Below are 72,089 nucleotides of genomic sequence, written 5' to 3' on the forward strand. Positions count from 1 at the left end.
TCAGCCGGTTCCAGAGCAGCTCGCTGATTCGCTCAGAGCGATCACGTGATGTTCCATTTCCGCCGCCAGACTGATTCGCTCAGAGCGATCACGTGATGTTCCATCCCGTCACACGTCACACGTTTTTTCACCTTTTATGCGATCGTGTTTTGTATCGATTTTGTGCGATATGAATTAAATGTCTTTGAAACAGCTGTGAAACGTCTTTCCACAACCCTCCGTAACCGATTGGAGCAGTTTATTGCCGCACAAAACGAGATCCGCGCAGCGAGTTGGTCGAGTCGTGCTGACAAAGATGGCGACACTGCGGCTTCACTTTTCACGGAGTATGAGCGTTCTATATACTTTCAATTCAGTGCGCCCGTGATTTGTGGCATAGACATGACCATTGGGCCTCCACGGTGTAATTTGTGCGAGGCTTTTGTCCGAGTGAGCTTGAGTCGAGAGGGCGAATGTACGGGTTGGGAATGTACGGGTCTCCCTTCCCCCGCCCGGCAACGCCGGTACTGGAGGACGTCACAGGATCGGTGAGTCTCCAAAAGCCGCTTCGTGCTGTTGCGAATATGCAGGACTATGTCCGATTGTTGTGCTGCTCTCTGACCATGAGAACTGCAACGTCATTGTTGACTGGCCATCCCCTTCCCTCCCCCTTCCCCCTCCCCCCTCTGTCCCCCCTTCCCTTCCCCCTCCACCCTACCCCCTCCACCCTACCGCTCCCCTTCTCCCCTCCCCCTCCCCCTCCCCCTCCATTTCCCCCCTCCCCTCCCCCTTCGCCCTCCCTTTCCCCCTCCCCCCTCCCCCTCCCCTCCCCATTCCCCCTCCCCTCCCCTCCCCATTCCCCCTCCCCTCCCCCCTCCCCCCTCCCCTTCTCCCCTCCCCCTTCCCTCCCCCACCCTTCTCCCCTCCCCCCCTCTTCTCCCCCCCCGTTCCCCTCCCCTCCCCTCCCCTCCCCTCCCCTCCCCTCCCCCCTCCCCTCCCCTCCCCTCCCCCCTCCCACCCCCTCCCCCTCCCCCTCCCCCCTCCCATCCCTCACCCTCCCCCCTCTTCCCTCTCCCCTCCCCCTCCCCCTCCCCCCCTTCCCCCCTCTCCCCTCCCCCCTTCCCTCCCCCCCTTCCCCCCAAGCAAAGCTCGTATATATACTGTATATATTCATGGCGCCCTTTATACTAGCTTGGCTATACTAGCTTTATACTAGCTTTATACCATCTTTATACGAGCTTGGCTCGGCTCGCTGCGCTCGCCTCACCACACGTCGTTACAGAGGAACGGGCTTGTTTTAGCTGCGGGTAATGACTGTACCTGAGTTGCTGTGTTGTCATGATTTACACCAATCATAATACAAACAATTATTTTGCACAAATTTATTTGTAGTGTTTGTGATATTACATTTTTATAAGCAATTTAGGTTGAAGATTTAGGTTGAAAAAATATATAAAATTCAAGAAAGAACCCCTCAGCACACACATACGGGAGGGGTGGGTGCAGACTGGAAGGTTGGGATGATTACACCTCACCACCACGTAATTCAAAACACCTCACCACCACGTAATTCAAAACACCTCACCACCACATAATTCAAAACACCTCACCCTCATGTAATTTAAAACACCTCACCCCCATGTAATTTAGAATACCTCACCCCAACGTAATTTAAAACAACTCACCCCACCTAATTTAAAATACCTCACCACTTAGTAATTTAAAACACCTCACCCCACCTAATTTAAAACACCTCACCCCCACATAATTTAAAACACCTCACCCCCACCAAATTTAAAGCACCTCACCACCACATAATCCAAAACACCTCACCCCCATGTAATTCAAAACACCTTACCATGACGTAAATCAAAACACCTCACCACCAAGTAATTCAAAACACCTTACCACCATGTAATTCAAAACACCTCACCACCACGTAATTTAAAACACCTCACCACCAAGTAATTCAAACACCTTATCTCCACATAATTAAAAACACCTCACCACCAAGTAATTCAAAACACTTCACCATCACGTAATTCAAAACACCTCACTACCACTTGATTTAAAAACACATCACCACCACATAATTCAAAACCACCACCACGTTATTAAAAAACACTTCACAACCATGGAAACAAAAGTTTCAGGGAGTAGTTCAGTGAAAACAGATACTGCCCAGATATGTAGATATACAGTCACGTGAAAAAGTAAGTACACCCCATGTAAAGTTTTGACTTTTTCAACAAATTTCAACATACAGCTATTTGATCTTCATTTCAACAATATTGATAGATAAAGGTGATATAATATAACAAATATCATGAAACATTTACACTTTGTAGTCCATTGTATAATTTAAATAAACATAAATGCAAATTTTGCATGTGGAAAAAGTAAGTACACCCCTACATTAATCACTACTTCAAATACCGAAAATGAGAATCAGGTGCAACAGCTCAGGTGCAAATGATTAGAACATCGTTAGAGAGGATCTTGGAGGAACCTGTCTTATTTAAACCTCAGACATTTTGTTTGGTTTGCTCTTTGTTGTTGAAGTGTGTGGCGTCACCATGCCTAGATCAAAAGAGCTCTCTGAGGCCTTCAGAAAGAAGGTTATAGATGCCTATGAGTCTGGGAAGGGATTTTAAAAGATCTCCAAACAATTTGAAATCAATCATTCGACTGTCCGGAAGATAATCTACAAGTGGAGAAGATTCCAAACAACTGCCAACTTGTTCAGACCAGGCCGCCCCAGCAAGTTCAGCCCGAGAGCAGCCGCAAGATGCTGAAAGAAGTCTCTAAGAACCCCCAGAATGTCGTTACGGGACCTACAGGTAGCTCTTGCCACTGTTGATGTCAAAGTGCACGAGTCTACCATTAGAAAGAGGCTGCACAAATTTGATCTTCATGGGAGGTGTGCCAGGAGGAAACCTTTGCTGTCCAGAAAGAACATCAGGGCAAGACTAAAGTTTGCCAATGAACACCGAGGCAAAGACCAGCACTTCTGGAACAATGTGCTCTGGACAGATGAGTCAAAGGTAGAGCTATTTGGTCACAGTACCAGAAGACATGTTTGGCGAAAACCAAAGACAGCATTTGACCACCAGAAACTGATACCAACTGTAAAGCATGGTGGTGGAAATATTATGGTTTGGGGCAGCTTTGCTGCATCAGGGCCTGGGGAGCTCACCATCATGGAATCCACTATGACTTCTTCATTGTACCAGAGGGTGCTTGAGGATAATGTGAGGCCATCTGTCAGAGAGTTGAAGCTCAACTGAAGGTGGACCTTGCAACCTGACAATGACCCAAAACATACCAGTAAATCCACCAAGAAATGGCTGAAAAGAAAGAAATGGAGGGTTCTAGAATGGCCAATTCAAAGCCTGGATCTAAATCCCATCGAGATGCTGTGGGGGGGATTTGAAATGAGCTGTGCATGCAAGAAACTCCTCAAACATCGCACAGCTGAAAGAATTCTGCATGGAGGAGTGGGCAAAATTTTCTCCCAGTCGATGTCAGAGACTGGTAGACAGTTATAAGAAACGCCTACTTGAGGTTGTCTCTGCCAAAGGGGGCAATACCACCTATTAGAGCCAAGGGTGTACTTACTTTTTCCACATGCGAAATTTGCATTCATGTTTTTCTAAATTATACAATGGCCTACAAAATGTAAATGTTTCATGATATTTGTTATATTATATCACCTTTATCTATCAATATTGTTGAAATGAAGATCAAATAGCTGTATGTTGAAATATGTTGAAAAAGTCAAAACTTTACATGGGGTGTACTTACTTTTTCACGTGACTGTGTTGATAAATGACTGTACCTGAGTTGCTGTTTTGTCATGGTTTACACCAATCATAATTCAAACAATCCAATCGTAATGCACAAATGTATTTGCAATATACGTGATATCACATTTTATAGACAATTGAAGTTGAAAAAAAAAAAATTTCCCCCCCCCAAAAAAATAATAATATGGAAATTTTTGCAAAAAAAACCCCCTTAGGACATACCTACGGGAGAGATAGGTGAATACGAGAAGTTAGGTACGATTTCACAAAAGTTTGAGGGCGTAGTTCAGTGACAAGACAACACAACACAACACAGACACAGCACATATATACTGTATATGTATATATATATATATATATATATATAAGTTCAAAACACACCTGGTCACAAGTGTGCCGCACTGACCGGGTCCTCAGTCGAGGTCCTCAGCAGCATCCCGTTTCGGCCCTTCAACCTCAATACGGTCAGCTAAGGTGGGCCAGCAGGGGCACATACATATCCACATGCAGCAACTACACCTGGATGCATACATAACCCCACCCCCAGCCAGTGCGAATGCAGACTACAACAGCAACACGTCCACATCCAGAATCCACAGCACCAAACAAACATGGTGGAACACTCAAACACCCACCTTTATACCCTTCACCACTCACCAACAAAACACACCAGATCATTTATACACACATCCACACACAAACACACACAACACCAACCAACCACCTACCCTTACAACCTACACCACTCAACATACAAAAACACACAGACTCATGCAAAAATTCATTCATGCAAAAACACACACCCTCACCCACCCACTCACTCACATACACAAAATAAGAAATAATAATCCGTTCACAAAACGGATGTTTTGCTGAATAATAATAATAATCCGTTGATGCAAAACGGATGCTCCATGTATATATATATATATATATATACATATATATATATATATATATATATATATATATATATATATATATATATATATATGTATATATATATGTATATATATATATATATATATATATATATATATATATATATATATAGTATATATATATATATATATATATATATATATATATATATATATATATATATATATATATATATTGTTGCGGATATGAGGACTGTATTTTTTTTATTGTGTGTATTATTATTATTGTTATTCTGCGCCACCTGCCTCCGGAGCTGTGTAAAGGTCAAAGGGCGTCCCATAATTAGTCCATAAAGCATCCACACCACAGCTAATCATAGAATACCCCTGTTCAATAGTTATATCTTATTATGTGTTTTAGGGTAAGGCTGTGTCTCCCATTAATTGAAATACTCCATTGCACCAGTGAAAGAGATAGATTCCCTTCATTCCCATTCCCAAAACCTTCATTCCCCCTTTCGTCGATTGGAAACTACCTCCGCTCCAATTGCCGCCATTGACCACGAGGCAGGGTTGGGGAAGAAAGGCGGGTCCCCACCTCGTCATAGAGGGGAGGAGTGAGTCAGCCCCACTCAACCAACCACGAACAAGGGGTAGGACTTGGAGAGGGTGTGGAGAGAAACATCGAGGAGGTTCGCGAAGGTTGAGGGGCGGGGCCTATATAACCCGCAGCTAGGGCGTTTCCCAAAAGAGATGAGCTTTTACAGAGAGACGAGAGGGAGTCCAAGGAGTTGAGTCCGAGAGAAGTCCAGAGTTGAGCTGCAGATCGAGCCACCGAAACTGCACCTACTGCAGCTCGAGCCACCGCAACTGAATTTGCTGCAGCTGGAGCCACCGAAACTGCAGCCACAGCAGCATGAGGCCTGGACGGCAGTTTGGAGCAGGGCCGCGAAGGAGCGGCGGCTGCCCACGAGTCGATCGGCTGCAGGACCAGTCGGACCTCCCTATCCCGCCAGCCATCCATCTCCAGCCAAGTCCTATCATCATTCCCCGCGTGAGTCTGTCCTTGTTTGTTCTGTCCCTGGGTTAATTAAGACTGTAGGTAAGCTAGCGTTGCACTGTGTATCTAATATCTTCTGTAAATAAACGTGACTGCTTTCTTCCTACTTATATGTGTAAATAATAAATCCAATTACTCTTCTGTACGTCTTCTTCCTCTTTGTATTCGGTCGCTTTAGAGTTTTCCCGATTGAATAGCGGTGGCGCGATCCGGCCAAAGTTTGGGGCAAATCGGGTATTAGTCGGGGAATAACTGTTCGGTCGCGGTAATACCACCACTCGGTCAAAATAACATCTTTAACCGCGTCCGTAACAATTGGTGTCTGGGAGTGAGATACGGACCCGAAGCGCGCTTAACGCGCTCAAAATTACAAGCAGTTGGAAATTGTTGTGTTGTTTTACAAAAACCCGAATTTTGAAATCGCGCCATGGCTGGTCAAGGTGATCGGATGCCGGTGGGTGAGCTAGAGGAGGGGTTAGGAGTAACCCAGGATCAGAGGGACGAAGTAGAGGAGAACATTGGCAATGTGGTTGAGGGAGTATCAGACGCACAAAATGGCGCGCTCGTGCACGTGGTTGAAGGGTCCCAAAATAGCGGCGCCGCGGAGGGCGAGCCCGCGGTGGCGGCTGGGGATGCTGGGCAAACCGGGTTTGACCTCAGATTATTCTTGACCCAACTGATGGCAAAAATGGATGCTCAGGGTGAGCGATTGGAGGGCCAAATGGGGGTAATGGGGAACCGGATGGATGCTCAGGGTGAGCGATTGGAGGGCCAAATGGGGGTAATGGGGAACCGGATGGATGCTCAGGGTGAGCAATTGTGGGTAATGAGGGACGAAGCGAGGGGTACCGGTGAGGGATTAGAAAAAAAATTTGAGGGGTTAGACAATGTGATAAAAGAGGCGAAAAATGGGTTAATGGGGTTAGAAAATAGGATGGAAGACAAATTGCGGGAAATAGGGGAGCAATCCGCCCAGGAAATCGAACAGATGGGGAACCAAATAGAGGAGGTGAAAATCGGGTTAGAAAGTAAATTTGATGCTCAGAGGGATGAATTGGGACAGATGAGGGTAGCATCTACAAAAGAGAGGGAGGAGATGAAAGAGGAGATACGACGAGGTGTAAGTGAGGAGGTCTCGGGGGTACGCGAGGAGGTAAAGCGAGGCGAAAAGCGTATAGAGAAAGAGGTGAGAAATGGAACGGCTAGGTTACAAGGGGGAATAGAAGATCTGACGGAGGAGGTGGAACAGCTGACAGAGGGACAAACGGAGTTAGTGGAGCAGGTTGAAAGGAACACTGCAGTACTAGGAGGGTTAAAGGCGACACAAAAAGAAATTAAGAACGACTTAATAGCGACACAGAAGCAATGTCAGATGGTACGTGAGGGACTGACAATGAGGTTGGACGAGGTGACAGAGATAATGGAGACGAAGGACCGGCAGGTAAGGACGCACATAGAGACGGTCACGGTAGCCTTAGAGGACGAAATTGAGGAGACGCACCGGGAAATAAAAGAGGTGAAGCAAAAATTAAAGGAGGTGTTAGAGGGGGTGAGTGAAATTAAGAAGAGACGGACAGAAACTAAAAGAGAAATCCAAGAGGAGGTGATGGAATTGGTACAAAGTCGGTGCTCAACTCATAATGATGTGCTCACTGACCAAATAAAGAGGTTGCAGGTGGCAGAAGAGGTGCGACGAAGAGGTGCCAAGGTGAGTGGCGATATATTCGGAAATGTATATGATGTGAGGGGAGCTTCAGTCGGCTTGGGGGTTGATTTAGACCCGGGTGTTCGTGAGAGGCCGTTGGTGAAGTGTGCGACAGGTCTGGTGTGCGAAAAAAGAGGTGTGCGAGAATGTCCGACCATGGGGTGTGTGAGGAAAAAGTGCGTGCCGAGGAGTGAGTGTGCTGTCGAGAGTGAGTCGGTCGTAGCGCGTGTGCGAGGGAGCACATGGAAGCGCGTAGTGAGGAGTGTTACAAAGGATGTAACGGAGGCATGCACGCCTGTGGTGATTGTTACGGAGGAAGTAACGGGAGAGTGTGCGCAAGAGGATGCGCGAGAAAGGTGTGTAACGGACGGGTGCATGAGGAAAGAGTGCGCTGTCAAAAGTAAGGAAGAATGCACACCTGTGGTGAGTGTTACAGAGGGTGTAACGGGAGAGTGTGCGCAAGAGTGTGCGCGAGAAAGGTGTGTAACGGACAGGTGCATGAGGAAAGAGGCACTGTCGAGAGTAAGGGTGAGTGCGTTGTCAAGCGTGGTGGTGAAAGTAGTGAGAGTGACACGGAGCGTGAGTTGGTTGTGACAGGTGAGCGAGGATGTACACCTGGAATGGAAGGATGCACACCTGGAATGGTAGAGCGTGTGTGGGAATGCACACTTGAGTTGGTCGTGAGGCACGTGGTTGGGTGTGCGAGTGAGAGCACACCTGTGATTGTCACAGAGGAGGTGACCGAGGAGGGGGTGCGAAGAGGTGTGTTGGTGAGGTGTGCGAGCGACGAATGTGTGCCAAAGTGTTCGGTGGTCAGGTGTGCGACCAAGTCTGTGAGTGGAATGAGTGTACCTGGGTGTGTAAGAGAAGGTGCAATGACCAAGAGCAGGGAGACGGCTGGATGTATGAGCAAGAAAAGGGTAGCGTATGCGTGTAAGCATGCAGGTGAGGCATCGACGGTAACCGGGTTAGCGGTTAGAACGACATTTAGCCGAGTCGGGCCCTCGGTGCGCGTCGGGCAGCTTCGCGTGCCGCCAGGACCAGCGGGGATCCGAGCCACGGCGGGTTCGAAAGGACCGCCGTACGTGATCCACGCTGGGCCGCGTTTCGAACGGCCGCGTCCGTGCTCCGCGAGGCGGAACGGGCAGCCCGATAGGAAGGGTCGTCATGGCGACCCCTTTTTGTTAAGGCGTTCCGGCAGGTCGAGGTCGGGCAATTGGATGGCTCCACGCCGAGGTGGTGCGTGGGATCTCGGCCCGGGTAAGCGTCCTTCCCTGCACCGAATGTCGGACGCATCCAGCCGCCGGCACCAAACAACCCGCATGCATTGCGCGGCTTTACGAAGCCGGGCTTTGGACAGCAATTGGCGCACCGAGAGGCATTAGTGAGTAGACTGTGTGACGAGAATAGTGTTTTGGCCCCGAAATTAGAAAAAAGCAAAATTTGATGATTGGTAATGGTACAGTGATTGGCAGATGATTGGCAAAATTTTTGATTGGTTGAAATTGGGTGAGCAAAATTAGTAGTGGGAAATGCCCCATGTGATGGGATGGCCAATCCACCATCCCTCACAGAGGGGGGCAAAGGAGCACTAGATTATGGGGTGTATGGCAGTGAAAACTAGCCCGGGTGGGTTAGGATATCGTGTGTAGGGATCTAGCGAAGATGACATTAGGTAACGGTAAGATTAATTAGTGACAAGGATACCTGTAGTGGGGACGCAGGTAGATTAGTGTGGATGATAATGACGTGGTATGTGCTTAGTTTAAAGGGAAGACGGGGAGCACTAAGTTAGCAGGGCAACAGGTAGTTCAGATGATGCCGTGTGAGTGTTGGAGGTGTCATCGGAAGTGTATTGTGAAAGTGTATGGTGAACAGGTGTGATTGCACAGGTGTGCAACTGAACAGGTGTGTGGAGCAGTGTATGAGGGAGTGATAGTGATGTGTATGGTGCTGACCAAATGGTCCAGGAAGAGGAGGAGGGTGCAGGTGGCACCAGGTGTGAGTGCACAGGTGTGCACCAACAGGTGTATGGAATAACTGGTAGTGTGAAGTAAATGGAGTATTGGAATGGATGGTCGTGGAGTGAGTATGGTGGAAATTGTGGAGTGGAGTGGATGGTGTGAAGGTGTGAATGGGGGAAGAGTGGAACCCCATCACGAATACCCGGGGCGGGTAGTGTAAGTGTTAGGTAGAGGGTATAGGTAAATTGTGGTTGGATATTGGCATCTGTGGTGCGAGGTGAAAGAATGGTATTTGGATGGGTGCATTAGTGTTGTGGAAATGGCTGGGCGTGTAGCCTGTTATTGTGTGTAGTTTGTTTTGGGCACTCCACCACTGTGAGGATGTCAGCCAGGTGAGGCCACAGGTGGGCTCTGGGAGCCGGTAGTTGTGGATGGGGCCTCAGGATCCGGAGGACGGACCCGGGTAGCCCAGTGCCAGAGGGCACCAAGGGGTGACAGAGCCAGGAGGGGCCTTCCCCAATTAGATAGGTTAGGTAAGGAGCAGGTAAGCTCGGGTGGCAACTACAGTGGTGGAGGTGTGCAGGTGGGTAGACCTGCTGGGAGAGCTACACGTCACAGCCCAGAAATTGTGCAAGGGCACCGGGAGATGAATCGGGGGAGTGAGACCCCAAATTGAGAAGCACCACAGTTTGGTCAATGGGAATTGGTTTTTTAGAACCCATAGTGTAAGTTGGCCAATGGATTGGCAGGGAGAGACCCCGGGTAGTGTAACGTGTGTTAATGTCATTTAGAGAATAGTTAGGATGAAGAAGTCTCCTCGCACCATCTGCATCCACTCACCTGAGGTGACAGGTACTCCACACCATGCCATGTTTAATTATTTTTATGTGCAAATGTTTTGGATTGTGAGACGCATCATGACGTGGGTGTGACATTGTGCTTTGTGTTCCATCTCTTCCTCCTTATGAGGATTGATGATGAATTGGGTGATGGCAAATTTTGAAGTAGAGGGATTGTGGAGACGAATTTGGTATAAGGGAAATATGGGGAAGACGTGACAGTAGTGACGAATTTGTAAATGTGTAGATTTTTGTACATATGGGGTAAGGGCAAGGATAGTGTAGGTGACAGGGGGGTGACGTATGGTAGGGACGAGCTTTCTCACTTCGCCCTCCGTACGCATTTCACCTTGCATTGCCTTATTGATATGTACCCTTGTGACCTTACCCCTCGCTCATTTGTCTTCCCCCTTTTGTCTCCCACATGACCTGTGCACCATTGGGCGCTGAGGGGAGCGTGCGTGAGTCGGCCATTGTGCGCACGAAATTCCCAGAACCAGCTGTCTGCATTGATGCACCACATTATGGACCACATGTCGGTGGCCGAGCACCACTTATGGACCCCATGGGTTGGGGCATGGCCCCTCTGCTGGAACCAGCCATGAGTGCCCGAAATCTTGCTGGCGGACCTTGGCCACAGGGCACCGATGCCCCACAGGTTAACCACACGTAGTCGGCCCTGTGGGCCATAAATAAAATAAATAAAAAGGACACATTGGGTGCATTTTTCAGTCACATAGGCCGCCAGTAAGAAAATGAAAGAAAGACAACAACTGGAAGAGATAATAATAGCCAGCAGAGGGAGCCAAAGAGCAAGAGACCACCTACAGGGTTAGGGGTTGTTGAGTTTGTTTTCATGCATTGAACACTGATGAACTGTGGTGACTGCACCGATTGGTGCTTGAGGGTGTATTGGTGCGTTTTGGGTGCTTTCATGGTGCGTCGATGCAGAGCAGACTGTCTCCCCCCAGAAAGAACAATTATAGGTCCTGGGTTAGTTTTGTAAATAAAAGCAGAGTCATTGTAAATAATGCTCCCCACCGTCAGTGTGTAGTTTGAAGACCATTCCACAATTTGGTTAACTGTGGGCGTAAGTCTGTTAGGCAGGGTGCAATGGAGCAGCGGGACACATTTATTTATGTTTTAAAAACTGTCGCACTCAGGGTCAGGTTAAAAGTAGAGGGAACTACACCTACGTGTCACACTAAATAAAAGTTGTAGGCCCGGGCCGTGCCTAAGAGGAGGAGGGTGCAGTGTTGCGGATATGAGGACTGTATTTTTTTTATTGTGTGTATTATTATTATTGTTATTCTGCGCCTCCTGCCTCCGGAGCTGTGTAAAGGTCAAAGGGCGTCCCATAATTAGTCCATAAAGCATCCACACCACAGCTAATCATAGAATACCCCTGTTCAATAGTTATATCTTATTATGTGTTTTAGGGTAAGGCTGTGTCTCCCATTAATTGAAATACTCCATTGCACCAGTGAAAGAGATAGATTCCCTTCATTCCCATTCCCAAAACCTCCATTCCCCCTTTCGTCGATTGGAAACTACCCTCCGCTCCAATTGCCGCCATTGACCACGAGGCAGGGTTGGGGAAGAAAGGCGGGTCCCCACCTCGTCATAGAGGGGAGGAGTGAGTCAGCCCCACTCAACCAACCACGAACAAGGGGTTGGACTTGGAGAGGGTGTGGAGAGAAACATCGAGGAGGTTCGCGAAGGTTGAGGGGCGGGGCCTATATAACCCGCAGCTAGGGCGTTTGCCAAAAGAGATGAGCTTTTACAGAGAGACGAGAGGGAGTCCAAGGAGTTGAGTCCGAGAGAAGTCCAGAGTTGAGCTGCAGCTCGAGCCACCGCAACTGCATTTGCTGCAGCTGGAGCCACCGAAACTGCAGCCACAGCAGCATGAGGCCTGGACGGCAGTTTGGAGCAGGGCCGCGAAGGAGCGGCGGCTGCCCACGAGTCGATCGGCTGCAGGACCAGTCGGACCTCCCTATCCCGCCAGCCATCCATCTCCAGCCAAGTCCTATCATCATTCCCCGCGTGAGTCTGTCCTTGTTTGTTCTGTCCCTGGGTTAATTAAGACTGTAGGTAAGCTAGCGTTGCACTGTGTATCTAATATCTTCTGTAAATAAACGTGACTGCTTTCTTCCTGCTTATATGTGTAAATAATAAATCCAATTACTCTTCTGTACGTCTTCTTCCTCTTTGTATTCGGTCGCTTTAGAGTTTTCCCGATTGAATAGCGGTGGCGCGATCCGGCCAAAGTTTGGGGCAAATCGGGTATTAGTCGGGGAATAACTGTTCGGTCGCGGTAATACCACCGCTCGGTCAAAATAACGTCTTTAACCGCGTCCGTAACAATATATATATACATGGAGCTTTAAAAAAATGTTAACACTTCCATGGGACTATCGTTTTTAATGGAAAAGAACGGATAATACACTGTAACATGATTAGAAATGTCTGTTAATAGCTTCAAAAAGTCAAAGAGTCTCCACTTGTTTGCCATCATTCTTAACACATGCCTGGAATCTTCTCCAGGTGGTCTCCAGAGCCCAGAGGCACATTTATTGTGGTATTGTTGCAATCACATTTTCAATTTTCTGTCGAAGATTGTCAACATATTTTTTGAAGCATCCTGTATATATATATATGCCTGACTAAAGTTTAATCAACATGCACAAGGACATAAATTAATCGATCAATCATGTCATAGTTGCATTCATTGTGATTGGGTCCTGTGTATAAATCATTGTTTGTTTTTATACCAACGCTTTATCAACAGGTCATTTTTCCTTAATTGGGACTATAATTCTGAGCCCCACAGACAAACTCCAATTATTTCCTGTTTGGGAAGGCCTGGTTTGGGAAGCAAGTTCTTAGAAATGTTGATTTGTCAATTGAGAGGGCATCTGCCTTTTAAAGGGATTTCATTCCTTGCAAAAATGGTGTGCCGCATCAACAAAAAATTAAAAAACCACTCCCTGGGCCACTTTCCAGGAGCGAAAGTTAAAATTACTCCGCAAGATGGCACACAGAGGAGAATGATCCTTAAGCTTCTGTGCCAGTGCCATACTCATCAGGCTCCAAATGGCCAATAGGAAGCCATTATGGTCCATGCTGCCCCAAAGTGTCTCGGATAAATTCAGGCAGCCAAATGAAGCAAGAAGACAAAGAGCAAAAAAAATTAAAAAGCTGCTCGAGACTTTTCGACTGTGAATTGCAATCTCTGGGCAATGCTTCGTTTCACCCGTACACATGCTTATTCCACGAACATCAGGCTGGTTATTGCGTTGTGAAATAAAATGGCTTCGCAAATGAGATGAGCATAACGTATTGTCGTGCATGTAATAGATAATGTTCCCATTACCATTTGGTTGCAGCCATAGCAAGAACCGATTTCGTTTTGTTAAGACAGAATACCTGTCCTTTTAGAATCCATTCAATGCATGGATTATCCATGAGAGCTCTACACTTAAATATTCAAAAAACATTAATTTTATTATATATTTATATTCTATTATTATATTATTATTATTATATTATTATATATTATTATTGTAATATTTCTATTATTTTTTAAATATTTTTTTAATATTGAATTATTATTATTCAATTATTATATATATTGTTGCGGATATGGGATTTGCATCCATCCATATCCGCTTGTAAATATTCCCCTATTTCCTCAATACTTCCCAACTATCCCCAATCCCCCATTCCCTAGTCCCATTTTCTGTAAACAACACTCTGTAGACCCGACCTCCCCCTATTTCCCCCATTAAATGTCGTGCCCAGGTTCACCGCATCCCATGTAAGACAACTATAGGACATCTTGCTAGTTATTCTTAGTCTATGTCAGTTAAGGACTCGTTTCCATTAATTCTGACCCTTCGTTGCACCAGAATGTGATTGTATGGCACCGTTAGGAAGTTTAGGACCTCCCAATACCTCCCCGCAGCTCTTCCTCACAGTTCAACAACAACAACAACAACAACAACAACAACGAGCGCAGGAAGTGCGCGTCCTCACTCCGGCTTGGTGGTAGGGGGTGTTGGGAGGGCACCAGGCCTTCCCAACGAGCCGCCATCAAACATGTGCTCGACGGGGTTACCAAATAGGGGCTCCCTGTCAGCTCCTCGTCAAGGGCGGAGCCTGGTAACCCCCGCACCCAATGGAAGCGGCGGACCGGCCCCAGTGGGGCGGAACCAACCAGCCGAGGGCGTGTCACTCCCCGCTGAGCATGCGCAGTGAGGGGGAGGTGACGTCAGATGCGCGCTGAGCTTGAAGCAAGAAAGACGTCCCCTCCGAGCGCTGTGAGACCTCCCCGCATCTTCTGGACCGTGCTTTATCCTGTCCCCGAGCCAAGGTGCACCTTGTGCTATCGACCTACCTGTCCCTTCCTGCCATCAATCCCTGTGTAAGTCTGCCTTGTTCCGTTTGTCTGTGGTCTGTCTGGGCTAAGATAAGACGGTAATTAAGTGCCCATCTCTTCTGTGTCTTTACCTCACTGCCTTGTAATCTACCCCTTTTCTCCACCACTGTAATTATACCCTCCTCCGGAGGTCTTGAGAACTGTACCCCTTGCGTCGTTTCCTCTTTCCCAGTCGTCGTGTCCTTTCTATCATTGATTTGGCATAGCGCAATTTGGCCAACGTCTGGGTGAATCGGGTGAGTTGGGGAAGAATCGGGGGAACTGTTCGGTCGCAGTAATACCAACCGCTCGGTAAATAACATCTTTAACCACGTCCGCAACAATTGGTAGTCAGGAGTTGGGATTCGAACCTGGGACTAAATTTATTTAGCCCAAATTTTGGACACCAATTGTGTTATTACCGCAACAATTGGTGTCTGGGAGTGAGATACGGACCCGAAGCGCGCTTAACGCGCTCAAAATTACAAGTCACCGAAATTTGATTTTGTTTTACAAAAAAAACCCCGAATTTTGAAAGTCGCGCTATGGGAGATCAAGACGGCTGGGTTCCGGTAGAGGAGAGTGAGGCAGGGTCGATCCAGGACCAAATTGAGGGACATGAGGAGAGCGAAGCAGTGAGGGCGGCAGGTTCGCAAAATGGCGTCCTCGCGCACGAGGTTACGGGCGCGCAAAATGGCGCCTCGCAGATGGCTACGGCGACCGCGCCCGCGACCGTAGCAGCGCCGCTGGTGGATTTGAACCTTTTTGTTATACAAATGAAGGCCCTTATGGCCCAGAATAGCGAACGGTTAGAACAAAGGATGGGGTCCAATAGCGAGAAATTGAGGGAGGACATGGGGGCCAATAGCCAACGGTTAGAACAAAGGATGGGGTCCAATAGCGAGAAATTGAGGGAGGACATGGGGGCCCAGATCGGAGGGTTAGGGAGTAGAATAGAGGGATTAGGAAACAAATTTGAGGGACTAGACAACAAATTTGAGGGATTAGACAATAGATTAGGGGAAATACAGGAGGGGTTAACGGGGGTAGAAAACAGAATGGCCGCTCAAGAGAATCAAATGGAAGGGATGAAAAAGGGGTTAGAGGGGTTAGAAAACAGTATGGAAGGCAAATTGAGGGACATGAGGGACCAAGCGGAAAGGGAAGTTGGGTTGGGGGTCAGAATTGGAAGTTGGAAGTTGGAAGGGGGTCAGAATGGGGGTAGAAACTAAATTGGATGCTCACAGGGAGGAAATGGAGCAGATGAGGGTGGCATCTGGGCAGGAGATGCAAGTGATGGGAGAGGAGATCAGAAGAGGTGTGAGTGAGGAGGTCGGGGGAGTGCGCGAGGAGGTGAGGCACTGTAAGGAGCGCGTGGAGAAGGAGGTGAGAAAGGGGACTGTAAAATTGCAAGGTGGTATAGAGGAGTTGACGCTGGGAGTAGAACAGCTGACAGTGGGACAAAAGGAGTTGGGGGACCAGGTAAAGAAGAACACAGCGGTAATAGAGGGTTTAAAATCAACACAGAAGGAGATGAAAAAGGACGTAGGGGTAATTAAAAAAGAGTGTCAGACGGTACATGAGGACCTGACGAGGAAAATGAACAAGGTGGTAGAGGTGATGGAGGTTAAAGAGCGGGAGGTGCGGGAGCACATAGAAAAAAATAAGGTGGAGTTAGAGGAAGAACTTAAGGGGGTGCACAAGGAGATGAAGGAGGTGAAGCAGAAATTAGAAGAAGTGGAAGAAGGGGTGAGCGAAATTAAGAAGCGACGGAGAGAGGATAAGAAAGAGATAAAAGAGGAAGTAAAAGAATTGGTCCAAAGTCTGTGTTCGGATCGTGATGATGTGCTCATTAACCGGATGAGGGATTCGCAGGTGATGGAGGAGAAGCGAAGAGAAAGAGGACCCGGTGTAAGTGGTGACCAATATGATCGTGCGTATGATGCGCCAGGTGATTTAATAAGCTTGGGGGTCGAGATGGACCCAGATGTTCGTGAGAGGCCAAGAGTGAGGTGTATGGCTGGCCGGAGTGTATGGAACGAGGGTGCGAGCGAGAGGGTCCGGTGAAGGGAGAGGTGCGAGGTGTGAGTGAGCAAGGTTGTGATGGTATGGAATGGGTAGCGGGTTGCGGAAGCGTGACCCATGCATCGACACCAACAGGGGTAGTTTTTAGAGGGACAGCGGTTAGACCGGCGTTTAGCCGACGCGAGCTTCCGGTCCGTGCCGGGCTTTGTGTACTGCGGCAGCCGGTGGGGATCGGTGTTGCGTCGCTCCTGTTCGGAGCGTCGTGCACGATTCGGGCTGGGCCCCGCCCTGCACGGTCGCGTCCGCGCTTTGCTAGGCAAAGCCACCGGCCCGGTTCGATGGAAGGCAGGAGGGGTCGGAACGGCGCCCCCTTGTGGTTGCGGCGTTCCGGCCGGGCAAGATTGGGCCATCGGGCAGGAGACCGAAAGGCTCCGCGCCGAGGTGGACCTCAGAATCTCGGCGCGATGAAACCTCCTCCCCTGCATCGAGTGCCGGACAAACCCAACTGCAGTAGACGAACCACCCGCATTCATTGCTCGGCTTTGCGAAGCCGCGCTTTGATAATGTAATTTCACGCACCGAGGCTCAAGTTTAATGGACGATGGTAGGGATAGTGAATATGATTGGCAAATTGGATTGGTAAATATGATTGGCAGTAATGATTGGGAAAATTTGATGGGCAAAATTTGATGGGTATATGTGATAGTGGGAGATGCCCGATGTAGAGGGATGGTGAATCCACCATCCCTCACGTCCTACCGGGGCACATGAGCAGTAGTTTATGGGGTGGCTATGACAACCGAGCCAGGGAGGGCTTGGTTATATTGATAGGGACTAGAGGTGACTATAGGTGACAAGATTTAAGTAAGAGACTTGGTACCTGTAGTGGGGACGTAGTAGCTTAGTGTTTGATAATGACGTGGGAGCGCTGAGTGTAAGGGAAGACGGAGGAGCGTGAGTTTTAGAAGGGAGTAGACAGAGCAGCTGATGCAGTGTGAATGGAAGTGCTGGTGAGCAGCTTCAAATGAGGCATCGGTGAGGCAATGCTCCGAGGTGTGTGTGAGTGTACAAGTGATGAATGAGAGAGCATTGCGGATGAGTGTCATGGTGAGTAGTGAGTGTTGTGGATCAGCGCGAATGCGCTTGGGGGAGAGAAGGGTGCAGGCGGCACCAAGTATGAGAGCACAGGTGTGCAAGTACAGGTGTGTGGAATATATGGAGCAGAGAATGAGTGGTGTGGAGAGAGTTGGAGTAAGTGGTACAGAGTGGTGTGCGTGGTGCGAAGGTGTGGATGGGGGAAGAGTGGACCCCCATCACGGATACCCGGGGCGGGTAGTGTAAGTGTTAGGTAGGGGTATAGGTAAATTGTGGTTGGATATTGGCATCTGTGGTGCGGGTGGAAGAATGATGATTGGATGAGTGCATTAGTGTTGTGGAAATGGCTGGGCGTGTAGCCTGTTAGTGTGTGTAGTTGGTTTGGGCACTCCACCACTGTGAGGATGTCGGCCAGGTGAGGCCACAGGTGGGCTCTGGGAGCCGGTAGTAGTTGTTGTGGATGGGGCCCGAGGATCCGGAGGACGGACCCGGGTAGCCCAGTGCCAGAGGGCACCGAGGGGTGACAGAGCCAGGAGGGGCCTTCCCCAGTTAGTTAGGTTAGGGTGAGGAGCTAGGTAAGCTCGGGTGGCAACTGCAGTGGTGGAGATGTGCAGGTGGGTAGACCTGCTGGGAGAGCTACACGTCACAGCCCAGAAATTGTGCAAGGGCACCGGGAGATGAATCGGGGGAGTGAGACCCCAAATTGAGAAGCACCACAGTTTGGTCAATGGGAATTGGTTTTTAGAACCCATAGTGTAAGTTGGCCAATGGATTGGCAGGGAAAGACCCCGGGTAATGTAAAGTTGTTAAAGTAATTTAGGAAATAGTTAGGATTGATGAACCTGTCGCACCATACGCAGCCACTTACCTGAGGTGATGCTGATGACTCCACACCTGTGTTTTCTTTGTTTTGTGTTGCAGGAAAGGAGAATTGCTGTTTGGATTTGTGAGACGCATCACGACGTGGATGAGACATTGGGGTGATTCCATCTCTCCCTCCTTAGGAGGGACTGATGATGAATTGGTGATGGCAGATTTTGATGTTGAGTTGGAGATGGCAGATTTTGATGAGAGTTGGAAATGGCAAATTTGATTGGTTAGGAGGGAGAGAAGACGAATTTGGTTTATGGGAGGAACGGGGAAGACAGTAGGGACGTTGTTGATGTGTAAAGTAGATGTTTATGGGTAGTGTTGTGTTTTGTGGATACAGTAAGGGGTAAGGGAGGGACAATGTAGGTTACCTGGTGGGGGGGGGGGGGGGCGTACGGTAGGAACGTACCTGTCTCACCTGGTTCCCATGTGCCCCCAGTGTGCATTACCTTGTATTGCGTGCACTTTTGCGCCCTTACCTCCTTACTCACTTGTCTTCTTTTGTCTCCCACCTCCGAGGATCTGGCTTTGGGGCAGAGAGAGAGGAGAGAGAGGTGCTGGCTCCGCAGTTGTGGGCCTGTACTTCCGCTGCTTGCTGCCTGGATCGATACACCATATGGACCGCAATTTTTGTGGCCGCCCACAATGGACCGCAGTTATTTTGCGGTCAAGCACCACCCATGGATGGACCTCTGGGTCAACGTGGCACCTATGCCATACAGGTGAACCACTTTTAGTTGGCCCCCCTGACGGCCACAATTCAGAAATGGACGCGGTTGGCGCCTTTCTTTATTTCTAAAGAGGCCAGAAGGCCAAGTGCACTCCATGAAGGCAAGACCAGTGGCAGAACATCGGCCGGCTGCGACACCACCGGTGACCATGGACACTTTATTGTGCATTTTTATGAACACTTTATTGGTGCACCGGATGGTGCTGACTGTGCGTAATGGGGTGGTGCTTTTGGTGCTTGGACGGGGTGCTCTGCACATTATTAAAGGCCGTAGGGCCACAGGGCACTCGTGGGTTGGTGTATCGATGCTGGCATGCGTGCTCTCCCTATGCATAACATCTGCATTTGTTCCTCAAAGAACAGGTCCTGGATCGTAGTGTAAATATCAGTGTTGTATAAATAATGCTCCCTACCGGCTGTATGTTTAGTTTGAGGATGCTTTCCGCGATTCGGTTATCCTGTGGGTGTGTTTCTGTTAGGAGAAGGGTGCAACATCGCAGGGGGACATATTTACTCATTTGTGAACATCTGTAAAACTGTCGCACTCAGGGTTGAGTTAATAGTAGAGGGAACTACATCTGAGTGCCACACTAAAGTAGGTAAAAATTTATCGGGTCGGGACGCCCCGAGGTAGAGAAGGGTGCAGTGTTGCGGATATGGGATTTGCATCCATCCATATCCGCTTGTAAATATTCCCCTATTTCCTCAATACTTCCCAACTATCCCCAATCCCCCATTCCCTAGTCCCATTTTCTGTAAACAACACTCTGTAGACCCGACCTCCCCCTATTTCCCCCATTAAATGTCGTGCCCAGGTTCACCGCATCTCATGTAAGACAACTATAGGACATCTTGCTAGTTATTCTTAGTCTATGTCAGTTAAGGACTCGTTTCCATTAATTCTGACCCTTCGTTGCACCAGAATGTGATTGTATGGCACCGTTAGGAAGTTTAGGACCTCCCAATACCTCCCCGCAGCTCTTCCTCACAGTTCAACAACAACAACAACAACAACGAGCGCAGGAAGTGCGCGTCCTCACTCCGGCTTGGTTGGTAGGGGGTGTTGGGAGGGCACCAGGCCTTCCCAACGAGCCGCCATCAAACATGTGCTCGACGGGGTTACCAAATAGGGGCTCCCTGTCAGCTCCTCGTCAAGGGTGGAGCCCGGTAACCCCCGCACCCAATGGAAGCGGCGGACCGGCCCCAGTGGGGCGGAACCAACCAGCCGAGGGCGTGTCACTCCCCGCTGAGCATGCGCAGTGAGGGGGAGGTGACGTCAGATGCGCGCTGAGCTTGAAGCAAGAAAGACGTCCCCTCCGAGCGCTGTGAGACCTCCCCGCATCTTCTGGACCGTGCTTTATCCTGTCCCCGAGCCAAGGTGCACCTTGTGCTATCGACCTACCTGTCCCTTCCTGCCATCAATCCCTGTGTAAGTCTGCCTTGTTCCGTTTGTCTGTGGTCTGTCTGGGCTAAGATAAGACGGTAATTAAGTGCCCATCTCTTCTGTGTCTTTACCTCACTGCCTTGTAATCTACCCCTTTTCTCCACCACTGTAATTATACCCTCCTCCGGAGGTCTTGAGAACTGTACCCCTTGCGTCGTTTCCTCTTTCCCAGTCGTCGTGTCCTTTCTATCATTGATTTGGCATAGCGCGATTTGGCCAACGTCTGGGTGAATCGGGTGAGTTGGGGAAGAATCGGGGGAACTGTTCGGTCGCGGTAATACCAACCGCTCGGTAAATAACATCTTTAACCGCGTCCGCAACAATATTATATACTTATATTATTTATTCTATTATATATATATATATATAGATATATATATAGATATGTATATATATATATATATATATATATATATATATATATATATATATATATATATATATATATATATATATATATATATATATATATATATATATATATATATGTATATATATATAGATATATAGATATATATATATATAGATATATATATATATATATATAGATATATAGATATATATATATATAGATATATATATATATAGATATATATATAGATATATATATATATATATATATATATATATATATATAGATATATATATATAGATAGATAGATAGATATATATATATATATATATATATATATATATATATATATATATATATATATATATATATATATATATATACATATATCTATATAATAATAGCGTAAGGACTCGACTTTGTTATCCCTTTTACGCCGCACCCAGTGACCCGATGCCCACGCCACTAATGGATTTACGATCTACGAACCGCGCTCTTTGTTTATCACGTACAGCCATACTCGAAAAATCTGAATTAGCCGACGTTGGGGCCCAAAAGCATCCGATTAACTGCCGATACGACGCCATCTTACGACGCCATAGTATTGGCGTCTGCTGGGCGAAGGCGAAGCAAGCCGTCCGCTGATTGGACAATCCAGAGCATGCATTTGTGCCGGTGTCGGCGATCGTTGTTCATTTAAGCACTCTTCATTCTCATCTTTCTTCCTAACTCTTACTCGGACAAGCAAATCCCCTATGCCATCCATAATGGTACACTCTATCCATACACCACATCCTCCCTTCCGTGGATGTTCCACGGGTTTCGGCTAGTATTGTTATGGTTTTGCAATAAAGAACACCTCTAATTAATTACACGACAACATGTAGCCTGCAGTAGTCGGTTATTTATTAACAAATTGTAAAGGTTAGCTCCCTTCCCATTGTGTAGTAATTAAAGCAGATATGCATTGAGTTTAGGCAGGATTTCTAACCTTTGTCTAGTGGAAGGAATACATTGGTTCATATGCAAGGAGGCGTGGCTACAAGCACAGTCCACGTGATCAACCACGACTGTGGTAGGCGTGGTTAATTGAACCGCCATGTCACCAGCAGACAAACAATGAGGGGGCATGGACACGTCACCAGCAAACAACCAATGAGAGGTCGTGGACACTTCACCAGCAAGCGACCGATGTTAGGTTGTAAAAGTGACCAACCTCGGCCAATGGGAGGCTGTGTAACATGCTTGAAAGCCTTTCGACCCGATATAAACCGGTGCCCATCGCTCTTCGGGTCCTCTCTCTCTCTCTCTCTCTCTGACTCTCTCTCTCTGACTCTCTCTCTCTCTCTCTCTCTCTCCCTCTGCCCTCTCTGGTCATCACCCTACGTGGTGGTTCCTGTGCTCCTTCCTGTAATTCCTGTCCTTCCTTCCTGTGCCAGTCCTTCCTTCCTGTGCTCCTTCCTTCCTGTGTCATTCCTGTGCTCCTTCCTTCCTGTGTCCTTCCTGTGCTCGACCTTCGTTCCTTGTGCTGGTGTTTGGTCCGAGCTGAGGTCGTCGCCTGCCTCATTTGTGCTGACTTCAAAGCGGCGGTTCGTCCTTCGGACCTTCCTTAATCCAAGCTGCACATCCAGATCAATCCGCACACTGCACGCAGAAGCGGCCACCCTCGAGTCTGCGTCAGCACATCGATCGGTACGAGTTTAACCTGTGTGATTCATCCCCAATGTGTGTGTGCAAGGCGCCTGTCCGGATTTAGGCTAGGTAAGAATTGACAAGCCTGCCTCTCGTCCTTGTTCTGTGAATAATAAATAAAAGACGTGTACATTTTTGTTCCTTTCAACCTGTTCGTGTACGTCCTTTTCCCCATTGGCCAGCATAGTCCGAACCGAATTTGACAAGTCAATTAGGCCCATCAATCATGCATAGTTAAACCCGTGACCCAAACCGCACAAAACCGCTCAGCGCAATCAATTGGAATAAGGTGTGGGATCGCGAGAGGGTTAAATCCGAGATCTTTCTGGTCACGCGGTCTCAAAGGCATTTGGGTCGTGACCAATAACCCGTCACCCATGGTTGGGAGGTTGGCAATTGAAGTTACTTCGCAATTCGTCGGGCGCGAACGTCGTCGCAATTCGTCGGGCACCAGGATGTATTTTCAGTGATTTTTAAGACTTTTGTGTTAAAACAAATATGGCGGCCGAACCACGTGACCAATGACGTCATCATTCTTTTTTTTCCCTCCACCAATTTTTGCCTTCATGACGCTCAATAAATTTCATCTTGATCAGATGAAGTTTTGTACTTGTCGAATTATGACGTCATAATGGAGGCACCTATGACATCATCATTAACATATTTTATTCCCCATGGAGAGATCTTTACAATGAGCTATGTCTTAATTTTTTTTGTTCAGTGCTTTCGGAGATACATAGGTGCAAAGTTTTTCGATTTATCCAAGATGGCGGCCGAACGACGTGACCTATGACGTCATAATTATCATTACAAAACTATACAGGTGGAGAGGCACCTATGGTGAAAATTTCCTGTCAATCGGCACAACGGTTGCAGAGAAAATCATATTTATTCTGTGCGGACAAACAAACAAAGACAAACAGACAAACAAACGGACTCAAATGCAATACCCTCCCCCTCCTCTGGTGAGGGTAAAAAAAACATAATTCAATCATCAACTATTTTTGAGATCAAAATGATCCAAAAGGTCAACATAGGCCTCGGGTCTACCACTTTTCCAAAAATTTCTAAGATCCTCAATTTTCATCCGATTGACTTGAAATCTGAATAGGATTTGCATATCAGCTTACTGAAACCAACCACCAACTATTTTTGAGATCAACATTAGCAAAAAGGTCAACATAGGCCAAAAGGTCAACAACCTTTCCAAATACCTAAAATCCTCAGTTTTCATCCGATTGACTTGAAATTTGAATTGGATTTTCATATGAGCTAACTGAATTCAACCCCCAACAATTTTTTGATCAACATAAGTCACGAGATCAACATAGGCCAAAGGTCAACGACTTTTTTCAATTTTCTAAAATCCTCAATTTTCATCCGATTTACTTGAAATCTGAATAGGATTTTCATATCAGGTTAGTGAAACCAACCACCTACTATTTTTGAGGTCAACATAGGCCAAAAGGTCAACATAGGCCAAATTGCTAAAATTGTCAATTTTCCTCCAATTAACTTAAAATTTGAACGATTTGCACATGAGATCACTGAAGTCAACCACTAATTATTTTCGAAATCAAAAGGATGCTCTATCGAGTGCCATTCTACTTTGTTCTGTTTTGCCAAGTGTCACTCTATGAGTGATTTTTCATCTGCCTGTCTGTCTCTGTCTGTTTGTTTGTTTGTCCGCTCAGAATAAATTTGATTTTATCTGCAACAGTTGGTCCGATTGACAGCAAATTTTCACCATAGGTGAAATAACCCTTCACATAGGGGGTAGAAAAGATCAACACCTCCACCTGTAGATTTTTTTTTGTATAGGGGACAGCTCGTGAAACATATGCTCATAAACACATGCATAAACATATCATAAACATATGTTTATAAACAAGTTTAAGATATATCAAATTTATAAGATATGTTTATAAACATATCATAAACATATGCTCATAGCTCGTGAAAGAGCTAACATTAATCACACAAAAAGTCAAACCGACACACAAAACACAAAATAAGGGGAGCGGTAGACAAGATGGGGAGAGAGGGTGAAGGACACAAACACAACATTTAAGAGCAAGGACATCGAGAGAACTGTGGGAGGGAGAGGGCTTGGGGGGAGGTGGGAGAGGTATAAAACATATGGACACTGCAAGGACTCCCAGGAAAGAAGTTGGAATTTCAAAAAAGGGTATCTGGGGTGAAAATTAGCGGGGGTAGAAAAGATCAAGGTTTTGGATAGGGGAAGATAAGAGATGGTGGTGAACAGCTGTTTTAAAGACCTGGAGGGAGGAGTGGGATTGAAGGAAGTGGGGGAGTTTGTTCCAGAGGCGGGAGAAATGGGGAATTAAAGAGTGAAGGTGAGCAGAGAGTCTTGATTTAGGCAGTTTCACCATATGAGGGTTTCTGGCAGATCTTGTGCAACCTGTAGGAATATTTGGGGGACAGAACACAGAGATAGCTGCGGGAGCAAGGAGTCGGTAGAAGACAGAAAGACCACCAACCTGCCTGCGGTGAGTGAGTGAAAGGCCCTCGGAGTTAGCTTCATTGCAGGAGATTCCAATGATTCTGAAAGCTTTGGTTTCAAAAGCGTGAAGCCGAGCTAGGTGAAGCCGAGCCGAGCTCGGATTGTAAGTAACTTGTAAATAACTCTCCATGGGGAATAAAATATGTCAATGATGATGTTATAGGTTCCTCCATTTTGACGTCATAATTAGACAAGTTCAAAACTTTATCCGATCAAGATGAAATTTATTTGGCGTCATCTCGGGATAAATTGGTGGAGAAAAAAAAAAAAATGAAGGCATAATCGGTCACGTGTTTGGCCGCCATCTTGGAAAAAACAAAAAAAATCACCTCTATATCTCCGAAAGTGCTGCATAGAAAAAATTGAGACATGGCTCATTGTGAAGTCCTCTCCATGTGGAATTAAATATGTTAATGGTGATGTCATATGTGCCTCCATTATGACGTCATAATTCGACAAGTACAAAACTTCATCCGATCAATATGAAATTTCTTAAGCGTCATCTCGGGATAAATAGGTGGAGAAAAAAAAAATGATGACGTCATCGGTCACGTGGTTCGGCCGCCATATATTTTTTAACACAAAAGCCTTAAAAACCACTGAAAACACATCCTGGCAAGGGTCTGCAATCTCTGATTGCTCTTTCTATTTTTATTTTACACCAAAGTCAACTTGTGCCATCTTAATTTTCATCCGGTTCAAACAACACATACAAAACAAACAAAAACAAAAGTTCAAGTTTCCTTCTTGCTTTCTCATTTGGTCTGGGCCTAAACTTTAATATGACACACAATGTCAGTAAGAAAAAGGGTTAAATCTAGTGTTTGAATTTGCACGATAAATGCTTAATTAAACGTCTTCCTTAATTAGCCAATTATTTTATGCAATTAATGCTCGTTTGAGGTTGATTAAGTGTGACCAATTTAAATGAATCCCACCCGTTGATAAACAGGGAATCACAACAGAGTGCGATGAGATGATAGATGTGTTTGGACAGGAACGTTCTAGAAGCTTCTCATCATGGGATCTTCAATGTCTGCACAGGAGTATTCTTTAGACTTTTATGAAATATAATAAATCCACTGCGGATAGCTTTGTGTTAGGTAAAACTGTTATGTAGAAGTGTTTTATTCTATTATGAAAAATGAATAAAATAAGACTGTGCTTGAGACCGACATCTTTCTGTCCTACAAATCTTCACAGATTGTTTCTGGCTTACATCTCTGGCAATGGAGATCATTGATGGACCATTCAGCAGTCGTGGCTGCATTTTGATGGTTTGAACGTTACATTGAAGCCATTTAGGCTAAAGTTCGAATATTTAAATGTTCTCCTTTCCTGTCCACGCCACACCTACCTCTACACTCCGCTCTCTCTACCACACCTCCCACACCCTATATACTCTACACCCTCCCCAGCCATTGGACCTGCCAAATCCAACCACCCCTCAACCTAAATCTGAATGGTTTTACTCTACTTTGACCATACAGAAACAAGAGGCACAACTTTGGTTTCCATGCTGCATGTTGTTGAATAAGTAACATAAAAAATGTTGTCTTGTCTTCAGAGGAATACTGACGGATCAACGTCAAATATCCTAGTGGAGTGTTCCTGACAATTGCAGATAAAGCACCCGACAGAAATAACAAAGCTCAAAATACTTTTTGGATTAGCTTCATTATGTTATTTTCTTTCCCGATTCCAGGAGAATTTAATCCCTCCAGGAACGAATGGTGTCAATGCAGCCATTGTGCCATTCACAGTTTGCATGTTGGTGCGGCTTGCAGCCATTTATGCCGAGCTATTAGTTCGTCTTTTTTTGTATACCAAGTCGAGGCTCATGTTAGACCTCACACTCAGAACATATAATCATATAATAAAGGGAGTGGGAGACAAAATGGCGAGAAAGAGGAAAGCACAACAACAGTGGAGAACAGAGACATCGGGAGATCTGTGGAAGGGAGAGGGCTGGGGTGTGGTAAATGGGATAAAAAAAGATTGACACTACAGGAGATTTCAGGAATGAAAACGGAATTTGAAGGAGGTGGATTTGGAGTGGATTAACGGGGTTTATTTGTATTGCAAAATGTATTTTTGGTATACAGAATCTACTTCTGGCACCCTGAAGGTGAGTTACAACACAACGGTGGATGAAATCAACAAGATGTTGATTGAGGTATACGAACAGCCATGAGAAGCAAGGAGAAGCTGACATTTCATGCATGAACTCTTTGTAGTTCCTTAAAAAAAAAACCTCACTGCCCAAAACGTCAGTTTCTCCTTCACTTCCCACAGCGGTTAGCACACCTCGATCAATGTTCTGTTGATTCGATCCATTGAGTTACAGCAGATATTGTAAAGCAATTCACCAGCAAGGAAATAGGAGATTGTTCAGGGCACAGTCGGATTGAGACAAATTTCTCAAAGGCTTCCACGCAATCTTTAGTATCCATATACTACTGAGAGAGAGACAGATGGCATAACATCCCCTCCAATGCATTCCTCGAATACCTTCAATTTCCCTCTGAGTTTTTGTTTTAGCTTTCCCTGATTGGAATTCCATTATTGTGCAAGACATTCACTTGATGTAAATAAATCACACTTTCCACCTGTGGCTTGCAAATAAAATGACCCCAAGTGCTTGCGTGCATGTTTTTTTTCTTTGCTATAGCAGAGGACGTTTGGATCACGACCCTTTGGACAAAACTCAACGTTTGCTCGAGTTGGGTGAATCAGATCCATTGTTTAATTTCTTCATGGACACCGCAATTATCTTGAGGCTGAATTACACAGGCATACCTACGGTCTGGCCTCGTATGAGCTTTCAAATGCCAATTCGATGAATTGAAGAATTTCCATCTAAGGTAGTCTCCATGTTCACCTTGGAAACACAAGTACATTTTAATCAAATCTGTTACGAATGCAGATGGATTCCAACAGCAACTCTGAAAAGATTAATCAAGAAGGAAACTGCTTGCCGCATCCAAAATGGCTCAAAATCTTTTGATAATTCGTGAGTAATATGAACTTGATATTTAAATAATTCAATTAAATATCTATTCTAGTAAAGGATCTCATCATTTCTAAATCAGACAATCTACAAACTATCATTTGGGTAACATGCTTGCCACCGAGCTGCTTCTACTGGATATACAGTAGAGATGCAAGTACAACTGCTGATCTAGTGCAGCATCAGCAGGTGTTGCACCTCAAAGTAGACCATCATTCAGCCAGAATTGTAAAGCTGGTTAGCCGGCTGTCTAATCTGTGTTTAGCTTGTGGATGATTGCCATTGTATGTTTTAAAAAGAGTACAAAATTGTACGCTATGGTCCTGAACGAATTAACGAATTGGGTTATCCATATGATTGGAAATGCCGGTCGAAGGTTGGCATGTACAATTTGATACAGGCACGTCAAATTTGTAATCATCTGTGCCTTACTTACTCATCAACAATTAAAAACACCAACGCCACCACTATGAAAATCATATTTAATCCCACCTTCTTGTGGGATCGGCAATGGGGTGGGGTTTTGGGGGGTGGGGTGGGTGGTGTTACGTGGTCCCCTCAGTACATACCAGGTCTCGGTGACCCCCGGACCGTGAGAGGACCTTCGCCAGCAAATAGTATTATATAGGCGCATTCGCCGCGCAATCCATAGGAATTTCACCCAGGAGACAACTGATGTGCAAGTATATATTTCCAATGGTAATGATACCAAACACTTTCAAAGACACAACCACGGAGATTTTCCCCGAGCAATCAACAATACACAACCAGGCACAATCAATATTACAACCATGTGAACTCATCTACACAAACTCTAAGATGGCCATCTTAATCTTATACATTCCTCACGTGAGCCCCACTCCTGACTCCCTCCGTGGTCAATGTCTCTCCTCTCCGCACACGGGCGGTTGGACGAACCCCGGGCGGACGTGCTCCCAACGTGCAGTCTCGTACTGGGGCCGCGGCTGCAGCGCACCTCCTTGCCAAGCCACGGGGCAAACCCAGCGCGGCGTCCAACGTGCGCGAGGCCCCAAGTGCGACCCTTACGCGTCCTTGTAGATGGGCAAAAACCCAGCGCGGCTTCCGACGCGAGCGAGGCCCAACGTGCGGACCCGTACGCGTCTTTGTAGACGGGGCAAAACCCAGCGCGGCTTCCGACGCGAGCGAGGCCCAACGTGCGGACCCGTACGCGTCTTTGTAGACGGGGCAAACTGTCCCGGACGCTTGGTTTCGTGCACGAACTCACGGTGACTGGACGTGTCAAAAGGTATTTACCGCCCAGGTAACTCCTCTCGCCAGACGTTTCGAAACGGCGCGTTTTCCACGCAGCGCAAGGTCGCTTCCACCTTTTGTCGGAGCGGGGCGAGGAAGAAGAAACCTCCTTCTTTCCCTCGTGTTTTTTCCTCCTCCGTTTCCGGCCACTTCCGTTTCCGGCCACTGGTTCCGAAGGGCTCCTGACCCTCCAACCACAACAACTACACCACAACTTAATATACTACACACGGATAAGCAAAGACCTGAATGGTAATTCACATACATTCACATAAATATGTAACACTCCCCCCCTTCAAGAAAGAAAGTTTGAACCCAGCGAAAACTTTCTTTGCCGGCCAATTTGGAGAAACAAACCAGATAACTCAACCCCCCCCACATTATCCGTTCCCCCCGGGCACAGTTATCACTTAAAACTAAAGCAACCAAAATTTCACCCCAACCCCTCCAGATTACTCCCTCTGGACTAAGTACCAACAACGACCTTGTCCCTGCCAAATCAAACTCCATCTCAGGACCCTCTGACTTGGCCCGTCCGTATCTTGGGAATGAAGGTTAAGGGTTGATCAAAGATCCAAAGTTAAGCAACTCGATAGCACCTTTTCCGGGAGGCCAAGCCGAGTATTCACTACATGGATGCCTTTAGGAACGCGGCGTTCACGGTTAGTCCGTGCAGGAAAGTTCTCTACATGGGCGCCTTGAGGAACGTGGAGTTCACGGTTAGCCCGTGCATGAAAGTTCACTACCTGGACGCCTTTAGGAACGGCGTTCACGGTTAATTCGTGTAGGAATCTTGGCTCGGCGGCTCCGCCGCCTTCAGTGCTTCAACTTCTCAGAACTTCCCTAATAATTAGGGTGGGACCACTGGTCCCTGTAGTCCCATGAATAGCGGTCTCCTTCTCGGCCACCACCAAAACTACCGCCCAGTTGTCCTCTCCTGTAGACCTCTCGACGCCTACGAAATGCCTTCCCTACTGTTATGGTCCGACCCTCCAAATCCTTGCCATTCCAATTCTTCTCTGCCTCTCTGGCGTCTTTTGTGCTGGCAAACGTGACAAAGCCGAACCCTCTTGACTGTTGCGTTGCCCCGTCTCTTACCAACCGCACTTCCACCAGCGGCCCATATCTGTTGAAGACAGAGGTCAGAACTTCTTCCTCTGTGTTGAAGTTCAGTCCCCCTACAAATAACTTGGCACTTTTGTCGCCATCCCGAGCTGGTGTTGCGTTATTTTCCCTGCTGGGCTCTTTACCAACCCTCAGGTTACCATAAACTTGACCCCCGGCCAAATCATTCCCAATAACCACAGATACACCCTCTACAGGAAGCGTGGCTTGTAAACCGACGGTGACCGGTCCTGACACCAAATCGGACTCCAAATGGATGACATGAAGGGGAGCACTAACACCGCCCCCGATCCCCTGTAAACGAACACTATCCCCCGTTGCCGTCTCCTCGGACCATGGCAAAATGCCTTCAAGCATTAAAGATTGATGTGCCCCTGTGTCCCTCAATATCCTAACCGGTTTCCGGTTAGTCGAGGCTCCATCCCGTGACACAAACCCCTCTGAAATAAAGGGTTGGTAACCCTTTTGATGGCGATTTCTCACAATGGCCATTGCGTTTGGAGTCGTAGTCGTCGGACTCCGCTCTGGGTCTTCGCTTTTCATGCGGTAACAACTGGACATCAAGTGTCCAGGTTTCTTGCAAAAAGCGCAAGTAGGCCCGGAGGAAAAACTCGTGGTCTGCCTCGGGCCCCCCGAACTATAAGTTTGTCTTGGGCCCTCATCCCTCCGATTTCGAACCGGTGGGGTATCATAGTTGTCCCCATAATCCTCTCGAGGCCGCCGCCATGTATGGTCGTTCTCCGCACCTGCTGTTCCCCACCTCCCCTGCGGAGATCTAGGCGAGGAGTTAGGTTCGTGGACCCCTATTCGGTGGGTTAAGGCATAATCATCTGCCATGGTGGCTGCGTCCCACAACTTTGGTACCTTCTTTTCCTGCAGGTACACTTTGATGTCCTCGTGGACACACTGCTGGAATTCCTCCACCAGGATCAAGTCCCGCAATTTCTCGAAGTCTTTCCCGACTCCTTTTGACTCACACCACCGATCAAACATGTTTTCTTTCACTCTGGCAAACTCCACATGGGTCTCACTCTCCCTCTTCCTGGCATTCCTGAATTTTTGCCTGTAAGCTTCCGGAACCAACTCATAGGCCTTGAGGATGTGCTTCTTCAGTACCTCATAATCTGCACATTGGTCCATTGGTAGCGCCGAATAAATTTCCTGAGCTTTCCCCACCAGCACACTTTGTACGAGTATGGTCCAGGCCTCCTCCGGCCAGTTTAATTGTCGAGCCACTATCTCAAAGTGTGGGAAGAATTTCGCGACTTCCTTTTCACTGAACGGTGGAACCAGCCTCACATGTCTGCCCACATCCCAGGTTTTCTGGTTAGGTGTCGACCCCGTCAGCAAGGGTGGTGCCTCTCCCCGTTCTCTCATTAACTCCAGCTCCTTGAACTTGATTTCCCGCTGAAGCTCCATGTCACGTTCCTTTAATTCCCTTTCCGCTTTTCTCTCCTCTGCTTCGAGTTCCCTTGTTTTCATCCTTTCTTCTGCTTGTTTCTCTTCTCTCCTCTCCTCTGCTTTCCTTTCTTCTTCTGCTCTTTCCTTTTCTGCTTTCCTTTCTTCTTCTGCTCTTTCCTTTTCTGCTTTCCTTTCTTCTTCTGCTCTTTCCTTTTCTGCTTTCCTTTCTTCTTCTTTGATCCGTTCCTGGCTCCGTAATTGCAACTCCAGTTTCCGGAGCTCCACGTCTTCTGGTTCTTCGGGTAGCCACTCCCAGGCTAACTCGTCCCATGTTCCTAATCCCACCATAGATTGTATCACCGTGGCCTGCAACTCTGCCTTCCTCAAATTAGTTCGGACCTCCAAGTTAAAATGTTTGGCCAATTTCAAGAGATCCGACTTTAGCAACGCTCGGAACTGTGCCTCACTCGGGGTTACCCCAAAGTTCTGTGCCACAAACGCCATGGTGCCTATCGTTAACACCTGTTAACCTTCACCCCAAGACTTTCCCCAATTTCTCAAAAAAAAATATTACCAATTAATAATTAATTAATAAATTTTAATTACCAAAAATATTATTATTTTATTATTTTATACACTTTTAGATCCCGGACGTAGACCCAATTGCGAAACCGCAAATCGTAATTTGGACGAGCCCCCAATTCTGTTACGTGGTCCCCTCAGTACATACCAGGTCTCGGTGACCCCCGGACCGTGAGAGGACCTTCGCCAGCAAATAGTATTATATAGGCGCATTCGCCGCGCAATCCATAGGAATTTCACCCAGGAGACAACTGATGTGCAAGTATATATTTCCAATGGTAATGATACCAAACACTTTCAAAGACACAACCACGGAGATTTTCCCCGAGCAATCAACAATACACAACCAGGCACAATCAATATTACAACCATGTGAACTCATCTACACAAACTCTAAGATGGCCATCTTAATCTTATACATTCCTCACGTGAGCCCCACTCCTGACTCCCTCCGTGGTCAATGTCTCTCCTCTCCGCACACGGGCGGTTGGACGAACCCCGGGCGGACGTGCTCCCAACGTGCAGTCTCGTACTGGGGCCGCGGCTGCAGCGCACCTCCTTGCCAAGCCACGGGGCAAACCCAGCGCGGCGTCCAACGTGCGCGAGGCCCCAAGTGCGACCCTTACGCGTCCTTGTAGATGGGCAAAAACCCAGCGCGGCTTCCGACGCGAGCGAGGCCCAACGTGCGGACCCGTACGCGTCTTTGTAGACGGGGCAAAACCCAGCGCGGCTTCCGACGCGAGCGAGGCCCAACGTGCGGACCCGTACGCGTCTTTGTAGACGGGGCAAACTGTCCCGGACGCTTGGTTTCGTGCACGAACTCACGGTGACTGGACGTGTCAAAAGGTATTTACCGCCCAGGTAACTCCTCTCGCCAGACGTTTCGAAACGGCGCGTTTTCCACGCAGCGCAAGGTCGCTTCCACCTTTTGTCGGAGCGGGGCGAGGAAGAAGAAACCTCCTTCTTTCCCTCGTGTTTTTTCCTCCTCCGTTTCCGGCCACTTCCGTTTCCGGCCACTGGTTCCGAAGGGCTCCTGACCCTCCAACCACAACAACTACACCACAACTTAATATACTACACACGGATAAGCAAAGACCTGAATGGTAATTCACATACATTCACATAAATATGTAACAGGTGGATTGGCTGAATTCTTGTAACAATATCCTGGTAAGGATGAACATTCATCTAGGCCTGATTTTGAGCAGGAATTTGAAATCTACTTACAATAATAATAATAATAATAATAATAATAATAAAATTTATATGGCACTTTTCAAGTTTCAAAGAAATCTCAAAGTGCTGAACAAGGCAAAAACAGTTGGTGAAGTAAAAAAGCAAAACAAAAAGGAATGTGAAATAATCAAAGTAGAGTCGAGACAAATTACATACAATACAAATAACAACAGAAAAAGTCAAATTATATAAAATACAAATAACAATGAAAAAAGGCAAATTGTATAAAATACAAATAACAATGGAAAAATGCAAATTACATACAATAAAAATAATAGAATGAATAACACCACAAAGCAGGCGTAATCCCTCAGCCCTTGCATGGTGGAAACCAATTTCAAGATGGCTGCCATGGCGGCCATATTGAAAATCGCAGCGTGCCCATTTTCGAAAGGAACCTTCCTCTACTCAACCCCAACACACACTGTAAAAATGGATTTAATTGGACAAGCCGTTCTGCTTGAAATTGATGGAAACAAATTTCAAGATGGCTGCCGTGGCGGCCATATTGAAAATCGCAGCGCGCCCACGAACCTTCGTCTACTCAACCCCAACACACACTGCAAAAATGGATTTAATCAGACAAGCCGTTCTGCTGGAAATTGACGGAAACCAATTTCAAGATGGCTGCCGTGGCGGCCATATTGAAAATCACAGCGTGCCCATTTTCTAAAGGAACCTTCCTCTACAAAACTCCAACACACACTGCAAAAAGTAATTTAATCAGACAAGCCATTCCGCTCGAAATTGATGGAATCCAATTTCAAGATGGCTGCCATGGCGGCCATATTGAAAATCGCAGCACGCCCATTTTCGAAAGGAACCTTTCTCTACTCAACCCCAACACACACTGCAAAAATGGATTTAATCGGACAAGCCGTTCTGCTCGAAATTGACGGAAACCAAAAGTTGACGGACGCCCGGATGGCTGCCGTGGCGGTCATATTGAAAATCGCAGCGCGCCCATTTTCGAAAGGAACCTTCCTATACACAACCGCAACACACACTGCAAAAATGGATTTAATCGGACAAGCCGTTCTCCTTGATATTGACGGAAACCAAAAGTTGACGGACGCCCGGACGACAATACCCCTTAGCCCAATTTGGGCTGAAGGGTGAAAAGGCAAGTTACTTAGATTACAAATAACAATGGAAAAAGTCAAATTATATAAAATACAAATAACGGAAAAAGTCAAACTACATACAATACAAATAACAATGGAAAAAGGCAAATTGTATAAAATACAAATAACAATGGAAAAAGGTAAATTACATACAGTACAAATAACAATAGAAAAATTCAAATTACATACAACTAGAGAAATACCCGTGCTATGCACGGGTGGGAGGCCAGAAGCAAACAGGCAATGCAGATACGGTGAATGGTAAAGCATGAAACCAATAAATTCCACATTCCTGTAGCACCTTCAGTCGCACGTCAGACATGGACAGCAAGTTCGTGAAGGAATTCCATGAAAAACGTACCCGTTTGTTAGTTCACGTATAGAAACATCGATCGTAAACGACATCGAGATCGAGATCGAAGTGATCGAGATTTAACAGATGTTTATATAAATCGTTTAAAAGAAAAAAAAAAGCCTTCAATTTCCGATATTTAGCCTTTTAATTTGGGCCTCCCAATTGAAGCCACGCCCATAGGGCGGGTACCGTTGCTCGACGTAAGAAGACGTCACAATGAGAACAATGAACGTCATGCAAACGCGAATGTTATGCAGGAGTCCAAACTTGAGAATGCTGGAGACTAAAGCTGAAATTGGGAAAACTAAATAGCCTATTTTACTCCTGGGGATCCCACGATTACCCACCGAAAATATCTTTGCGATCGGTTCAGCAGTTTTTACGGTACCTTCGAACGGACAGACAGACAGACATTTGGTGAATTATAGAAAGATAAAAATAACAATAGAAAAAGGCAAGTTACTTACAATGCAAATAACAATGGAAAAAGTCAAATTACATACAATACAAATAAAAATCGAAAAAGTCAATGCATAAATACAAAAAACAATAGAAAAAGGCAAATTATATGCAATACAAATAAGAATGAAAAACAATAAATTACTTTAAAATACAAATAACAATGGAAAAGTAAAATGATATAAAAAACAAATAACAATGGAAAAATTTAAATTACATTAAATAAACAACCTTTGGTGGTGGAGGCAATAACAATGGAAAAAGTCAAATTACATAAAATACAAATAACAATGGAAAAAGTCAAATTACATAAAATACAAATAACAATGGAAAAAGTCAAATTACATAAAATACAAATAACAATGGAAAAAGTCAAATTACATAAAATACAAATAACAATGGAAAAAGTCAAATTACATAAAATACAAATAACAAATTGGAAAAAGTCAAATTACATAAAATACAAATAACAATGGAAAAAGTCAAATTACATAAAATACAAATAACAATGGAAAAAGTCAAATTACATAAAATACAAATAACAATGGAAAAAGTCAAATTACATAAAATCCAAATAACAATGGAAAAAGTCAAATTACATAAAATACAAATAACAAATTGGAAAAAGTCAAATTACATAAAATACAAATAACAATGGAAAAAGTCTAATTACATAAAATACAAATAACAATGGAAAAAGTCAAATTACATACAATAGAAATAATAATGGAAAAAGTCAAAAAATAAATACATTAGAAGTAATGAAAAAGTAAAATTATATACAATATAAATAATAATGTTCTTTACCAATCTTTTTGCAAAGCAGGTTACTTAAAAGCAAAGCAGTAAAAGTGGGATTTGATCCTATATTTAATAAATAGCACCGCAAAGCGGGCGTATCGCCTCAGCAAATGCATGGTGGAAACCAATTTCAAGATGGCTGCCGTGGCGGCCATATTGAAAATCGCAGCGTGCCCATTTTCGAAAGGAACCTTCCTCTACTCAATCCCAAAACACACTGCAAAAATGGATTTAATCGGAAAAGCCGTTCTGCTCGAAATTGACGGAAACCAATTTCAAGATGGCTGCCGTGGCGGCCATATTGAAAATCGCAGAACGCCCATTTTCGAAAGGAACCTTCCTCTACTCAATCCCAACACACACTGCAAAAATGGATTTAATCGGAAAAGCCGTTCTCCTTGAAATTGATGGAAACCAAAAGTTGACGGACGCCTGGACGCCCGCCCGCCCGGACAACATCCGTGACGACAATACCCCTTAGCCCATTGGGCTGAGGGGTGAAAACTGTAATAGAACCAGATGCCTTCAGGTGATCTGTGAGCCTATTCCACAGGTGGGGTGCAACTGAGCAAAAAGCCCAATCCACCGTGGTACTCAGCTGGTCCTGGGCACAGATAGGAGACCGGCAGTGCTAGACAAGTGGGCGTTTAATGGTCAAATAAACTTTGCAAATATGCGGGGCTGGTGTCATTTAAGATCTTAAAAACGAAAAGCAAAATATTAAATTCAATTCAACATTTCACTGGCACCCATTGCAAGGAAGCCAGCACAGGAGTGATGTGCTCTATTTTCTTAGTTTCGGTTAAAACCTGTGCAGCACTATTCTGAACATATTGCAGCTTTTGAAGGGATTTGACAGGTAGACCAACAAAGAGTGGATTACAGTAATCAAGCCTGGAAGAGATAAAGACATGCATGACTTTCTCTGCATCAGGCATCTTCAAGGAAGATCTCAATCTGGAAATGTTTCTGAGGTAGAAAAATGAAGTTTGACACAATTTCTTGGTACGGGCATCAAAAGACAGAAATGGGTCGAATGGAACAACTAGATTAGTAACCAAGGAAGAAAGTGGAATAACTAGCCCATTAATTCCAACATGGTTGTTAGGGTTTCTAGAACATTTAATCTATCATTGTAAGCAGATAAATCTTTACTATGGAAGATAAAGCAGTGCTCGTAACCTCACCAAAATTCTTCAGGATGGGCCAGTGTAAAGCGCTGTGTCATCGAGGGGTTAAACTAATATTAGTTTTGCTTTGCTGTCTAATTCCAGCAATTTTTGTCATAAATTTTTTTTACAAATGGTTACAATCCGCAGCAGGGGGTAAAAAGAGGGAGGAGTCAGAGGGCTTCAGAAGATGGTCTATGGTAGAGAAAATATGCCCAGGGTTATTGTAGCCACTATCTATCAGGGTGGCAAAGAGCAGGCTACCTTTATGGTGGACGAGGAAGCTGACTGGCGGCAGATTAAGCTGACTGATGTTATCCGATGCCTGCAATATACTCACCTACTCTTTGTGAAAGGCACTGCAAGACATTTAACGTCCACCAACTAATGGTAGCAGAAAGGGCATCCAACTTACATTCATCCGATGGATGGCACACTTCGTGCGACAATAGCCTGCTCGCCAAGCACCAATCCATTTATATACGGGTCGAGAGATCAAACGTAGACTAAACAGCTCAAAGGGTAAGTGTGCTACCTATGCATCATCCTGACAGATGCTTTAATTACTTATGATACCTTAAAAAGTAACGACAATTTTGTTAAGTGACAAATATCAAATAAAAATGGCTTTAACAGCATATTTAACAAGGTTTCACAAACAGCAAATAAAAATGAGTGGCTTAAGCCAACTATGAGTGCGGGTGAGTAGAGATATAGGAAGAAAGACAGTTTTTGTGTAACAACGAATAGGGTTTTAGGCGTTAGAGATAAGTGGATAGCAGTTGTGACGGGTGAAGCAATAATAATGCAGTGTGTAAATCGCAAGCAATGTTACAAAGAGTGGATCACATCTCTTTTTAGTGTCTAAAGTGTGCAAGTCCATGGAAATCTCCACGCATGGCTGGCGGACTTCCTCTCTAGTCGTCGTCAACGTGTGGCCCTGAATGGGTTTCTCTCATCTCCTCTTCCTGTTCAGGCTGGAGTTCCCCAAGGCAGTGTTCTGGGCCCCGTGCTTTTTCTGGTCTTCATCAATGATCTCTCTGACTCTCTCGAAAATCCTCTCTATCTCTTTGCTGATGACTCCACTCTCTGCCGCTCCATTCCTCTTCCCTCAGATCGGCAGTCTGCTGCCTCCTCACTCTCTGAAGACCTGGACAAAATCACAGACTGGTCAAACAAGTGGAACATGTCTTTCAATCCTGACAAATCTCACACTCTTACTATGTCTCTCCGAAAAGATCGACTGGACAACCCTCCCATCTACTTTCTCAACAATCCTCTCCAAGAAGTTCTGTCGCTCAAGGTTTTGGGTCTCACTATCTGCCATGATCTTTCTTGGGAAAACCACATTTCCAAGCTGGCCTCCAAAGCCAGTCGCCGACTGGGCATCCTCCGTCGTGCGAAGTCCTTCCTCGGCACACCTGAGCTCCTCGCCACATACAAGGCTTTCATCCGCAGCTCAATGGAATACTGTTCTCCCCTATGGGCCGGTGCTCCTGCCTCACACCTAGCTCGGCTTCACGCTGTTGAAACCAAAGCTTTCAGAATTATTGGAATCTCCCGCGATGAAGCTATCTCTGAGGGCCTTTCACTCACTCACCGCAGGCAGGTAGGTGGTCTTTCTGTCTTCTACCGACTCCTCTCCGGCCTTGCACCCCCAGCTCTCTCTGTGCTCTGTCCCCCAAATATTCCTACAGGTCGCACAAGATCTGCCAGCAACCCTCTGATGGTTAAACTGCCGAAATCTCGGCTCTCCGCTCACCTTCACTCTTTCATTCCTCTTTTCTCCCGCCTCTGGAACAAACTCCCTCACTCCCTTCAATCCCACTCCTCCCTCCAGGTCTTTAAAACAGCTGTTCACCACCATCTCTTATCTTCCCCCATCCAAAACCTTGATCTTTTCTACCCCCGCTAATTCACCCCAGATCCACCTTGTTTGAAATTCCAACTTCTTTCCTGGAAGTCCTGGCAGTGTCCATATGTTTTATACCTCTCCCACTGCCCCCTTCCCACGCCCCCCCCCCCCCCCAAAGCCCTCGCCCTCTCTCAGATCTCTCGATGTCTCCATGTCTCTCGGTCCCTGCTCTCAAATGTTGTGTTTGTGTCCTTCCCCCTCTCTCCCCATCTTGTCTACCGCTCCCTATGTTATATGTTTTATGTGTCGGTTTGTCTTTCTGTGTGATTAATGTTCGCTCTTTCACGAGCCTCGATATTGTATACAAAAAAAAAAAAAAAAAAAAAAAAAAAAAAAAGTGCACACCAGAAAGAGGGCCTTAGAGCGTTGATGTAAAGAAGAAAAACAAAATGTGGTTAGATCTTTATTTATTTACCTGTATACAGAGTCAAGGCTCGTGGAAGAGCTAGAACGATGAACAGATCAGGACAAACCAGAACAAAATGAACAGTAGATAGAGGGGGTAAATATCAACAGCAGGGTTGAGGGACAAAATAGAGAGAGACTTGGACAAATTAATGGGTATGGGCATGTGGAGGAATGAGTGGTAAAAATGAGCGCATGATGGGGTGCACGAGATGGATACAGAAGCAAACTCTCAGGAAGGAAACATTGGAAATTTGGTTGAAGTTGGGCGAATGGGTGTTATCTGCGGTAAAACATATCATGGTTTTGGATAAGGAATGATCTGAGGTGGTGGTTAACAGCTGTCTTGAAGACCCGGATGGAAGAATGAGATTGAAGATAATGTGGAAGTTGATTCCACTGGTGGGAAAATATTAAATATAATTAGAGATGGTGCTTTGTAATGAGTAGTAGTGAGGATTGTAAATTGAAGATGGTGGAGAAAAAGGGTCAAATACAAAAATGTTAATATCTCGCAGGCGCTAGAGATTGCAGAGATTTGAACGAGCGAGTTCAGGGGAATATGCAGGAAAAGGTCAAGGTTTAGGGCCAGGAGGAAATTGTTTTATAGTGGGTGAGGTCGAGCACTGTTTGGTGCATATTTTTTTTGGAGGGGCATGAGGATAGAGGAAAGCAAGTATGGAAGATCCTGGGATGTTGAGCCCGGCAACGGTGGATAACATTGTGCGAAAGGGTGGTGAAGGGGAGTTCTTGCTGTGGGCAAATGATGAGAGAAAATAAATTTGTTTTTGGAAAAGATGAATAAGAGGCTTAGACTGATAGATAGGACTAATGTTGGACACAGAGTTATGATTTTGCAATTTGTGCTTCAAATGAGAATTGGGGAAGATTACACTGGCATGGTGACGGACATCGATCCTCACCCGAGACGGCAGTGGATTAAAGGAGGTGTTTGGATTTTTTTACATGCAAGATGTATGGGGGTGGGCAAAGTGTTTTTGGAAGGATGGGAGATGCCCACATAGGGGCAGGAGGTAGTAGATTAGAAGGAATAAATTAAGTAGAAACCTTAACACAGGAAACAGGTGATAAGATGCCGAGCGACAATTGCCTCCCTCGTTTCTTTTGCAGAGATTTAATACACCTGGAGGAACTTGTACATACATCAAATACACGACAATGGTATTAGTAGAGAACATTACACTTTACACGAATTATAACGAAATTATTCCACAACTGCCAAATCAATATACGTAGCACATGGGATTTTAACCTGGGATGACAGCACGCTGAGTCAATTGGGTTTTGATGGGAAACTTAAACCTGAAGGAGAACATTACAACAAATGCTTTTCCTCATTTAATAGCTTTGATATTCCTTTCAAGGTGACTTCAAATAAAATTTCGTTATGCATACACATGGCACACAGCACCCATATCCTAAATTTATGTGGGGCACTAGGATTTATGTCCCCTTATGAAGGACTCCGAGACACAATGCTCTCTGCTTGCACTTCATCAGAGAGGCTGTTGCCGTTGGTTTCAATCCTATGGGAGAACAATTCCAGGACCAGACGCTCAAAGGCAAGCACAATACTTACACAGTTATCTTTATGTTTTAAATAAAGATAATAATGGGAATTTTATATGCATTAAATAGCATGGCTTGTATATAATGAGAATAAATGTTCCATTTATATTTATAATTACACATTAGCAGAGAATAGTATACTTTACTTTAATTAAAAAGACATTAGTAGGCAAGGAAATTACAAGGACACCATATTTCAAAGTTGGCCTCGCCGACTGAGCATCCTCCATCATACAAAGTCCTTCCTTGGCCGACCTGACCTGCTATCCATCTACGAGGCCTTAATCTGCACCATGATGGAGTACTGCTCTCCCTTCTGTGTGGGGCCCCTGCCTCGTACCTACTACAGCTTGATGACACGGAAACAAAGGCCACCAAGATCATTGCAATCTCCCACGATGAAAATAAGTCCATGGGCCTATTACTTTCCCATCGCAGACAGGTTGGTGGTCTCTCTGTCACCCACCACCTCCTTTCTGGTCTTGCACCCTTTGCTCTTTCCATGCTTTGTCCCTTCACCTCCCTTCCCCCAGTTATCTTCAGGGCATATGTGGTCCACTATCAAACCAATAGTGTGACACTCCCCAAATACACAACTCATTCTTTCCACCTTTCTCCCCAATTATGGAATAAACTTCCACATTCCCTTAAATCTCATTCTTCCCTCCAGGTCTTCAGGACAACTGTTCACCATTATCTCAGATAATCTCCCCATCCAAAACCATAATATGTTCCTCCCCCGTCGACCCTCTCCCCACCCTACCCCAAGGCCCAACTCTTTCCAAATTTCTAGGTTTTCCTTCCTGAGAGTTTGTCCACCACAGGTATCCTCCACTACCATTCATCTCCACTACCTCCAATCCTCCACTACCATTCATTCATTCCTCCCCACATCCCTTATTTGTCCAAGCTTCGCTCTATTTTGTCCTTCAACCCTACCGTTGGTATCACCCTCCCCACTCTCTTTCTCATGTAACTTTTATTTTGTTGCGTCCTGGTCAATTCACCTGGTCCTGGTGTTCTAGCTCTTCCACGAGTCTTGACTTTGTACACAAAAAATGAGAAAGAAATGAGATCTTTAATATCCACCAGGCACTAGCAGACGGACAACCACATTAATGTCCATCTGAGAGACCACACTCATTGTTACCCTTGATACCCTTGATTGATACAACACCCTGCCACCTGCAAAACACCTGTCCAACAGTATGCAGGTATGCAATCAGGCCAATAATCAAACCTGGACTAGACAGGTCAAAGGTAAGTGTGCTACCTCTACATCAACTTGACAGACAACAGAAAGGTAAATCAAGGAAATAGAGCCAATGGTAAGCCTGCACTGACAATATCACGTCATTTGTTTGTTGAAGCCAGTCAGCTGTGTTCGGAACAAGATGCTGATGAAACACGACAGGTTATATTTTTCAAAATACAAGCACATATAATTAGGAAGGAAATATTTTACCTCGGTATTCATAAATCTTGGTGTTTATTGGATGATTGTGAGTATTTCGTTCCTATATTTTGAACAACTCGTATATATATCAGATAGATCAAAATGGCTACTGAAAGGGAAAACTTGTTTGATGGTATAGTCATTAGAGGAAAAGTGCAGAGGAAAGCAAGCTAAACAGGCAGAAGAAGGCAAATTAGAGAGGAGTAACTTCAGCAAACTCAGTGGCTTAATGGTTAAAGCATCCAGTCTGTGTCTGGGAGGTCGGCGGTTCAAACTCCAGCTGAGTGATACCAAAGATTTTAAAATAGTACATGCTGCCTTATTGCGTGTTGGCTTAGTGTTGGTGTTGGTGTTGGCTTAGTGGTTAGCAACACCACCACAGCCTGGTGTTGGAACCTAGCGGTTAGGGTGCCGGCTTGGGATGCTAGGATCCTGGGTTTGAATCCCGGTCGATCGCTGAATTAACGCCAGGGGGGTTGACTCAGCCTGTCATCCTTCCGAGGTCGGCAAATTGAGTACCAGTTCACTGGTAATTCCCTGTGTGTCACAAGAGGCGACTAACAGGGTTGGCGGCAGGAAGGGCATCCAACCATAAAACATTGCTTCAAAAATGGGACCACGGTGCCCGAAAAAGGCCAACCCCTGCTCTGCGGGGAAAACTGGCCTCTAAAGGTGGTTCCTTTTATTTCTGTTCCTATGCTGCCTTATTGCGTGATGTTCAACATTTAAAAAGGATAGAGGGTGGATAGAACCATAGGTTCCGCAACCATTGCAAAGGTTTTATGGGTCGAATGGCCTCCTCCTGCATTGAAGTTCCTTGTAAGGATACTACTTAAAAGAGTGGAAGGACATGTACTGCATTACCAAAAATATTGGAACAGCAGACCCAAACCTGAACAGAACCATCTCAGTCAATGTCTGCATATTTTTCCCACAACCAAAAAGAGCCCGTCTCAGCACTTTGGGTAATACAGTGCTTCGGAATATCAGTCATCAGGGGCATCAGGGTGCAGATTGAGATTTAAAATGGCAGAAATATAGAAACTTTGATGTTGGGGAGTGATACTGGGTTATTGTGTTACATCTGCTAGACAGGTGGGAGAGAAGGATAATAAATCAAGGAGCAACAAATTAAAGTAGGAATGAAGAGCAGAGCTTTTTTTTTTTTTAACTCAGTGGAGCTAGGAGACAAACATATCAGGCAGAGAGTGCACTATGCTGCAGAGAAAATACCAAAGTATTGCAAGGTTAATATCGTTACGTGAAGGGAGGTGGAGGTGGTTCCATAGCTATAATGTGGTGAGACGAATTTGTTCCATGTGCTTGAGTAGCTTAGATTTAAGCTTTTAACAGGGATCTGTCAGAGCTAAGTTGTATGTAAAACGTGAACCGAGGAGGTGGTGATTGTAAACTTTAGAGCAGAATGGGGTTAGGTTGTGTTGTGTAAAACCTCCTGTTCAGGCATGGCCAAGTGGATGACTTGTGAGCACCAAGGCACCACTAAGGCACTTGCTTTAAATGGACTTTTACCAGGGTCTATTTGTCGGAACACTTGGGGCTTAAAAGCCACTTCCGCACATATGAGAGTGAGTTGGAGATCGGGGACTTCTTTGCATATTATTACCTCCGCCACTAAATAGAGGTTATGTTTTCACCCCTGTCTGTCTGTCTGTCTGTCTGTTTGTCTGTCTGTTTGTTTGTCTGTCTGTCTGTCTGTGAGCAAGATAACTCAAAATGTTGTGGATTGATTTGGACAAAATTTTGCAGAGGTTGTGTATGTGATAAGGACGAAATGATTCGATTTTGGTGAAGATCTGGATCCGGATCCGGCTACTAGAATTTTTAAAGTGATTCTTCACCATTGTGAGACATGGCCCAAAATGATATACAGCCGGATATCTCACAAAGTTGTGAACGGATTCGGACGACACTTGGTGGATAGATTGTGTGTGTGACAAGACCAAATCGATTCGATTTTGGTGAAGATCTGAATTTGGATTCGGATACGAGAATTATTTAATTAAGTGAAATCGGGCGAAAAGCGATATAATAACAGAGTTAAAATGGACAGGCCTGATGCTCGATCAAATGGAGCTGATGTGCTGTATAATGTTGAATTTGGACACAATGCCAGAAATCATTTACCTGCTATTCATAAAGGACACTGTAAGATATTTTACATCCATGAGCTATAACAGTAGCAAATGGGACATCTTCCTTTTGCATAAAACACTCTAATGCTGTCAGGCCGCTAATTGCGATGGTTGCTTCTAATGTTTCGTTCGTGATGGAAATGGAATGCGCGTTTCACATCGCGTAGATGGGAATAATCGTCTTTTTCTGGAATCCTTTCCCCGAGAATCTCCTTGCAGAAACAGTGACAAAAATTGGAAAGAAATGTGGCAAAGCACACCCATCCTAAATTTCTTGTTATGTCAAAGTGGGAACACATGCGACGATTTAAAATGGGACTTGCAGACGACATTTTGAAAGGATCCATACTAAGTAATGCATCATTTGCTTTATCAGTGGAAGCTTCTCTCAAACGTAGCATCACCTGCTTTTGCGCAAATGATTTTTTTTATCATTATGTCACACAGTTGCGAGGAGACACCGAGAAAGACTGTCGGGAGACGGTGCGAGGTTAGAACACACATAATGAGCCGCACTCGTGCCACAGCCTCATAAATACACCTTTAGTTTTCTTCCTTTCCAATTATTTATGCCAGCATCATAACAGCTGTACTACTTTCTTAGTTTGGACTTTCTCATAATACTGTTGGCAATTTGACGTAAAATATAAGGTCAGGAATTCCTTTTATCTCGTTCCCTCCTCATTTCTTGCTTCATATCAATGGAAGCTGCCATACCTCTGAGATTCCTCCATTCTCGTAATTGTGCTTCACAGGCATAGGCCTCAATAATCTGCTGTTAATGTTCTCAAATAGGTAAATGTGATGATCCAAAAATCCTCTTTCAAAATCAAGACCTCAAAGTCTTCCATGGTACCCAAATAGCATGGGAAATAACTTTGTTGAAGGAGGAGACCATTAGATCCATCATGTCGATCTCAATGTGGGGGTGGTGGGTAGGTGCACCATATGCAAACTAAATAATATTTAAACGATTATTATTACTGTACCGGTACCGAGATTTTTAAGGGGGGGATGAAGGAAGACCCTTCCACAGACATCACAATCGCTACACACGTATAGTATCACCCATCCATACGCAAGCTACCAACAAGTCATGTCAATATCTCTGCAGGCTTCCATCTCAAATACTTCGAGGTACCCATCTAATTCCAATGTAAACCTATGCATCTTACTGCTGCCACTACCTTACTAGGGAGACCGCTCCATTTCCATCCAATTCTGCTGAAAAACTCTTCTGCACTTGTTTTATCCATATCCCTCATTATCCTAAACATCTTTATCAGATCCCCTCATAATCACCTCCTTCACAATGTATAAAGTCCTGTCTGTCTCCTTTAGCAGATACTCATAGGTTATTCTAGTGAGCACCAGAACATATCTAGTCTGTCTATGCAGAACACTCTCTAGGGCAGCTATGTTCGTCCTCAAATGTGGTGATCAAAACTGAACACAAAAAAACTCTACACAAGATGAAGACCTCAGTAAATACCTGTACAGTGGGAACACTACCTCTTTTTGTGATTAAAATCCCACCTCTACCCACTTCCTTATAAATAGTTGACAGGATGGCCTAGAGGTACACACACTCACCTCTAGCTTGGGTTTCAATCCCGACCCATCCATAAACTGTCATCCTGGGGTTTCACATGCAGGGTGATTCATCAATGTGATCTTGTTTTGGGTGATCTAGCTGCATTAGTTGATAGATGTTAAAAATCCCACTATGTCCTTCATGCAACAGCGATGCAAACAATCCCCATATGATAGAAGAATGAATGAATGAATGATCTTTTTAAGGCCATTTTCCCCGCTAGAGTGGAGGGTAGCCTTGCGGGCCCCATGACAATCATGGTTCCCTTTTTGAGGCAATGTTTTTATGGCCGGATGCCCTTCCTGACACCTACCGTTAGTCGCGTCTTACGATGCACAGGGATACGGTGTACCTATTCTAAATCGGGGTACACACCAGGATCATTCATCCCAGCAAGCTGGTACTCAATTTGCCGACCTCGGAAGGATGACAGGCTGAGTCAACCCCCGGGCATTAATTCAGTAATCGACTGGGATTTAAACTCAGGATCCTAGGAGCCCAAGCCGCACCCTAACCGCTAAGCCAACAGCATATGATAGAAGAGCTGAAGGCTAACATTTTAGAGGCTTCCCATGGCTTCCAGGCAGAAGAACTGTGTTTTATAAAGTGTGTGGATGCATCCAACTTTGCCTGAATCGTTCATTCGCAATTTCAGCAATTGATAAAAATTGCTGCAAGTGTCAATAATTTTCAAAATAAATTCTTCTGTTTCCTCTGATATGTCTTTGTTGTATTTGACAACATATAATTTTCTCTGAAAGACTTGCCACCTTCAGTCGAACGTCAGGCATGCACAGACTTTTCGTGAAAGACTTGGGCAAAAAAACTTACTGCAGCTGATCCAAGGTGGGTAATGTTTCTATGTGCAGTCAGTGGCAAAACTGCAAATAACGAATCCGCGAATGTGAGCAAAAAATTGTGGCATCTGAAACATACTGTATATCAATTGAATCTCAGTTGAAGAGAGAAATTGCTGAGGCCACGAATGTGTTTACACACAGAGAAACATCGGCGTCGTACGGCAGGAATCGCAAAATCTCAGTTGTATTGAGATATTACCGAACCAGAAAATGGCGAAACTGGGATTGCCGAACCCCTGAATGCAGTTTACATGCCAAGAGAGAGCAGCCTCGTATGGGTGGAAACTCAAAATCATAATTGCATTGAGAAAGTTATGAAACCTCGCACCCACCCGCTGGGACCCCAAAGGTTCCACAGAAAGTTTGGTGGGGCGAGCCACAAAACGGAGGGATTAGTTCAGGGGCGGACAGACAGAGACACTCCTGCTTTATTATATACGTAGATGTATAACGCTTTTTCGAACTACTGACTCACTCACTCACTCATATAAATGTTTAGTACTTTTAGGTGGGGTAGAAAGCTGAAATTTCACAGATGCTTCCCATGGCTTTCACAGATGCTTCAAAACAAATATCCCAGAAAAATCACAAAACCATTGGAAAATGTCCATGAAGAAAAATGTCCGTGAATAAAAGTCGGCCGGTGCAAACTCGCTCTACCCATTGCAGGTCATGTGACCCAAGAAAATGGGACGTCACATGAACTTGTATGGGAACGATTGTTCCCTGTGGGAGCTGGTATTTTCTTAATTTTATGGAGGTAGACAACACGGCCAAAAGTATGTGGACACCTGAACATCACACCCGTATTTGCTCATCGGACATCTCATTCCAAAATCATGGGCATTCATATGGAGTTGGTCCCCCATTTGCTGCTATAACAGCCTCTATTCTTCTGGGAAGGCTTTCCACGAAATGTTGGAACATTGCTGTGGGGATTTGCTTCAATTCAGCCACAAGAGCATTAGTGAGGTTGGGCAGTGATGCTGGGCAATTATACCTGGTGCGGAGTGGTGCGCAGTCGGCGTTCCAATTCTTCCCAAAGGTGTTCTATGGAGTTGAGGTCAGGGAACTGTGCAGGCCAGTCAAGTTCTTCCACACCGATCTCGACAAACCATTTCTGAATGGACCTCGCTTTGTGAACGGGGGCATTGTCAGGCTGAAACAGGAAAGGGCCTTCCCCAAACTGTTGCCACAAAGTTGGGAAGCACACAACCATCTAGAATGTCATTGTATGCTGTAGCGTTAGGATTTCCCTTCACTGGAACTAATGGGCCTAGCCCGAACCATGAAGAACAGCCCCAGACCATTATTCCTCCTCCAACAAACTTTACAGTTGGCACTATGCATTCGGGCAGGTAAAGTTCTCCTGGCATCCGCCAAACCCAGATTCGTCCATCGGCCTGCCAGATGATGAAGCATGATTCATCACTACAGAGAACGCATTTCCACTGCTCCAGAGTCAAACGGTGGCGAACATTACACCACTCCAGCCGATGCTTGGCATTGCGCATGGTGATCTTAGGCTTGTGTGCGGTTGCTCGGCCATGGAAACCCATTTCATGAAGCTCCCGACGAACAGTTGTTGTGCTGACGTTGCTTCCAGAAGCAGCTTGGAACTCGATAGTGAGTGTTACAACCGAGGGCAGATGATCTTTACATGCTATGCGCTTTAGCACTCGACGGTCCCGTTCTGTGAGCTTGTGTGGCCTACCACTTCACAGCTGAGCTGTTGTTGCTCCGAGACGTTTCCACTTCACAATAACAACACTTACAGTTGACCGGGGCATCTCTAGCATAGAAGTAATTTGACGAACTGACTTGTTGGAAAGGTGACATCCTATGACGGTGCCACGTTGAAAGTCACTGAGTTATTTAGTACGGCCCATTACACTGCAAATGTTTGTCTATGGAGATTGCATGGCTGTGTGCTTGATAATTATATATAGCGGTCAGTAATGGGTGTGGCTGAAACAGCCAAATCCACTAATTAGAAGGGGTGTCCGCAAACTTTTGGTCATGTAGTTTACAATTAGAGAGGGTGCCCAGAAACATTTATCATTTAGAGATGATGTGAAATGGCAAGCAAGTGTTACAGTGTGTATTTTTAAGCATTGCATGTTTACATTTACAATCTGACCTCTGAATTAGGCACCTTGGTTTTGACAAACATTCAGAACATGTTTTCATCAACGCACATTTCCCTGTGTATAACATCCACGTTGTTGGAAATGAACCCAGAAATAACTAGAACGGCACTCAGTAGAGGGCATACCTCCGCCAGCCTGAACAGTTTGTTTTGTATCCCACTGATAGGCCGGATCTGGATTCGGACCTGAACCAAAATCTACTTGGCTTGTTCTTGTCATCTAACCAACTCGTCCACCAAGTTTACTCATAAGTCGTCCATAACTTTTTGGAATATCATGTTGCGCATGGTGATCTTAGGCTTGTGTGCGAATATCATATTATATATCGCATTTCGCCTCATCGCTCAATGGTGAAGAATCTCGTAGAAGGTAAATAATTATCGTATAAAAAACCACCTTTAGAGGCCATTTTTCCCCGCAAGCGGGGGTTGGCCTTTTTCGGGAACTGTGGTTGTTGTTGTTTTTCGGTCCCCTTTTTGAAGCAATGTTTTACGGCCGGATGCCCTTCCTGACGCCAACCCTTTTTGCCGCCTTTAACGACAAGCAGGGAATTACCAGTGAACTGGTACTCAATTTGCCGACCTCGGAAGGATGACAGGCTGAGTCAACCCCCCTGGCGTTAATTCAGCGATTGACCAGCTTGATTCAGCCTGATTCAGCGATTAATAAATAATTATCGTATGCGAATCTATATTCAGATCTTCACTAAAATCTTATCGATTCAGTCTTGTCACACACCCAACCTCTTCACCAAGTTTCGTCCAAATCTGTCCATAACTTTTTGAGATATCCTGCTATGTATCAGTTTTTGGCGCTGACTCCCAATGGTGAAGAATCACTTTAAAAATTATACTAGCCGGATCCGAATTCGGATCTTCACCAATATCTAATCATTTTGTTCTTGTCACGTAGGCTACCTCTCCACCAAATTTCGTCCGATTCCGTCCACAACTTTTTCAGATATCCTGTTCACAGACAGACAGACAAACAAATGAAAAATCGGTCAGAGATCGAGGACTTGCCGGAATGTACATTTTATCGGCCATTTTGGACAAATATGGCGGCCGAACCACGTGACTGATGACGTCATCATTATTTGTTTTCTAAACTAATTTATTCCTTGATGATGCTCAAGAAATTTCATCTTAATCAGATGAAGTTTTGTACTTGTCGAATTATGACGTCATAATGGAGGTACCTATGACATCATCGTTAACATATTTTATTCCCCATGGAGAGTTATTTACAATGAGCCATGTCTCAATTTTTTCTATTCAGCACTTTTGGAGATATAGAGGTGCAAAATTTTTCGGTTTTTCCAAGATGGCGGCCGAACCACGTGACCAATGACGTCATCATATATTTTTTCTCCACCAGTTTATGCCGACATGGCACTCAAGAAATTACATCTTGATTGGTTGAAGTTTTGTACATGTCGAATTATCGAATTATGACGTCATAATGGAGGCCTTGGGCCTATTGAGTTAAAAATTGGGCACAGTCTATTCCAGGGCAAGACAAATATGTGTGTAAAGTATGGAGATTCTATGTGCAATGATGTAGATGTCGTACTGTGCACAGACAGACAAACAGACAAGCAGATGAAAAATCGGTCAGAGACCGAGGACTTGCCTGAATGTACTTTTATATCGGCCATTTTGGATCAAGTTTTTCGGTTTTCCAAGATGGGTGCCGAACCACGTGACCGATAACGTCATCATTATTTGTTTTCTAAACTAATTTATTCCTAGATTATGCTCAAGAAATTTCATCTTGATCGGATGAAGTTTTGTACTTGTCGAATTATGATGTCATAATGGCGGCACCTATGACATCATCATTAGCATATTTTATTCGCCATGGAGAGTTCTTTACAATGAGCCATGTCTCAATTTTTTCTATTCAGCACTTTCGGAGATGTAGAGGTGGAAAGTTTTTCAGTTTTTCCAAGATGGCGGCCGAACCACGTGACCGATGACGTCATTATTATTTGTTTTCTCCACCAGTTTATACCGACATGGCGCTCAAGAAATTGCATCTTGATTGGATGAAGTTTTGTACTTGTCGATTTATCGAATTTTGACGTCATAATGGAGGCCTTGGGCCGAGAGAATTAAAAATTGGGCAGTCTATTCCAGGGCAACACAAATATTTGTGTAAAGTATGGCGATGCTATATGCAACGGTGTATATGTAGTACTGCGCACAAAGAGACAGACAAACAGACAGACAGACAAACAGACAGACAAACCAACCAACCAACATACTTGCCGGAATCTTTTCCGACAAGTAACAAACATACAGGCGTGAAAACATAACCTCAATCCACCTTTGGTGGCGGAGGTAAAGATCACTTTGTCCTGGCAACTGGAATGCACATGCACGGCCATGCATTCGAAAATCCTTGAAAAACAGATGAGATTGCCCAAATCAATTATGTAAACCATCAAATGAAACAACTTATGTACACAATTGTACTCTTCCCTGCATTTTTGGATTACTTTGGCACTTGAATGCACTTCCCAGTACAAATTAATCTCCACCACCGAGAAAGAGATGTGTGTTAACGTTGCCTAGCAACCAGCTTGAGTGTAAACTCCACCTCCTAAATGCAGATTATAATTATCAAAATGTCAAAAATACTATTAGTCTGTTTTGGTCACGCATGTCCCACTACACCCCTTTTATTGCTGGGCAGTAAGTAAGGAAGAAAGAAATTCCTTTTTTTTTAAAGTCGTTTGTATGACTCCGTTCGAGTTCGAACCACAGACCTACCAGACCCAGAGGGATTGCTCTAATATTGGAATAGCAAAATTGGGTCTTGCCGGCAAGGTTTTCGTTTATTCGCAGCTGTCCACACTCTCCATCGAAATCGAAGTGAAGTAATTGTTCCCATTTGTATTTTCGTTATAACTGCATTTATTTTATGGTGTTGTACGTATCGTGTGTCCCGAGGAAGATTTTCGGTGCAAATCTTTCGTACCTGTATAGAAAATCGTGTTAAATTGTGCCGTGTCTTTTGAGGCCTTGTACAGTGTACAACCTTGAGGCTTCGTTTTCCTCTCAGCGGTCCGTCTTTTATGCTCCAATAACTTTCGTTCTCTGCTTTTCCCAGTCTTTTCACCCCATAGCCTACTTCCTTGTTTAAAATCAACTCAAAAAAAAATTAAAAAAATTTCCTTCTCTGTTCTTATTCTTTGTTCTCATTCGTTTATTCGTTCTTATTGGTTCGTTCGTTCTTCAAACGACATTCACTGTTATTACTGTTACTGTAATAACAGTTATTACTGTTCACTGTTAACGTTCACTGTTATTAACCTTATAAATATAATGTTTACACCTTCCCCTCAAGTTCTGGATTCCGTCATATATTATAACACCTTTTTCTTCTTCTTCTTTAAAAGGCTGCTTTCGACTTGCTCACCAAATCTATCCATCCCAAAAAAAAATTCCATCTCTTTCAGTGCCTCTTTTCTACATTCCCTAAACTCTCCTGCACTCCATCCTCCCTCCAGCGTCCTTAAACGTATTTTTGACTCGAAGGTCACAAGAAACTCATTTTGCAATAAATGTTCGTTTCCCATTAATCGTACACTTTCTAAAATCCAATCTCACCCCTCCCCTCCAAATCCTCCCCATCACCCCTCCCCTCCAAGACTCCCCCTCACCCCTCCCCTCCTTGACTCCCCCCTCACCCCTCCCCTCCAAATCTCCCCCATATCCCATCCCTTTCAAATCCCTCCCCTTGTCCCTTCCCTCCAAAACTCCCCCCTCGCCCCTCCCCTTCAAATCTCCGGACCCTCATTTCTTCTCAATTTCCCCCCTCTCACTCCCCCTCCTCAAAGCATCCTCCCCACTTCTTCCCTCTTCCAACATTCACCTCAATCTCCCCCAACCTTCTGCCTCGCTCTTCCCCCTCCTCAAATAACACCTCATTGTGCCTCACACAATCACCATCAAACCTTTTGTCCGCCCCATCCTTCCCTTTCTCCGAGCTATTCTGAAATCTCTGACACACCTTCAACAGCTCTCCCTACCTCTTCCACCTCTTCCACATCTTACCCTACCCCTCCTCCCCCCTGTTCTGTATCCGATGCTCCCCCTTCCCTCTTCATTAACGGTATGCACCTCAAACATCCGGGGCCTTCGTTCAAACTCAACTGATCTCTCCATACAGGTTGCTTCTGTCAAACCAGACGTGATCTGCTTAACAGAAACTTTCCTCCTTCATGATATCTCTGATTCCTTAGTATCTCTCCTGGGTTACTCCCTCCTCCGGTATGATAGACCTGAGCCTCGTCCTGGAGGTGGGGTTGCTATCTTTATCAAAAACTCTCTTCCTCACTCGCCCTGCACTGCACTCTCTCCACCTCACCCCCAGGAATACCTCTGGCTACGGCTTCCCCTTCGCTCCCACCTCTTGTTCATATGTGTGTTGTACCGTCCACCAAACAGTGATGACTCCATCTACATCTCGCTGTCTGATAATATGGACCAACTTCTGTCTACTCATCCTAACTCTCTCTTCCTCATATGTGGTGATTTCAATTGTCACCATGCCAGTTGGCTGGGTGTGGGTACCCCCTTTCACCAGCCATGGCTCCTCAGCAAAGGACTTCTGCGACTCACTGGAACTGACACAATCTGTCAATTTCCTGACCCGGATCTCAGTCGATGGAGCATCTTCTCTTCTGGACTTGGTTATGACTAACTTCCCTGAAAATGTCTGCTGCTCTTCTTCTGCTCCAATCGGCTCAACTGATCATGTGCTTGTTAAAGTAGACATCTCTCTGACCATTCTCAGGGAGCCTCCTCAGCGTCGACGAGTCTGGCATTTCACTCAGGCCAACTGGCACGGTCTTCAAGCAGCCATCAATCATCTGGACTGGTCTCCCATCTCTACCACCTCTGACATCAACTCATCCTGGGAATTCTTCCAAAGTAAATTGCTCTCTCTCATGCACAGATTTATCCCATCTCGTCTTCAGTTGTCATACCCTTCCACCCGTCCATGGTGCAGGGAATTTGTGGTGAGGCTGTTGCCCAGAAACAACTTGCCTTCGTCTCCTGGAAAGCAAATCCAACAGAAGGAAATCGCATTTCCTTTCACAAAGCCCGAAACAAGTGTGTGTCTGCCCTCAGGAGAGCCAGGAAACAATATCTCTCCATTCTCAAGACCGAACTCTCTTATCTGTCTCCCTCTTCCAAATCCTGGTGGCATCTGGTCAAATCTGTTTCTGGTGTTTGTTCCCCCTCCATCCCCTCCCTTACCTCAAACGGCTACACAGTTGACTCCGCACGTGAAAAAGCTGAATGCCTCAACTCTGTGTTTGCCTCTAAATCTTGTGTCCCAAACCCATCCCTCTCTGTACCCACCATACCCAGTCGTACCCAGCTGCTCCTGGACTCCGTGTCCTTTCCTCCTGACAATGTGGAAAAGTTTCTGTCAACCCTCGACTCTGATTCTGCAACTGGACCTGACGGCATCAGCCCACGGGTCCTAAAATCCTGTTCTTCCGCTCTTTCACTCCCTCTCTCTGTTCTCTTCACCCTCTCATTTGCTCAAGGTCAACTGCCATCTGCTTGAAAATCAGCCAACATCACCGCTATGCACAAAAAGGTGCAAAAACAGATCCTAGCAACTACAGACCAATCAGCCTTCTCCCAATTATCAGCAAAGTCATGGAATCCATCATTGCTTCGGATATGAAATCTTTCCTCTTCTCCAATGGCTTGATCTCTGATCATCAATTTGGTTTCAGACCAGGTCACTCTACTCTGGACATGCTGCTTCTGCTGTCTCAACAATGGATGGAGGTCCTCAATGCCAAACAGGAAATTAGAGCTGTCTCCCTTGACATATCACGTGCCTTCGATACGGTCTGGCACCCCGCTCTGCTCACCAAACTCTCCTCCTTTGGTATCCATGGAAATCTCCACGCATGGCTGGCGGACTTCCTCTCTCGTCGTAGTCAACGTGTGGCCCTGAATGGGTTTCTCTCATCTCCTCTGCCTGTTCAGGCTGGAGTTCCCCAAGGCAGTGTTCTGGGCCCTGTGCTTTTTCTGGTCTTCATCAATGATCTCTCTGACTCTCTTGAAAATCCTCTCTATCTCTTTGCTGGTGACTCTACTCTCTGCCGCTCCATTCCTCATCCCTCAGATCGGCAGTCTGCAGCCTCCTCACTCTCTGCAGACCTGGACAAAATCACAGACTGGGCAAACAAGTGGAACATGTCTTTCAATCCTGACAAATCTCACACTCTTACGATGTCTCTCCGAAAAGACCGACTGGACAACCCTCCCATCTACTTTCTGAATAATCCTCTCCAAGAAGTACTGTCACTCAAGCTTTTGGGTCTCACTATCTGCCATGATCTTTCCTGGGAAAACCACATTTCCAAGCTGGCCTCCAAAGCCAGTCGCCGACTGGGCATCCTCCGTCGTGCGAAGTCCTTCCTTGGCACACCTGAGCTCCTCACCACATACAAGGCTTTCATCCGCAGCTCAATGGAATACTGCTCTCCCCTCTGGGCTGGTGCTCCTGCCTCACACCTAGCTCATCTTCACGCTGTTGAAACCAAAGCGTTCAGAATCATTGGAATCTCCCGCGATGACGCTGTCTCCGAGGGCCTTTCACTTACTCACCGCAGGCAGGTTGGTGGTCTTTCCGTCTTCTACCGACCCCTCTCCGGCCTTGCTCCCCCAGCTCTCTCTGGGCTCTGTCCCCCAAATATACCTGCAGGTCGCACAAGATCTGCCTGCAACCCTCTTATGGTTAAACTGCCAAAATCAAGACTCTCTGCTCACCTTCACTCCTTCATTCCTCTTTTCTCCCGCCTCTGGATCAAACTCCCTCACTCTCTTCAATCCCACTCCTCCCTCCAGGTCTTTAAAACGGCTGTTCACGACCATCTCTTATCTTCCCCAATCCAAAACCTTGATCTTTTCTACCCCCGCTAATTTCACCCCAAATCCACTTTTTTGAGGTGACTTTTGTCTTCTTTCCTGGAAGTCTTTGGTGTCCTTGCGTTTTATACCTATCCTGCCTCCCCCCAGGCCCTCTGGGTTCAGACCCAGAGTCTGTATGTATGACTGTATAATTCCCCATTCTGTATAAGCCTCCCACACATCTCCCGATGTCCCTGCCCTCAAATGTTGTGTTTGTGTGCTTCCTCCCCTTCTCTCCCCATCTTGTCGACCACTCCCATTTTAATATACTTTGTTTACTTGTTTGTTTGATTTTTTCTGTTTGATAAATGTTAGCTCTTTCACGAGCCTCGACTCTGTATACAAAAAAAAAAAAAAAAAAAAAAATCCTTTCACACCCGTGTCTGCGTGTGGAGTTGGGCTACTGATAACTCGAATGGACTCTGTTGTTAACTATATGCAACGTGGGAGCAGCTACAAGAATGCAACAATTACTGTTTGTTTGCACTTTGTTTTATATGTTCCAGATCCACCCCTTATTGTTTATCTTCGACTTGGAATCACAAATTACGACTCTTGCAGTTGCAATGCAACCCATTCAAATGTAAACAATGATCTTATTAGTCCCCGACCGGTACACCGGAGGGGACGATAGGTTTGCACGCCGTCCATCCATCTGTCAGTCCGTCAGTCCGTCAGGCCGTCAGTCTGTCAGTCTGTCAGTCCGTCACGCAAAGAACAGCTTTCCAGACTTCTTTTTCTAAACGCTTAATGCTAATGATTTCAAACTTGGCACATGGTTTCCTCATGATAAGTTACAGATCAAGTTCGAACTTCACGACGTTTCGATCATTTTTGACAAAGTTATGGCACTTTGAACTTTGGGAATTCTGATAATTCTGATGATCCTTAACTCAGTGCCATTTTAAGTTTTAATTTCCTTTAAAAAAGAATTTCTCTGCAATAATAGGACCGATTGAGATCAAATTTTCACCGTATGGGGGACTCGGTCTGGAGAATATTTAAAAGGTAATTATGACGTCACAGGTCACGTGGTTCGGCCACAATATTGTTTTTAGTGAAAACACAAAAACCCCTTTTTCTCTGCAACGGCTGAACAGATCGAGGCCAAGCTTTGCAGGCAGAATCGCATACCCATTCCGAACAAAAAAGTCAGCGAGCATGACGTCATGCGTCACATGCTTTCAGAGTTATGACGTTTTTAAGCATGAACCTTTAAAACCGAGCTCCTCCCTCATTTTTGATCCAATCGAGGGGAAACTTCACAGATCTGTTCAGCATGTCAGTCTACTAAAATGTCCTTTTGGAATTTGAGATACGGCACGTGGTTTGGCAGATATCGTTAATTAAATGAAAATATATATATTTTTAAATGGATATCTCTTGAATCGATAGTACCTCAGACCATGAGTTGGTAATTATATAATTCACACAGTGCAATACTTGCAGGCCGCTCCACGGAGCGACCTTGCGGGCTTATCAGCGAGGCGAGGCGTGACACACATGTGTCTCAGCATACCTCAGATCAAGTTTGAAAACCAGCATCAACCGTGCATAAATTTGCATATTCGATCATTTTTGCCAAAGTTCTGGCACTTTGAACTTTGGTAGGGGACATGTATTGCAGCACAATACTCAGAATGCTTGTTATACAACTTTTTCAATATACGTATACATGAAAATGAGTATAGCTATAAACTGTTAAATGAAGAGCTCAATCAAATCACTAACTCTTGATTTACTTGAGTGTTTTAGCTGCTCACAGAAGGCAAGCACCATCCACTTCATCAAATATATAAAGCTCTATCACAATGCACTTTATCAAATATATAAAGCTCTTTCACAATGCACTTCATCAAATATATAAAGCTCTATCACAATGCACGTCATCAAATATATAAAGCTCTATCACAATGCACGTCATCAAATATATAAAGCTCTTTCACAATCCACTTCTTCAAATATATAAAGCTCTTTCACAATCCACTTCTTCAAATATATAAAGCTCTTTCACAATCCACTTCATCAAATATATAAAGCTCTATCACAATGCACGTCATCAAATATATAAAGCTCTATCACAATGCACGTCATCAAATATATAAAGCTCTATCACAATGCACGTCATCAAATATATAAAGTTCTTTCACAATTCACTTCATCAAATATATAAAGTTCTTTCACAATTCACTTCATCAAATATATAAAGTTCTTTCACAATTCACTTCATCAAATATATAAAGCTCTTTCACAATCCACTTCATCAAATATATAAAGCTCTTTCACAATCCACTTCATCAAATATAGAAAGCTCTTTCACAATCCACTTCATCAAATATATAAAGCTCTTTCACAATCCACTTCATCAAATATATAAAGTTCATTCACAATCCACTTCATCAAATATATAAAGTTCTTTCACAATTCACTTCATCAAATATATAAAGTTCTTTCACAATTCACTTCATCAAATATATAAAGCTCTTTCACAACCACTTCATCAAATATATAAAGCTCTTTCACAATCCACTTCATCAAATATATAAAGCTCTTTCACAATCCACTTCATCAAATATATAAAGCTCTTTCACAATCCACTTCATCAAATATATAAAGTTCATTCACAAGCCACTTCATCAAATATATAAAGCTCTTTCACAATCCACTTCATCAAATATATAAAGTTCATTCACAATCCACTTCATCAAATATATAAAGTTCATTCACAATCCACTTCATCAAATATATAAAGTTCATTCACAATCCACTTCATCAAATATATAAAGTTCATCCACAATTCACTTCATCAAATATATAAAGTTCTTTCACAATCCACTTCATCAAATATATAAAGTTCATTCACAATCCACTTCATCAAATATATAAAGTTCATTCACAATCCACTTCATCAAATATATAAAGTTCTTTCACAATCCACTTCATCAAATATATAAAGTTCATTCACAATCCACTTCATCAAATATATAAAGTTCATTCACAATCCACTTCATCAAATATATAAAGTTCATTCACAATCCACTTCATCAAATATATAAAGTTCATTCACAATCCACTTCATCAAATATATAAAGCTCTTTCACAATCCACTTCATCAAATATATAAAGTTCATTCACAATCCACTTCATCAAATATATAAAGTTCATTCACAATCCACTTCATCAAATATATAAAGTTCATTCACAATCCACTTCATGAAATATATAAAGTTCATTCACAATCCACTTCATCAAATATATAAAGTTCATTCACAATCCACTTCATCAAATATATAAAGCTCTATCACAATGCACGTCATCAAATATATAAAGCTCTTTCACAATGCACGTCATCAAATATATAAAGCTCTATCACAATCCACTTCATCAAATATATAAAGTTCATTCACAATCCACTTCATCAAATATATAAAGTTCATTCACAATCCACTTCATCAAATATATAAAGTTCATTCACAATCCACTTCATCAAATATATAAAGTTCATTCACAATCCACTTCATCAAATATATAAAGTTCATTCACAATCCACTTCATCAAATATATAAAGTTCATTCACAATCCACTTCATCAAATATATAAAGTTCATTCACAATCCACTTCATCAAATATATAAAGTTCATTCACAATCCACTTCATCAAATATATAAAGTTCATTCACAATCCACTTCATCAAATATATAAAGTTCATTCACAATCCACTTCATCAAATATATAAAGCTCTATCACAATGCACGTCATCAAATATATAAAGCTCTTTCACAATCCACTTCATCAAATATATAAAGTTCTTTCACAATTCACTTCATCAAATATATAAAGCTCTTTCACAATCCACTTCATCAAATATATAAAGTTCTTTCACAATTCACTTCATCAAATATATAAAGCTCTTTCACAATCCACTTCATCAAATATATAAAGTTCTTTCACAATTCACTTCATCAAATATATAAAGCTCTTTCACAATCCACTTCATCAAATATATAAAGTTCTTTCACAATTCACTTCATCAAATATATAAAGTTCTTTCACAATTCACTTCATCAAATATATAAAGTTCTTTCACAATTCACTTCATCAAATATATAAAGCTCTTTCACAATCCACTTCATCAAATATATAAAGCTCTTTCACAATCCACTTCATCAAATATAGAAAGCTCTTTCACAATCCACTTCATCAAATATATAAAGCTCTTTCACAATCCACTTCATCAAATATATAAAGTTCATTCACAATCCACTTCATCAAATATATAAAGTTCTTTCACAATTCACTTCATCAAATATATAAAGTTCTTTCACAATTCACTTCATCAAATATATAAAGCTCTTTCACAATCCACTTCATCAAATATATAAATCTCTTTCACAATCCACTTCATCAAATATATAAAGCTCTTTCAAAATCCACTTCATCAAATATATAAAGCTCTTTCACAATCCACTTCATCAAATATATAAAGTTCATTCACAATCCACTTCATCAAATATATAAAGCTCTTTCACAATCCACTTCATCAAATATATAAAGTTCATTCACAATCCACTTCATCAAATATATAAAGTTCATTCACAATCCACTTCATCAAATATATAAAGTTCATTCACAATCCACTTCATCAAATATATAAAGTTCATTCACAATCCACTTCATCAAATATATAAAGTTCATTCACAATCCACTTCATCAAATACATAAAGTTCATTCACAATCCACTTCATCAAATATATAAAGTTCATTCACAATCCACTTCATCAAATATATAAAGTTCATTCACAATCCACTTCATCAAATATATAAAGCTCTTTCACAATCCACTTCATCAAATATATAAAGCTCTTTCACAATCCACTTCATCAAATATATAAAGCTCTTTCACAATCCACTTCATAAAATATAAAAAGTTCATTCACAATCCACTTCATCAAATATATAAAGCTCTTTCACAATTCACTTCATCAAATATATAAAGCTCTTTTACAATTCACTTCATCAAATATATAAAGCTCTTTCACAATCCACTTCATCAAATATATAAAGCTCTTTCACAATTCACTTCATCAAATATATAAAGTTCTTTCACAATTCACTTCATCAAATATATAAAGTTATTTCACAATTCACTTCATCAAATATATAAAGCTCTTTCACAATCCACTTCATCAAATATATAAAGCTCTTTCACAATCCACTTCATCAAATATATAAAGCTCTTTCACAATTCACTTCATCAAATATATAAAGTTATTTCACAATTCACTTCATCAAATATATAAAGTTCTTTCACAATTCACTTCATCAAATATATAAAGTTATTTCACAATTCACTTCATCAAATATATAAAGCTCTTTCACAATTCACTTCATCAAATATATAAAGTTCTTTCACAATACACTTCATCAAATATATAAAGCTCTTTCACAATTCACTTCATCAAATATATAAAGCTCTTTCACAATTCACTTCATCAAATATATAAAGTTCTTTCACAATACACTTCATCAAATATATAAAGCTCTTTCACAATTCACTTCATCAAATATATAAAGTTCTTTCACAATTCACTTCATCAAATATATAAAGTTCTTTCACAATTCACTTCATCAAATATATAAAGTTCTTTCACAATACACTTCATCAAATATATAAAGCTCTTTCACAATTCACTTCATCAAATATATAAAGCTCTTTCACAATCCACTTCATCAAATATATAAAGCTCTTTCACAATCCACTTCATCAAATATATAAAGCTCTTTCACAATTCACTTCATCAAATATATAAAGCTCTTTCACAATTCACTTCATCAAATATATAAAGCTCTTTCACAATACACTTCATCAAATACATAAAGCTCTTTCACAATCCACTTCATCAAATATATAAAGTTCTTTCACAATCCACTTCATCAAATATATAAAGCTCTTTCACAATCCACTTCATCAAATATATAAAGCTCTTTCACAATCCACTTCATCAAATATATAAAGCTCTTTCACAATTCACTTCATCAAATATATAAAGCTCTTTCACAATTCACTTCATCAAATATATAAAGCTCTTTCACAATCCACTTCATCAAATATATAAAGCTCTTTCACAATTCACTTCAACAAATATATAAAGTTCTTTCACAATCCACTTCAACAAATATATAAAGTTCTTTCACAATTCACTTCATCAAATATATAAAGTTCTTTCACAATTCACTTCATCAAATATATAAAGCTCTTTCACAATTCACTTCATCAAATATATAAAGCTCTTTCACAATCCACTTCATCAAATATATAAAGTTCTTTCACAATTCACTTCATCAAATATATAAAGCTCTTTCACAATCCACTTCATCAAATATATAAAGCTCTTTCACAATTCACTTCAACAAATATATAAAGTTCTTTCACAATTCACTTCATCAAATATATAAAGCTCTTTCACAATTCACTTCATCAAATATATAAAGTTCTTTCACAATTCACTTCATCAAATATATAAAGCTCTTTCACAATTCACTTCATCAAATATATAAAGTTCTTTCACAATTCACTTCAACAAATATATAAAGCTCTTTCACAATCCACTTCATCAAATATATAAAGCTCTTTCACAATCCACTTCATCAAATATATAAAGCTCTTTCACAATTCACTTCAACAAATATATAAAGTTCTTTCACAATCCACTTCAACAAATATATAAAGTTCTTTCACAATCCACTTCATCAAATATATAAAGTTCTTTCACAATTCACTTCATCAAATATATAAAGCTCTTTCACAATTCACTTCATCAAATATATAAAGTTCTTTCACAATTCACTTCATCAAATATATAAAGTTCTTTCACAATTCACTTCATCAAATATATAAAGCTCTTTCACAATCCACTTCATCAAATATATAAAGTTCTTTCACAATTCACTTCATCAAATATATAAAGCTCTTTCACAATCCACTTCATCAAATATATAAAGCTCTTTCACAATCCACTTCATCAAATATATAAAGCTCTTTCACAATTCACTTCAACAAATATATAAAGTTCTTTCACAATCCACTTCATCAAATATATAAAGTTCTTTCACAATTCACTTCATCAAATATATAAAGCTCTTTCACAATTCACTTCATCAAATATATAAAGTTCTTTCACAATTCACTTCAACAAATATATAAAGCTCTTTCACAATTCACTTCATCAAATATATAAAGCTCTTTCACAATTCACTTCATCAAATATATAAAGTTCTTTCACAATTCACTTCATCAAATATATAAAGCTCTTTCACAATTCACTTCATCAAATATATAAAGCTCTTTCACAATTCACTTCATCAAATATATAAAGCTCTTTCACAATTCACTTCATCAAATATATAAAGCTCTTTCACAATTCACTTCATCAAATATATAAAGCTCTTTCACAATCCACTTCATCAAATATATAAAGTTCTTTCACAATTCACTTCATCAAATATATAAAGCTCTTTCACAATCCACTTCATCAAATATATAAAGTTCTTTCACAATCCACTTCATCAAATATATAAAGCTCTTTCACAATTCACTTCATCAAATATATAAAGTTCTTTCACAATCCACTTCATCAAATATATAAAGTTCTTTCACAATACACTTCATCAAATATATAAAGCTCTTTCACAATTCACTTCATCAAATATATAAAGTTCTTTCACAATCCACTTCATCAAATATATAAAGCTCTTTTACAATCCACTTCATCAAATATATAAAGTTCTTTCACAATCCACTTCATCAAATATATAAAGCTCTTTCACAATCCACTTCATCAAATATATAAAGCTCTTTCACAATTCACTTCATCAAATATATAAAGCTCTTTCACAATCCACTTCATCAAATATATAAAGCTCTTTTACAATCCACTTCATCAAATATATAAAGTTCTTTCACAATCCACTTCATCAAATATATAAAGCTCTTTGACAATTCACTTCGTCAAATATATAAAGCTCTTTCACAATCCACTTCATCAAATATATAAAGCTCTTTCACAATTCACTTCATCAAATATATAAAGCTCTTTCACAATTCACTTCATCAAATATATAAAGTTTATTCACAATTCACTTCATCAAATATATAAAGTTCTTTCACAATTCACTTCATCAAATATATAAAGCTCTTTCACAATCCACTTCATCAAATATATAAAGCTCTTTCATAATCCACTTCATCAAATATATAAACCTCTTTCACAATCCACTTCATCAAATATATAAACCTCTTTCACAATCCACTTCATCAAATATATAAAGCTCTTTCACAATCCACTTCATCAAATATATAAAGTTCATTCACAATCCACTTCATCAAATATATAAAGCTCTTTCACAATCCACTTCATCAAATATATAAAGTTCATTCACAATCCACTTCATCAAATATATAAAGTTCATTCACAATCCACTTCATCAAATATATAAAGTTCATTCACAATCCACTTCATCAAATATATAAAGTTCATTCACAATTCACTTCATCAAATATATAAAGTTCATTCACAATCCACTTCATCAAATATATAAAGTTCATTCACAATCCACTTCATCAAATATATAAAGCTCTTTCACAATCCACTTCATCAAATATATAAAGCTCTTTCACAATCCACTTCATCAAATATATAAAGTTCATTCACAATCCACTTCATCAAATATATAAAGCTCTTTCACAATCCACTTCATCAAATATATAAACCTCTTTCACAATCCACTTCATCAAATATATAAACCTCTTTCACAATCCACTTCATCAAATATATAAAGCTCTTTCACAATCCACTTCATCAAATATATAAAGTTCATTCACAATCCACTTCATCAAATATATAAAGCTCTTTCACAATCCACTTCATCAAATATATAAAGTTCATTCACAATCCACTTCATCAAATATATAAAGTTCATTCACAATCCACTTCATCAAATATATAAAGTTCATTCACAATCCACTTCATCAAATATATAAAGTTCATTCACAATTCACTTCATCAAATATATAAAGTTCATTCACAATCCACTTCATCAAATATATAAAGTTCATTCACAATCCACTTCATCAAATATATAAAGCTCTTTCACAATCCACTTCATCAAATATATAAAGCTCTTTCACAATCCACTTCATCAAATATATAAAGTTCATTCACAATCCACTTCATCAAATATATAAAGCTCTTTCACAATCCACTTCATCAAATATATAAACCTCTTTCACAATCCACTTCATCAAATATATAAACCTCTTTCACAATCCACTTCATCAAATATATAAAGCTCTTTCACAATCCACTTCATCAAATATATAAAGTTCATTCACAATCCACTTCATCAAATATATAAAGCTCTTTCACAATCCACTTCATCAAATATATAAAGTTCATTCACAATCCACTTCATCAAATATATAAAGTTCATTCACAATCCACTTCATCAAATATATAAAGTTCATTCACAATCCACTTCATCAAATATATAAAGTTCATTCACAATTCACTTCATCAAATATATAAAGTTCATTCACAATCCACTTCATCAAATATATAAAGTTCATTCACAATCCACTTCATCAAATATATAAAGCTCTTTCACAATCCACTTCATCAAATATATAAAGCTCTTTCACAATCCACTTCATCAAATATATAAAGTTCATTCACAATCCACTTCATCAAATATATAAAGCTCTTTCACAATCCACTTCATCAAATATATAAACCTCTTTCACAATCCACTTCATCAAATATATAAACCTCTTTCACAATCCACTTCATCAAATATATAAAGCTCTTTCACAATCCACTTCATCAAATATATAAAGTTCATTCACAATCCACTTCATCAAATATATAAAGCTCTTTCACAATCCACTTCATCAAATATATAAAGTTCATTCACAATCCACTTCATCAAATATATAAAGTTCATTCACAATTCACTTCATCAAATATATAAAGTTCTTTCACAATTCACTTCATCAAATATATAAAGCTCTTTCACAATTCACTTCATCAAATATATAAAGTTCATTCACAATCCACTTCATCAAATATATAAAGTTCATTCACAATCCACTTCATCAAATATATAAAGTTCTTTCACAATTCACTTCATCAAATATATAAAGCTCTTTCACAATCCACTTCATCAAATATATAAAGTTCTTTCACAATCCACTTCATCAAATATATAAAGCTCTTTCACAATTCACTTCATCAAATATATAAAGTTCTTTCACAATCCACTTCATCAAATATATAAAGTTCTTTCACAATACACTTCATCAAATATATAAAGCTCTTTCACAATTCACTTCATCAAATATATAAAGTTCTTTCACAATCCACTTCATCAAATATATAAAGCTCTTTTACAATCCACTTCATCAAATATATAAAGTTCTTTCACAATCCACTTCATCAAATATATAAAGCTCTTTCACAATCCACTTCATCAAATATATAAAGCTCTTTCACAATTCACTTCATCAAATATATAAAGCTCTTTCACAATCCACTTCATCAAATATATAAAGCTCTTTTACAATCCACTTCATCAAATATATAAAGTTCTTTCACAATCCACTTCATCAAATATATAAAGCTCTTTCACAATTCACTTCGTCAAATATATAAAGCTCTTTCACAATCCACTTCATCAAATATATAAAGCTCTTTCACAATTCACTTCATCAAATATATAAAGCTCTTTCACAATTCACTTCATCAAATATATAAAGTTTATTCACAATTCACTTCATCAAATATATAAAGTTCTTTCACAATTCACTTCATCAAATATATAAAGCTCTTTCACAATCCACTTCATCAAATATATAAAGCTCTTTCATAATCCACTTCATCAAATATATAAACCTCTTTCACAATCCACTTCATCAAATATATAAACCTCTTTCACAATCCACTTCATCAAATATATAAAGCTCTTTCACAATCCACTTCATCAAATATATAAAGTTCATTCACAATCCACTTCATCAAATATATAAAGCTCTTTCACAATCCACTTCATCAAATATATAAAGTTCATTCACAATCCACTTCATCAAATATATAAAGTTCATTCACAATCCACTTCATCAAATATATAAAGTTCATTCACAATCCACTTCATCAAATATATAAAGTTCATTCACAATCCACTTCATCAAATATATAAAGCTCTTTCACAATCCACTTCATCAAATATATAAAGCTCTTTCACAATCCACTTCATCAAATATATAAAGTTCATTCACAATCCACTTCATCAAATATATAAAGCTCTTTCACAATCCACTTCATCAAATATATAAACCTCTTTCACAATCCACTTCATCAAATATATAAACCTCTTTCACAATCCACTTCATCAAATATATAAAGCTCTTTCACAATCCACTTCATCAAATATATAAAGTTCATTCACAATCCACTTCATCAAATATATAAAGCTCTTTCACAATCCACTTCATCAAATATATAAAGTTCATTCACAATCCACTTCATCATTCACAATCCACTTCATCAAATATATAAAGTTCATTCACAATCCACTTCATCAAATATATAAAGTTCATTCACAATTCACTTCATCAAATATATAAAGTTCATTCACAATCCACTTCATCAAATATATAAAGTTCATTCACAATCCACTTCATCAAATATATAAAGCTCATTCACAATCCACTTCATCAAATATATAAAGCTCTTTCACAATCCACTTCATCAAATATATAAAGCTCTTTCACAATCCACTTCATCAAATATATAAAGTTCATTCACAATCCACTTCATCAAATATATAAAGCTCTTTCACAATTCACTTCATCAAATATATAAAGCTCTTTCACAATCCACTTCATCAAATATATAAAGTTCATTCACAATCCACTTCATCAAATATATAAAGCTCTTTCACAATTCACTTCATCAAATATATAAAGCTCTTTCACAATCCACTTCATCAAATATATAAAGCTCTTTCACAATCCACTTCATCAAATATATAAAGTTCTTTCACAATTCACTTCATGAAATATATAAAGTTATTTCACAATTCACTTCATCAAATATATAAAGCTCTTTCACAATCCACTTCATCAAATATATAAAGTTCTTTCACAATTCACTTCATCAAATATATAAAGTTATTTCACAATTCACTTCATCAAATATATAAAGCTCTTTCACAATTCACTTCATCAAATATATAAAGTTCTTTCACAATACACTTCATCAAATATATAAAGCTCTTTCACAATTCACTTCATCAAATATATAAAGTTCTTTCACAATCCACTTCATCAAATATATAAAGTTCTTTCACAATACACTTCATCAAATATATAAAGCTCTTTCACAATTCACTTCATCAAATATATAAAGTTCTTTCACAATTCACTTCATCAAATATATAAAGCTCATTCACAATCCACTTCATCAAATATATAAAGTTCTTTCACAATTCACTTCATCAAATATATAAAGCTCATTCACAATCCACTTCATCAAATATATAAAGTTCTTTCACAATTCACTTCATCAAATATATAAAGCTCTTTCACAATTCACTTCATCAAATATATAAAGTTCTTTCACAATTCACTTCATCAAATATATAAAGCTCATTCACAATCCACTTCATCAAATATATAAAGCTCTTTCACAATTCACTTCATCAAATATATAAAGCTCTTTCACAATTCACTTCATCAAATATATAAAGCTCTTTCACAATCCACTTCATCAAACATATAAAGCTCTTTCACAATCCACTTCATCAAATATATAAAGTTCTTTCACAATACACTTCATCAAATATATAAAGTTCTTTCACAATTCACTTCATCAAATATATAAAGCTCTTTCACAATTCACTTCATCAAATATATAAAGCTCTTTCACAATTCACTTCATCAAATATATAAAGCTCTTTCACAATCCACTTCATCAAATATATAAAGTTCTTTCACAATCCACTTCATCAAACATATAAAGTTCTTTCACAATCCACTTCATCAAACATATAAAGCTCTTTCACAATCCACTTCATCAAATATATAAAGTTCTTTCACAATACACTTCATCAAATATATAAAGTTCTTTCACAATTCACTTCATCAAATATATAAAGCTCTTTCACAATTCACTTCATCAAATATATAAAGCTCTTTCACAATTCACTTCATCAAATATATAAAGCTCTTTCACAATCCACTTCATCAAATATATAAAGCTCTTTCACAATCCACTTCATCAAACATATAAAGCTCTTTCACAATCCACTTCATCAAATATATAAAGTTCTTTCACAATTCACTTCATCAAATATATAAAGCTCTTTCACAATTCACTTCATCAAATATATAAAGTTCTTTCACAATTCACTTCAACAAATATATAAAGCTCTTTCACAATTCACTTCATCAAATATATAAAGCTCTTTCACAATTCACTTCATCAAATATATAAAGCTCTTTCACAATTCACTTCATCAAATATATAAAGCTCTTTCACAATCCACTTCATCAAACATATAAAGCTCTTTCACAATCCACTTCATCAAATATATAAAGTTCTTTCACAATTCACTTCATCAAATATATAAAGCTCTTTCACAATTCACTTCATCAAATATATAAAGCTCTTTCACAATTCACTTCATCAAATATATAAAGCTCTTTCACAATTCACTTCATCAAATATATAAAGCTCTTTCACAATCCACTTCATCAAATATATAAAGTTCATTCACAATCCACTTCATCAAATATATAAAGTTCATTCACAATCCACTTCATCAAATATATAAAGTTCTTTCACAATCCACTTCATCAAACATATAAAGCTCTTTCACAATCCACTTCATCAAATATATAAAGTTCATTCACAATCCACTTCATCAAATATATAAAGTTCATTCACAATCCACTTCATCAAATATATAAAGTTCTTTCACAATCCACTTCATCAAATATATAAAGCTCTTTCACAATCCACTTCATCAAACATATAAAGCTCTTTCACAATCCACTTCATCAAATATATAAAGTTCTTTCACAATTCACTTCATCAAATATATAAAGCTCTTTCACAATCCACTTCATCAAATATATAAAGTTCATTCACAATCCACTTCATCAAATATATAAAGTTCATTCACAATCCACTTCATCAAATATATAAAGTTCATTCACAATCCACTTCATCAAATATATAAAGTTCATCCACAATTCACTTCATCAAATATATAAAGTTCTTTCACAATCCACTTCATCAAATATATAAAGTTCATTCACAATCCACTTCATCAAATATATAAAGTTCATTCACAATCCACTTCATCAAATATATAAAGTTCTTTCACAATCCACTTCATCAAATATATAAAGTTCATTCACAATCCACTTCATCAAATATATAAAGTTCATTCACAATCCACTTCATCAAATATATAAAGTTCATTCACAATCCACTTCATCAAATATATAAAGTTCATTCACAATCCACTTCATCAAATATATAAAGCTCTTTCACAATCCACTTCATCAAATATATAAAGTTCATTCACAATCCACTTCATCAAATATATAAAGTTCATTCACAATCCACTTCATCAAATATATAAAGTTCATTCACAATCCACTTCATGAAATATATAAAGTTCATTCACAATCCACTTCATCAAATATATAAAGTTCATTCACAATCCACTTCATCAAATATATAAAGCTCTATCACAATGCACGTCATCAAATATATAAAGCTCTTTCACAATGCACGTCATCAAATATATAAAGCTCTATCACAATCCACTTCATCAAATATATAAAGTTCATTCACAATCCACTTCATCAAATATATAAAGTTCATTCACAATCCACTTCATCAAATATATAAAGTTCATTCACAATCCACTTCATCAAATATATAAAGTTCATTCACAATCCACTTCATCAAATATATAAAGTTCATTCACAATCCACTTCATCAAATATATAAAGTTCATTCACAATCCACTTCATCA

Source organism: Myxine glutinosa, chromosome 8, assembly GCF_964187855.1.
Source record: "Myxine glutinosa chromosome 8, kmMyxGlut1.1, whole genome shotgun sequence".
NCBI lineage: Eukaryota > Metazoa > Chordata > Myxini > Myxiniformes > Myxinidae > Myxine > Myxine glutinosa.